The sequence below is a fragment of the Sciurus vulgaris genome (genome assembly GCF_902686455.1).
Source record: "Sciurus vulgaris genome assembly, chromosome: 5".
Taxonomy (NCBI): domain Eukaryota; kingdom Metazoa; phylum Chordata; class Mammalia; order Rodentia; family Sciuridae; genus Sciurus; species Sciurus vulgaris.
Window position 1 is genome coordinate 115,537,937 of NC_136465.1, and position 61,125 is coordinate 115,599,061.

At 46.1% G+C, this 61,125-nt stretch overlaps 5 protein-coding genes across 10 annotated transcripts; 4 read left to right on the plus strand and 1 right to left on the minus strand.

Moving 5' to 3' along the window:
• The first annotated feature begins 710 nt into the window (after window positions 1-710).
• MFSD5 (major facilitator superfamily domain containing 5) lies at window positions 711-3,456 on the plus strand. The gene is made up of 2 exons (XM_079140949.1): window positions 711-1,319; window positions 1,881-3,456. Exon 2 carries the CDS (start codon window positions 1,899-1,901, stop codon window positions 3,249-3,251), a length of 1,353 nt encoding a protein of 450 aa, XP_078997075.1. The 5' UTR covers window positions 711-1,319; window positions 1,881-1,898; the 3' UTR covers window positions 3,252-3,456.
• A 5,372-nt stretch (window positions 3,457-8,828) lies between these two features.
• Window positions 8,829-31,296, plus strand: ESPL1 (extra spindle pole bodies like 1, separase). Of its 5 annotated transcripts, none has more exons than XM_079140828.1 (31): window positions 8,829-9,868; window positions 10,447-10,538; window positions 10,718-11,785; window positions 12,050-12,154; window positions 12,285-12,405; window positions 14,508-14,644; window positions 16,219-16,412; window positions 17,552-17,791; window positions 18,014-18,158; window positions 18,259-18,397; window positions 18,743-18,882; window positions 19,809-19,943; window positions 21,823-21,942; window positions 22,668-22,839; window positions 23,219-23,347; window positions 23,470-23,626; window positions 24,169-24,278; window positions 24,628-25,622; window positions 25,967-26,336; window positions 26,528-26,689; window positions 27,067-27,280; window positions 27,379-27,569; window positions 28,102-28,229; window positions 28,337-28,459; window positions 28,773-28,928; window positions 29,043-29,213; window positions 29,325-29,429; window positions 29,589-29,704; window positions 29,875-29,958; window positions 30,089-30,253; window positions 30,524-31,295. In XM_079140828.1, the coding sequence occupies exons 2-31, from the start codon at window positions 10,458-10,460 to the stop codon at window positions 30,723-30,725; spliced, it is 6,375 nt and encodes a 2,124-aa protein (XP_078996954.1). In that variant the 5' UTR covers window positions 8,829-9,868; window positions 10,447-10,457; the 3' UTR covers window positions 30,726-31,295. The 5 variants fall into 5 exon arrangements, with proteins under 5 accessions (XP_078996954.1, XP_078996953.1, XP_078996955.1 ...); XM_079140827.1 differs by having other exon boundaries at window positions 8,829-9,833; XM_079140826.1 differs by having other exon boundaries at window positions 8,830-9,873.
• An 883-nt stretch (window positions 31,297-32,179) lies between these two features.
• Window positions 32,180-35,573, plus strand: PFDN5 (prefoldin subunit 5). The gene is made up of 6 exons (XM_079141010.1): window positions 32,180-32,336; window positions 32,535-32,637; window positions 32,898-32,929; window positions 34,021-34,095; window positions 34,208-34,313; window positions 35,370-35,573. The coding sequence occupies exons 1-6, from the start codon at window positions 32,265-32,267 to the stop codon at window positions 35,444-35,446; spliced, it is 465 nt and encodes a 154-aa protein (XP_078997136.1). The 5' UTR covers window positions 32,180-32,264; the 3' UTR covers window positions 35,447-35,573.
• Window positions 35,574-35,681: 108 nt separating this feature from the next.
• MYG1 (MYG1 exonuclease) lies at window positions 35,682-44,826 on the plus strand. 2 transcript variants are annotated; one of them, XM_079140954.1, is made up of 7 exons: window positions 35,682-36,032; window positions 36,204-36,316; window positions 41,422-41,581; window positions 43,763-43,915; window positions 44,049-44,171; window positions 44,285-44,466; window positions 44,610-44,826. In XM_079140954.1, the coding sequence occupies exons 1-7, from the start codon at window positions 35,820-35,822 to the stop codon at window positions 44,806-44,808; spliced, it is 1,143 nt and encodes a 380-aa protein (XP_078997080.1). In that variant the 5' UTR covers window positions 35,682-35,819; the 3' UTR covers window positions 44,809-44,826. The 2 variants fall into 2 exon arrangements, with proteins under 2 accessions (XP_078997080.1, XP_078997081.1); XM_079140955.1 differs by lacking the exon at window positions 43,763-43,915.
• A 212-nt stretch (window positions 44,827-45,038) lies between these two features.
• AAAS (aladin WD repeat nucleoporin) lies at window positions 45,039-59,104 on the minus strand. The gene is made up of 16 exons (XM_079140884.1): window positions 58,842-59,104; window positions 58,078-58,205; window positions 55,212-55,267; window positions 54,559-54,650; window positions 54,353-54,399; window positions 54,003-54,101; window positions 53,544-53,687; window positions 47,411-47,531; window positions 46,863-46,987; window positions 46,655-46,715; window positions 46,413-46,503; window positions 46,128-46,221; window positions 45,989-46,056; window positions 45,668-45,749; window positions 45,466-45,550; window positions 45,039-45,353 (listed from the first exon to the last, which is right to left on the minus strand). Exons 1-16 carry the CDS (start codon window positions 58,962-58,964, stop codon window positions 45,132-45,134), a joined length of 1,638 nt encoding a protein of 545 aa, XP_078997010.1. The 5' UTR covers window positions 58,965-59,104; the 3' UTR covers window positions 45,039-45,131.
• Between the last annotated feature and the right edge of the window lie 2,021 nt (window positions 59,105-61,125).

The window sequence follows — 61,125 nt, forward strand, 5'->3', positions numbered from 1 at the left end:
TTAAGGACTAAGTTGCTGAGGTTGGCTTTGAACTCACCATCCTCCTGCCTCAGCCTCCAGAGTGGGCTGGGATTATAGGAATGCACTACTGAACCAGGCCGGCCCACCAAAATTGAATAGGTCACGAAAGTAACTTCTTTGTATATTGTGTAACCTATGAAAGGATATCGTATTTGCCCAATGTCCTATTTATAGATTGACTTATATATGTAAAAGATACTATACAGGGCAATGACCTCTAAACGGTGCAAAATAGTATTTCCTTTTTCTTTTCTTTTCTTTTTTTTTTTGTTACTGGGAATTGAACTCATGGGCATTCTACTACCAAGCTACCCCTCTACCCCTCTACCGGCTTTATTATTTTTTGAGACAGGGTCTTGCTAAATTGCCTTGAACTTGCAATCCTCCTGCTTCAGTTGTCCCAGTAGCTGGGATATCAGGCAGGCGCCAGCTGTATTTTCCTTCTTAATAAGTTATGTAAGCTCCAGATTATGATTTCCAGCCTATTTTAATGCACCTTTGTCGATTTCGTTGAAATATTCGCAGAATTGAAAATCTGGGATTTAATGGGTTAACCCTATGCTGTCACTTAACTTTAGCCTTCTCTATTTGGGCACTGTTCTCCCATGACTTCATACAGAGAAACGCTGAGAAGTTATGTGGCTTGCCTAAGGCCACACAGCTGGTGACAGTTTACCAGCTGGATTGGAACCTTGGTCTGTCTGCGGATAGAGTCCAAGTTCCCTACCCCATACCGCCTCCCTCAGGTGTCTGGACAACAACTGCTTTCTTTTCTGAAGGTTACTACGTGTAAGAAGAGGCAAAACCAGAAGCCGTCTTGGCTTAGGAAGCCAAGTTCCTTCGGAGGCGGCAGCTCCTGGATCTGAGGCACTGCAGGCTTCTTTCCCAGGCACTCTGCGCAGAGGAAAAGAGAGAAAACGGGGTCGAGGTGGCCCCGCAGGTATCTACAAGACGGAGCGAGTGTCACGGGAGGACAACGGGTGAGACCGAATCAGGAGCAGAAACAGCTACCTCCTTGGATCACCCGCCTCCCTATTCCTACCTCACACCCTACCTCCGGAGTGCGGCTTCGGGGAGTCAGCAGGGAGGCGTGACGGGGCGGGGCTTCCACGGCGCGCCCCCGTCACGTGACGAAGCCATCATGGCCGCGGCCGGAGGCTTGCCCGGCTCCCGGAAGCAGGCTGTGAGGGGCGGGCGCGCTGCTGGAACCCGAGTGGAGCCGGAGCCAGAGCCGGGAGGGCGGCCCGGCGGCCTGGAGCCGGACGTGTCCGGAGTGTCCCCGCAGACCGGGACAGCAGGTGAGACCCGGGCCGGGCAAGGCGCGAGCAGGTGTGGCGGCGCTGGGCGGGGGCTAGGGGGCGCAGGGAGGTGCCCGTGACCTAGAGGAGGGGAATCTAAGATGCACGCGCGTGACCGTGAAGCAATTTGAGAGGCTCCCGCGGGCGGGAGGGGTGCGTGGGACTGATGTCGAGCTACTGTGGGCAAAAACGGGCTTCTCAGAGGGGATGGGAGGTAACAGAAGGAACTGTGCTGAAGCTGTTGTGGAAGAGAGTAGTAGCCCCTCTAGAACTTGCGGGAGCGGGATTACTGTAGGGACTCCCTCTTTGCTATGCCAGGCAAGGGTGGGGCAAATGCTCAGGCCTCTCCCTCCCCTCTTACCTCTCCCTGCCCCACAGTGTCCTAGGAGACAGCTTTTGCGAGCCACTCCTCCCACCCACCCAACTGGTCCCTCCAGTCCAAGCTCTGGGGGTAGGGTGGAGTTGGCAGGGGGGTTGGGTGGCGCTACCCTTTGCTTAGACACCCAGCCCCCTGACTGTGCTACCCGGATGTGATTCTGAGCCCCCCTTTTTTCTCCTCAGGTCGTCCGGGGGCCCACCATGCTGGTGACTGCCTACCTGGCTTTTGTAGGCCTCCTGGCCTCTTGCCTGGGGTTGGAGCTGTCAAGATGCCGGGCCAAACCCCCTGGAAGGGCCTGCCGCAATCCCTCCTTCCTTCAGTTTCAACTAGACTTCTATCAGGTCTACTTCCTGGCCCTGGCAGCTGACTGGCTTCAGGCCCCCTACCTCTATAAACTCTACCAGCATTACCACTTCCTGGAGGGTCAAATTGCCATCCTTTACGTCTGTGGCCTTGCCTCCACAGTCCTCTTTGGCTTAGTGGCCTCCTCCCTTGTGGATTGGCTGGGTCGCAAGAAGTCTTGTGTCCTCTTCTCCCTCATTTACTCTCTGTGCTGCTTAACCAAACTTTCTCAGGACTACTTTGTGCTGCTGGTGGGCCGAGCACTTGGTGGGTTGTCCACTGCCCTCCTCTTCTCTGCCTTCGAGGCCTGGTACATCCATGAGCATGTGGAGCGGCATGATTTCCCTGCCGAGTGGATCCCAGCTACTTTTGCCCGAGCTGCCTTCTGGAACCATGCACTGGCTGTAGTGGCAGGTGTGGCGGCTGAGGCTGTGGCTAGCTGGATGGGGTTGGGGCCTGTAGCACCATTTGTGGCCGCCATCCCTCTCCTGGCTCTGGCTGGGGTCTTGGCCCTTCGCAACTGGGGAGAGAACTATGACCGACAGCGTGCCTTCTCAAGGACTTGTGCTGGAGGCCTGCGCTGCCTCCTGTCGGATCGTCGTGTGCTGCTTTTGGGCACCATACAAGCCCTGTTTGAGAGTGTCATCTTTATTTTTGTCTTCCTCTGGACGCCTGTTCTGGATCCACATGGGGCCCCACTGGGCATTGTCTTCTCCAGCTTCATGGCAGCTAGCCTGCTGGGCTCTTCCCTGTACCGTATTGCTACCTCCAAGAGGTACCACCTTCAGCCCATGCACCTGCTCTCCCTTGCTGTCCTCATCGTTGTCTTCTCTCTCTTCATGTTGACTTTCTCCACCAGCCCAGGCCAGGAGAGTCCAGTGGAGTCCTTCATTGCCTTCCTACTTATTGAGTTGGCCTGTGGGCTGTACTTTCCCAGCATGAGCTTCCTGCGGAGAAAGGTGATCCCTGAAACAGAGCAGGCTGGTGTACTCAACTGGTTCCGGGTGCCCCTGCACTTGCTGGCCTGTCTAGGGCTCCTTGTCCTCCATGACAGTGATCGAAAGACAGGTACTCGGAACATGTTCAGCATCTGCTCTGCTGTCATGGTGATGGCTCTGCTAGCAGTGGTGGGACTCTTCACCGTGGTAAGGCATGATGCTGAACTTCGGGTACCCTCACCTACGGGGGAGCCCTATGCTCCTGAGCTCTAACCCTGTTCTAGGACAAAGCGTCTGGGATGGACTCTGAATCCCACCTCTCCAGGGTTGTACAGATCTCACTGTGACTCTGTCCTGCAACCCCTCCTGACATCTTTGTGTTGGAAAGGACATGGGGGTGATGGACTGGAAAGGTGCCAAAAGTTGATTCTGTTACTCCCTTTCCCCTTGCCATTAAAAATAAACACTTTTAATGGATTATTGATTTGATTTACTCATCCTCACTTGTACCCACCTCATTTGTTTCTGGTGCGTGGGCCGCTGGAGGTTTTGAGGTAAAGGTGGAATTACCAACAAAAGGTTGTATTTCTAAATTCTTCAAGCCTGCACCTTAAACTGAGAGCTATTAAGATTGCTTTTCATACAACCAGAGAAACGAAAGTTGTACCCCATTTGTGTACAATGAATCAAAATTAAAAAAAAAAAAGAAGAAGAAGATAGCTTTTCAGCGGAACTGGGTAGAAAGGACCTGAGGCTCCTGTGTCTTCCATATCTCTCTGGGACAGGCACCCTCCCCAGTTGTCAAAACCCTGCCCTGAATCTTGGATCAGACAATCTCTGGAGCACATGGGGTAAATGCCTAGTATGCCAGGCCACTGACAAAGAGTCCAGGGGCTTGGTCTCTGCTGCAACCACCCTTAAGTGCAAACCCAAAGTCATTCCTGCAGGAGTAAGCTTGCAGCTCAGGGAGTGCATGCTGTCAGCCTCTGCCTCTGGCTATAAATGTACCATTTATATGATGTTTAGCATCATCTGAGCCCCTCAGGTTCTGTGTCCCCACATGAAAACTAAATGAAGGACTAAGGGACTAAGACATCTTGTCTGTACCTGACTTTTCCCCCACCCAGCTTGACTGAGGGTGAGGAAGCACCAGGGCAGGAAATAGTACCAGTGGGAACACCAGTTCAGTGGGTCCCTCCCTGCCTCACCTTTGATTGTATCTGCCCTTCCCTCTCACACCAATACCTGGGGCTTCTCAGGAAAAGCAGTGCCAGCTTTTAAAAGGGTGGAGATGGAGGGAGAGTGGCTCAAGGGTGTGTCCTGGAATGTGTTTGAGATGGGCATGGGGGACCCACCTGTTCTGGAAAGGGGTTGAGGGCTTTTCTTAGGTCTCAGACTACTTCCTAGAAGGAAGATTTGAGATGTTCCAAACCCTGCAGGTCCCAACCTGTGTGGAGAGATAACATCGGCTGGTGCTGGAGGAATGCAGGGTGAGGCTGGGGAAGGAATGGATGGTGGTCTCAGGTCCAGAAAAATCACACATTCCCCTGTTCAAGCTACAGAGCTGGGGTTAAGAACAAAAAATAGGCATCTTTTCCTGCCCCCATCGTCTTGAGACTAAAGACAGTCTTGCGATAACTCCACTTCCTCTTTCTGCCCTGTTGAGCTAGACCTAGATATATTTTATAGTTAGTTATTTGTAGACTTTCCATCTCTGATATCATACTGTGATCTCAAAGGTAGATGGAAACTCTTATTCACCTTCAACTAATATATATACGTGTGTGTGTGTGTGTGTGTGTGTGTGTGTGTATGTATCATATATGTATGCTTTGCCCATGGCTGTGCTTAGTACATGTCTAAAGAGGAGAGACGCTAGCTCATGCCTGACTTCATAGCTACCCATGTGGGAAGTCTATTTGACTAGAATCTAGGGCCTAGTTAATGATTTGTTGTTTTGGATGATAATAATTATTTACTGTTGGAAATATAAGGGGGCCTCACATTCCTAAGTGATAAAGAAATAGGGGGAATAGGTGAGACAGACTAATGAGATTAGTTTAGCTTTGTCCCTGCTAAGCTTGCTTCATAGGGGCCGGTGGCAGAGCGTGGAGGGGTCTTTCCTGTCAGACTCCTGTGAGCTGAGAGCTCGAAGACAGTGTAGGGATTGTCCATTCAGGCTTAAGCATATTTTTTAAAAATATTTTTAGTTGTCCATAGACCTTTATTTTATTTATGTATTTATATGCAGTGCTGAGAATCAAACCCAGTGCCTCACATATGCTAGGCAAGTTCTCTACCACTGAGTTACAACCCTGGCCCTTAAGCATATTTTTTATTAAGCAACTACTATATGTCCTACATTGTGTTGTTAGGTGCTGGTGCTTCCCTGCAGCCCCAAGAGGAAAATCCACTTTAGTAAAGGAAGCGACTTGCCTAAGGGTATATAGTAAATGAGTAGCAAAACAAACTGAACCTTGCTTCTTGCTGCCAGCCTAGTGCCCCATCTATGACATGTGTTGCCTTTGTTCTATGGGCCTTTACCTACCTGCCTTTAGCTTCTAGCCCTGCTCTCCCATCCCAAGCTCTATCCCTGGAGATGAGTAAAAGAATGGGAGCATTGAACCTTGGCCAACTAATTCACTTATGGATATCTGTCCATGTGGTACACATGAGGGATTGGTTCACTAGGTGCTCACCACTCACAAATGTTGCTTGTGATGCTCCACCTGAGGCAACATAGGAAAGTGGTTAACAGCATGGACTTAGGGTTGGGGGTACTGCTCAGTGATGGAACACTTGCCTAGTGTGCTTGAGGCCCTGGGTTCTATCTCCAGCACCAATGGCATTGGGGGGTGAGGGGAGTGTGGATCCAGATCTAACTGTCTGGTTCAAATCCAGCTCTACCTACTCTGTGCCTCAGTTTCCTTATCTGTAAAGTGGGGAGAACAGCATAGTTTCTAACCTATAGGTCTCTTGTAAAGTTTAAATATATTACTCTTAAGTGTTCAGAACAGACTTGACCAGGTGCAATAACATGTACCTGTAGTCCGAGGTGCTCCGGAAGCAGAGGTGGGAGGGTAACTTAATCCCAGGAGTTCAAGTGCAGCCTGGGCAATTTAGTGAGACCCTATCTCAACAAACAGTACTTGGCCCACAGTATCAAGCACTACACAAGTAGTTTTACGTTTTTGTTTTTGTTTTAGTTTTTCCTGAAGGTTGAACCTAGAACCTCATGCATACTAAGCATGTGCCCTAACCCAGCTACACTCCTAGCCCCAGTATTTGCCATTACATTTTCTTTCTTTCCTTATTCATTCATTTTTTGGTCCTAGGAATTGAACCCAGGGGTGCTTAACCACTGAGCCACATCCCAGCCCTCATTTTTTATTTTGAGACAGGGTCTCACTAAGTTGCTGAGGCTGGCCTCAAACTTGAGATCCTCCTGCCTCAGCCTCCTAAATCACTGGGATTACAGGCATGTTCCACTATACCCTGCTATATTGTATTTTCTAACTTTTCCAATTCAGCTGAGTCTATCTGGATTGGGTGTGAAGGTGAGTGGACGGGGCTTTAATGGGGTATAGGGCTTTCCAACTCGTACCAGTGGTTGGGGGATTCCCAACAGTCTTTTTCTTTGGTCCTGACCCACGTGGAAGTATCAGGCTATCTAAGAGGCCTTCTATTTTGGATGTATGTGAGTAGCTGAGTTGGGTATCAGTATGCTCCACTTGAACTCATTTCCTCTTCAAGTGGGAAGGTCAGTTTGGGGTCAGACTTGATACATATCACCATCTTTCATTTTGAGGCTCATGATTTTCTGAATTCCCATCCAGCTAGACTCATTATTTGATCTGTAGCTTTTAATTAGTCCTGAGGAAGGAAGATAAACATTCCAAGAAACTAGGAGCCAATGAATGGGAAGCAGGGGTCAGTCTCTTTCTGGAAATTCAGTCCCTGGTCTGGGAGGTGAGGAGTAATTTCCAGCTAGTAATGAGCTGAATCTAGGATCCATCCATTCCCAGATTTTCTCCCTGTAACCTCAGTCCTGTTGTCCTCCCTGTCCTTTTTGTCCCTCCCTCCCTCCCTCCCTCCCTTCCTCCCTCCCTCCCTCCCTCCCTCCCTCCCTTCCTTCCTTCCTTCCTTCCTTCCTTCCTTCCTTCCTTCCTTCCTTCCCTCCCTCCCTCCCTCCCTCTTCTAGTACTCAAGATTGAACCCGGGGGCAATTTAACCACTGAATTATATCCCCAGATCCTTTTATTCTTTTTTTTTAAACTTTGCTTTAAGTTTTGTGATGTTCACACACACAATGATGAGATCGGCTACCAACACATCTGCACTGATACTGAAGAACATTTTCCACCGTTAAGTAACATATTACTGTCATTTGGATACGTTTATATTTATACTATATTCATATATCAATATAGATATATACATTTTAATATATTAACTTATTTATATTAAATATGTATTTCTGTGTTGCCCTTTTTTTTTTTATATTAGGGTACTGGATTGAACCCAGGAATGCTTTACTTACTGAGCTACATCCCCAGTCCTTTTTATTTCATTTTTTAAAATTTTGAGACAGGGTCTTGCTAAGTTGCCCAAGCTGGCTTTGAACTTATGATCTTTCTTGCTTCATCCTCCCACATAGTTGGGATTATAGGCATACACCACCACACACAACTCTGTGCTGTCTATAAATTTTGGATTCAGATGAAGGATTGAATTATGCAACTCCAGTTCATATCATACCAGACAATTTTCCCTCCCTCTCCCTCCCTCTCCCTCTCTCCCTCTCTCTCTCTCTCTCTCTCTCTCTCTCCCTCTCTCTCTCTCTCTTTGTACTGGGGATGGAACCCAAGGCCTCACACATACTGGACAAGCACTCCCACTGAGCTACACTTCCAGCCTGTTCTCTTGATAATTTTCTATTTCTCATAAGTATAAGAGGAATAAAAAAAGCATAGGTTCTCTGCCCTTGAGATTATTTTTCTTTTTGAGACAAGGTCTTGTTATGGTGCCCAGGCTGTTTTTGAACTTTTGGGTTCAAGTAATCCTCTTGCCTCTACCTACAGAGTAAGCAGGGACTAACCATCATGGTGGCCCACATCTGTAATCCCAGGGCTCTAGAGGCTAAGGTAGGAGGATTGCAAGTTCAAAGCCAGCCTCAGCAACTTAATGAGGCCCTAGGTAACTTAGCAAGATCCTGTCTCAAGAAAAAAAAAAAGGTGGGGGGCTGAGGATGTGGCTCAGGGGTTGAGCACCCCTGGGTTCAATCCCTGGTACCAAAAAGATAAAGAAAGAAAAAGAAAAACAGCAGCCAAGACTAAAGTTGCATACTATCCTGCCCAGAACTTCAATTTAGAATCAAATAGGTATAATAAATACATCAGAAAGGGACCTAGTACACTCAATAAAGAATATGTAAACAAGAATGATGTACTGACAAAAATGATGTATTCATTGATCAAAAATTTATGAACAACATGGGACTGTGGTTATGGTTTCAGGGCGCTTGCCTAGCATGTGTGAGGCACTGGATTCAATTTTCAGCTTGCATATAAATAAATAAAATAAAGGTCCATTGACAACTAAAAAAACTTTTTAAAAATTTTATGTACAACAAAAACAAACTTTATGAATACTTCCTCTCTGCTGGGTCCCTTGTACTACAGGATATATACCTGAAATGTTTGTAATACACATTTAGCACCTGCATAATAGTACCAGCCCAATACTAAGATGGAGATATTATTGTTCATTCGCTTTTTTTTCTCTCTCTCTTGTTAAAAATAGTCTTCCTTGCCAGATTCTCAGGTCCTAAAAGAGTTTCATGATGATAGAGAAGGATGATTTATCCAACAATGTACATCAAGGAAAAGCTAACTGAAAGACTTGGAGGAGAAAGGAAAGAGAAGCAGCTCCTGCTGAATCTGTATACTTAGGGAATGATTAGTACTATTAAAGACTGTGAAAGAGCTGACAGCAGTGGTGTACGCCTGTAATCCCAGCTACTCGGAAGATTGAGGCAAGAGGGTGGCAATTCCAGCCCACTCTGCAAAATTTAGTGAGACCCTGTCTCGAAAATAAAAGGGGCAGCGCCGGGCTGGGTGGAGGAGGTGGTGATGTAGGTTAGTGGTAAGAGTACCACTGGGTTCAATTCCAAGTACAGGGAAAAACAAAACAACTGGGTTGAACGATTGCGGTAAATGAACTGTCCTAGTTCTTCATCTCAGTCACAACTTCTTCCCAGACCTACCCTTTATCCTATATCAAAGAGCACTAGATCCTGTATTCCTCATACAGGCCAACAGAAGGAGTAAGGCTGGAAGGCAGCGAGAAGGAGCACCAGCGCTGGAGGTCTTCAGAATACTCATTTCTTTGATCTCCTGGAACTATTTAAAAAGAATTCCATAGAAGATTACATTCTTTTTTTTTTTTTTTCCCTAGACCTAAACCGCGTGAGTTTCCAAGCAAGTGTTTTGTTGTTGACTAGTCTAATTCCCTTCTCTCAAAATTCAAACTCCTGCTGCAGCTCAGCTTCTGAGGCAAGGGTGCCTCTGGTCTTCCCGCTAGCGATGAAGAGACGGTAACTGAGGAACTCAGCCCTGACAGGAAAAAAAGGGGGAACCCGCGCCCCCAAGAGGCCTTCCTTTTCACAGCTGAGGTCCCCGCCCCTGGCTGGGGTCACGTGACGGGCAGCGGGGCGGGTAAACTACAACTCCCAGAACGCCGCGCGCGCCGACGTTAGGTCCTCTTGCTGATTGGCCGCTGGAGATATTTGAAAGGAGGGGCTGGCGCGGAAAGCGAAGATTACTTTAGAGATCCTTGCGGAGTACTAGTCTGGAAGTGAGTCCTGTCCCTGGGAAGGAGAGTCACTTTGGGTGCGGTAAGGCCTGGAGGGGCTTGTGAGCGTGTGTTCGCACCGAGGTGTACGGGCTTCCCAGCACTGACTTAGGGGAGAGGCGGGGGCAGTTCTTCGAGAGTTTGGGACGTCCTGGTGGGCGCCATAGAATTTGGTGGAGGCCTACCGGGTGGAGTAGTGGGGTAGTAAGAACGCGGATCGACCTGGAGGAAGGGAGACAAGGGAGCCCGGTGTCGTGGCATTGTTTTTTCCGGATAGGATTTTTTTTTTTTTTTTTCTTTTCTATTCTGGGGATTGAGCCCAGTGCCTCGCGCATGCTAAGGTAAGTACTCCACCACTGAGCTACACCCCCAGCTCTTTATATTTTAGTTTGGGACAGGGTGTCCCTAAGTTGTGCAGCCTGGCTTTGAACTTGCGAATCTCCTGCATCAGCTTCCCGAGTAGCTGGGATTACAGGCGTGCCACCACGCCCGGTTTTCCTGCTAGGATTTCTGATGGGATTCTTTGCCTAACATCTGCTACTGCCCTAAGTCCTCTCATCTGTTAGCTCCATTCCAAATCTTTTCTGCCGTCTCTAATCAGTTTCCTTTTCTGTAGCTTTCCACACCATGAGGAACTTCAAAGGAGTCAACTTTGGGGCTCTGCTAAGCAACCAGAAGGAGGCTGAAGAGTTGCTGCCTGACTTGAAGGTGGGGGTGCTGTCTGGCTCAGGACACACCTGACTTCCCAAGCTCAGCTGTTTCGTGTTTTGCCTTATTTTGAGGAGATGAATAAGTAGGGAACCCTCTCCTGAGCAACCACAGTCTTAGTTCTTTTCCCTACTTATTTCTTACCTTTCCTAGCCCCATGCATCTTTCTTTTCTCCTAGGAGTTCCTGTCCACGCCCCGAGCTGATTTTCCTAGTAACCGATATGATGCTGAGAAGAGACAAATTTGTGATGCCATCCTGAGGGCTTGCAACCAGCAGCTGACTGCCAAGCTAGCTTGCTGTGGGCACCTGGAGAGCCTGCTAGAGCTGGCAAAGCTGGCCTGTGATGGCTACTTGGTGTCCACCCCCCAGCGTCCTCCCCTCTATCTGGAACGCATTCTCTTCATCTTACTGCGGAATGTTGCTTCTCAGAGAAGCCCAGAGGCCATGCTGCACCTTGCCCAGCCCCTCCATGCTTGCTTGATGCAGTGTCCTCCACAAGCTGCACCCCAGGATTATGAGGCTGTGACTCGGGGCAGCTTTTCTCTGCTTTGGAAGGGAGCAGAAGCACTGGTAGAGCGGCGAGCTGCATTCTCCGTTCGGCTGAGGGCCTTGAGCTTCCTAGTACTCTTGGAGGATGAAAGTACTCCCTGTGAGATTCCTCACTTTGCTTCTCCAACAGCTTGTCGAGTGGTAGCCGCCCATCAGCTATTTGATGCCAGTGGGCGTGGTCTAAATGAAGCAGATGCTGATTTCCTAGATGACATGCTCTCCAGACATGTCATTGGAGCCTTGGTCAATGAAAAAAGTGGCTCTCCTGGCTCTCTTTCTCCCAAGAGGGCCCTCTGCCTTTTGGAGCTCACCTTGGAACACTGCCGTCGCCTCTGCTGGAGCCACCACCATGAAAAGGCCATTGACGCAGTGGAGAAGGCACATGGTTACCTTAGGAACACCAATCTAGTCCCCAGCCTCCAGCTATGCCAGTTGGGGATTGAACTGCTGCAGATTGGGGAGGAAGAATCCCAGGCACTGGCCCCGCTTCTGATAAAGGCATCAGCTGTCCTGAACAACAGTATAGGGACATCGCCACCTCCTCTTCGGGCATTGTATGACAGCTGCCAATTCTTCCTTTCAGGCCTGGAGCGAGGCATCAAGAGGCACTATGAACTGGATGCTGTTCTAAGCCTCTTTGATTTTCTTAGAGGTTATTGCTCTCTTATTCGGCAACTGCAACTGCAGGATGATGGTGTGAGTTAAGGACCTGGGAGGCCGTGTATGATTCTGTGAATTTACTACCAGTCTAGAGTCTGGCAAGATCTGGTTCCTCTTTGTTAAGCTGCTCTCTGGATTACCCCTGGCAAGCAGCCTAATCTATCCTAAGAGGCCAGTGGCCCCTCCCAATGTCCTTCCTCCTCCCTAAGCTATGTCAGCTCTCCAGGACTCTGGGGAGTCTTCAGCTTGGAACTTACTCCATCTCTGCTCCTTAAACCAACCTTTCCCTTCCTTCCTTAGGTCCACAGGGACTCTACCAAGCAGCAGCAGTCTTTGCTTCAAATGCACTTTCAGGGTATTCACCTCTACACTGTGATGGTTTATGACTTTGCTCAAGGATGTCAGGTACCATCTGGGAATTAAGAAACCTGAACAGGGGCCTAGGGTCTTGGGTTGCTCTTCGGGAGAGCTCTGGGATGAAGTTCTTGGACCTGGCATGACTCCTCTCACCCTCAAGCCCTTCTTGTCACTTTAGGTAGCTGATTTGGCTGACCTAGCCCATCTAGTGGAGAGTTGCAGATCTACTGTAGTCTGGATGCTGGAGGCCTTAGAAGGCCTGTCAGGCCGAGAGCTGACTGACTACCTGGGGATGACCGGTTAGTGCTCTGGGCCCAGATAGAGGGTTTTGGGGAGGGTCATCACTCCTTAGGCAGGTGAATAGTACTTGATGGATCATTCTGACCACTGAGGGGGATCTTTATGGCTTAAGTAGGCAGTAAAAGAGGTGTTTATAAGGATCATTTGCTCTTTATACTAGTGAGAATGCTAACTTATTACAAGAGTTATATATGTTTTCCCCTGCCCCCATTGACTTTGAAATTTAATTTGGTATTTATTTTGTGAAAACATGCTGAGGCTGAGGCAGGGGGATTGCAAGTTCAATGCCACCCTCAGCAGCTTAGTGAGACCCTGTCTCAAAATAAAAAATAAAAATGGCTGGGAATGTTGCTCAGTGATTTAAGCACCCCTGGGTTTAGTCCCTGGTATAAAAAACAAAAACAAAAAAACTGTGTGCCTGATATGCAACTTTATGACCTTTGTATTTAAATTTTTGGGGGGGTGGGTACCAGGGGTTAAACTCAGGGCACTTGAGCACTGAGCCACATCCCCAGCCCTATTTTGTATTTTATTTGGAGACAGGGTCTCACTGAATTGCTTAGCACCTCACTTTGCTGAGGCTGGCTTTGAACTCTCAATCCTCCTGCCTCAGCCTCCCGAGCCACTGGAATTATAGGCATGTGCCACCAAGCCCAGCTCTATTTAAATTTTAAAAACATTCATAACTGTTGGTGTAATGACTCACACCTGTAAACCCAGCAACTCTGGAGGCTAATGCAGGAGATTGCAAGTTCAAGACCAGTCTCAGCAACTTGGCAAAACCCCATCTCAGAATTAAAAATAAAAAGATCTGGGGTTGTATCTCAGTGGTAGAGCACCAAACAAAAAAATAAATAAATAAAAACGATTGAGGATGTAGCTCAGTAGTAAAGTGTCCCTAGGTTTAATACCCAGTACCAAAAATAATAATTGAACAATCAACATGTTAGAGAGTAATAAGGGTGGCTGGGTGCAATGGTGTATGCCTATAATCCCAGCTACTTGGGAGGCTGAGGCAGGAGGATTGTGAGTTCAAGGACAGCTCAGCAACTTAGCAAGGCTCTAAGTAACTTAGCGAGACCCTGTCTCAAAGTTAAAAAAATAAAAATAAAAAGGGCTGGGGATGTAGCTCAGTGGTAAAGTGCCCCTGGGTTCAAGATTCAATCCTTAGAACCCGCCCCCACCTTTAAAAAAAAATTATATATATATATATAGATATATAATATATATCTATATATATATCTGTATAATATATATATCTATATATATATCTGTATAATATATATATCTGTATAATATATATATCTATATAATATATATATATATATATATATATATCTCAGCTACCTGGGACACTAGGCTGGAGGCTCACTAGTTTGAGCCCACCTTGGGCAGCTTGGTGAGATTCTGTCTCAAAATATTTTTTTAAAGGGGCTGGTGATGTAGCTTAATGGAAGAGCACTTGTCTAGCATGCATAAGACCCTGAACTCAATCCCCAGTACTTCATTTTTAAAAGGGGGGAGGGGTGGCATAGGGGAAGTAAAGCAGGATTAGAAGGGGATTTAGGAGTTCAGGGTGGGTGAGGGGGCAAGTTACCATCCGAAGTCGGGTCGTCCTCATACAGAGGGCCATGTGAGCAAAGACTTGGAGGATGGAAGGGAGTTAGCCATGTCAATAGCTGGGAAAGAACATCCCTGGCAGAGGAAGCAGTGCCAAGTCCCTGAGGCAGAAGAGGTATATTTGAAGAATATCAAGGAATCTTATGTGGCTTTGGTGGAGTGAGAGTGGGAGGAGGAAGCAAGAGACAGACCAGAATGTTTCCCCTTAAATGCTGACCTTGGAGCATGGAGAGAGACTGGCATGTGAGGAAAGATTGACCTTCTGTGGAAATGAGGACTCAGCCCTTGTAAAATAAGAGTGAAAGGGCTGGTGGTGTGAGTTCACTTCAGTGGAGGGCAGAGGCTAACTTGGAGCAGGGTGGGGGGCTGCCCCTCCTGTATTCCCTATTAATAGGAGTGCCTGTCTGATCTGGAAGCTTAACTGCCTCTCCAGCAAGACAGGGCAGTGGGACTCATTCCTATGGTCAATTTTCTCCTGCAGCCTCCTACACTAGTAACTTGGCCTACAGCTTCTATAGTCACAAGCTCTATGCCGAGGCCTGTGTCGTCTCTGAGCCATTCTGTCAGCAGCTGGGCTTGGCAAAACCAGGCACTTATCCTGAGATACCTCCTGAGAAGGTAAGCGGGAATGAGAAGGGCTGGAAGGGAGGTTATGTGGTAGGGGCTGGAGGCATGTCAAAGGGGTCAATTGGGACCCTGCCTTAAAGTAGGGGTTTAGGAGCTACATGTTGGTAGCATGGGGCACCTATTCCCTCTCCTGTTCCATTACTTCATTTTTTTCTTTAGATTGACTTTTTTAAAAAAATATTTTTCATTGTAGATGTACACGATATCTTTATTTATTTTATTTTATGTGGTGCTGAGGATCAAATCCAGTGCCTCACATGTGCTCGGCAAGCGCTCTACCACTGAACCACAATCCAGCCCATAGATTAACTGACTTTTTGTATTTAGTCTTGTCCTAAGCCAGTGGCCAGTGGTTCATAACCTGGCTGTGCATTAAATCACCTTTTTTTTTTTTTTTTGTGGTACTGGGGATTGAACCCAGGAGTGTTCTACCACTGAACTACATCCCCAGCCCTTTTTACTTATTTTTTTTTAAGATAGGGTCTTGCTGAGTTGCTGAGGTTGACCTCAAATTTGTGATCCTTTTGCCTCAGTCTCTAGAGTCACTGACTGAGATTACAGGTGTGCCCCACTGCACTCAGCTCTGAGTGAACTTAATTTCTCACTCCTTCTGGGCAAGGTGGTGCCTGACTGTAATCCCAGTGACTCAGGAGGCTGAGGCAAGAGGACCACAAGTTTGAGGCCAGAATTGGCAACTTAGTGAGGCCCAGTCTCGAAATAAAAAAACAAAAATGGCTGAAGATGTAGCTCAGTGATAGAGCACACCTGGGTTCAATCTTCAGTATTAAAAAAAAAAAAAAAAAAATCCTGCCCCAAGTTAATTGTATCAGAATTTCTAGCACTGGAGCTCAGGCATCTATATATTTTAAAAGTTTTCCCCAACATGGTTCTTTGCACCATCACAGTGAAAACCAATTTCTTAAACAAGAATACCTGTGGAAATGGTAGGTTGGCTGGATAGGCAAGTGAGATGGGTGATAGAGAACCTTGGGTTTCATGTCAAGTGAGGCAATGAGTGTCTAAAGGATTTAAGTGGAAGCACTGCATTAGACTGGCATTAATTGCTCTGGCATCACTGTGGCAAATGGACTGCAAGAGACCAAACTGGGTAATCAGGCTGCTAGAGCAGCCTAGGCAGGAAAGGGTGACCTGAGCTGAACCAGCTATGCAAGGGATGAAAAGAAGCAGATGGGTTTAAAAAACCAAGGCTTAACTTGGTAAGTGACTGACTGGGAAGGAGGAAAGAGAAGGAAGAGGTAGGATGGCCTTGCATTCTGACTCAGCACAAGGCAGTGCCAGTTGCTGAGGGAGGATTACAGGAGGAAGTACAGGTCTTCAAGGGTGTGGGTGATGACTGTGGGGCAGGATGGAATGGAAACCTATCAGTTTGAGAACACCTAGGTGTTTAGTTCTCAGGTGTCTCCTGTGTCTCAGGCTGGAGTAGAACAGGAGGACCACCTGCCAATCCCCCACCACGTGGTGCGTGTGCTTATAAACACATCCTCCCACTGTACACATTCACTGGTTCCTCCCTCCAGCTTGGTCTGTTCCCTGTCTTTGGTTAGTTGCATAGGTGCTTCCGGCTGAATGTAGAGAGTTTGAAGAAAGTGGGCAAACAAGCCCAGGGCTGCAAGATGGTGACCTTATGGCTGGCAGCTCTGCAGTCCTACAGCCTGGAACACATGACTGAGCCAGTCACTTTCTGGGTTCGAGTCAAGATGGATGCGGCCAGGGCTGGAGAAAAGGAACTACAACTGAAGTGAGTTGTTCCATGGATAGGGTGGCTTTTTGTGACTCATGGTCATGTTCCTTAATCCTTATATCTGAGAAAGGCAGTGATTCCTTCATCAGTTATTCATTGAGTGCCTACTGTGTGCCAGCTACTGCCCTAGGTACTTGGGGGGTATAGTGGTACATTTGTGGAGTTTATATTCTCCTTGGGGAAATATAAAAAGCAAGTATATTTCATATGTTCATGAAGAAAAACTGATTTGCTAAAAGAGGGAGCAACTCTTTTTTTTTTTTTTTTTTATACCAGGGATTGAACCCAGATGTGCTTAACCACTGGGACACATCCCCACCCCTTTATTCTTTATTTGAGACAGGGTCTTGCTAAGTCACTGAGGCTGGCCTTGAACTTAACAATCCTTCTACCTCAGCCTCCCAAATCTCTGGGGTTATAGCATACTCTACTATGCCTGGCAAGGGGACAACTGTAGATGAGTTATTTAGACAAGCCCTTTTTGAAGAAGTGATAAATGAGATCTGAGAATGTGGAGGAATCTACCATTTAAAGATCTCGGACCGGGTATAGTAGCGAAGATCTGTAATCCCAGTGACTTGGGAGGCTGAGTCAGGAAGATCACAAGTTTGAGACCAGCCTCAATAACTCGGAAAGGCCCTTAGCAATTTAGCATGACCCCTTGTCAAAATAAAAGTAATAAATAAAAAGAGGGGATGTGGCTTAGTGTTTAAGCTCCCCTGGATTCAATCACGGGTACCAAAAAAAAAAATCTCAGGGAAGAGAAATCCTTTCCGAGAGATAGTAAATACCAATGCTCCAAGGTGGGCACAAGCTTGGGAACAGCTTGCAAAAGCCAGCATGTTGGAAGATTGTGGGATGGGGTGTAGGGTAGGAGCAGTAGGGAATGAAGTGGTCAAGATGGACAGAGGCAGGAACACATAGGGTTTTATAGGTCATGGGTAAGGATTTGGATGTGATTCTTAGTTGCAGCCTACTGCAGTATATTAAATAAAGGGGAAATACCATCTGATTTAGAGTTTTAAAGTCACAAATAAGCTTAGAGGAGTCTAAGCCAAGACTGGGGTTCCTTGCCATTGGTGAGAGGTTTCATGCTTTCCAGAATCTTCCCTAACGCTTAACCTGACATCTCTCAGGACTTTGCGAGACAGCCTGAATGGCTGGAACCCAGAGACCCTGGCCTTCCTACTGAGGGAGGAGCTGCAGGCCTATAAGGCAGTGCGGGCTGACACAGGACAGGAACGCTTCAATGTCATCTGTGACCTGCTGGATTTGAGTCCTGAGGAGACAACCACCGGGGCATGGGCTCGAGCCACCCACCTGATAGAACTGGCTCAGGTGCTGTGTTACCATGACTTTGCCCAGCAGACTGACTGGTGAGGAGGAATAACTGGGGAGACCACTCTTGCTCCTTGTCCTGCTCTTCTTATTCTATTTAGGGTCAGTTTCCCTCTCTGTGTTGCTGCGTGTCCACTCATTTTGTGGCCTTGGAAGCTCATTCAAATGAGGCCAGCTATATTGCTATTGCAGAACAGGCCCTTCGCAGGCTGCTGTGGTCAGTACTGTTCTGAGCTCAGCCTAAGTACATCTTCTTACAGCTCTGCCCTGGATGCTATCCAGGAAGCCCTGCAGCTTCTAGAGTCTGTGAGGCCCAAGGTGCTTGCCAAAGATCAGCTTCTGGATGATAAAGCACAGGCCTTGCTGTGGCTCTACATCTGTACCTTGGAGGCCAAAATGCGGGAAGTAAGTGAGGCTGAACAGAACTGTGTGTAGGAACCATTTGCTCTGGGCTCCCCATAAGCTAGTATCAGCCCTATGTTTTTACCTTGATTTTCCCATTCAGGGTATTGAGCGGGATAGAAGAGCCCAGGCTCCTAGTAATCTGGAAGAATTTGAAGTCAATGACCTGAACTATGAAGATAAACTCCAGGAAGATCGATTCCTGTACAGTAACATTGCCTTTAACCTGGCTGCAGATACAGGTAAATGCAGTCAACACAATGTGGCATGGGCATCTCCTCTGTGGCTTCTTTTTTTTTTTTTTGCGGTGCTAGGGATTGAACCCAGGGCCTTATCCTTGCAAGGCAAGCACTCTGCCCACTGAGCTATATCCCCAGTCCCTCTGTGCCTTCTTAAAAGCAGAACAAGGACTCCCCAGTATGGGAGAGGCTATTGGGAGACAGGTGGTGAGGGTAGGGAGGGAGAGGGTAAAGGGCAAGGGTAAAGGTAAAGGATAAAGGAAAAGGGCAGGGGATGTTATAGAGTAAACCAAATTCTTTCTAGATGGCCCATGCAGAGAAGGTGGTCACTTTTCTTCTGAATTACAGCTCAGTCCAAATGCCTGGACCAAGCCCTGTCCTTATGGAAGGAGGTGCTTACGCAGGGGAAGGCCCCAGCTGTGCGGTGTCTCCAGCAAACAGCAGCCTCACTGCAGATCTTAGTGGCCCTCTATCAGCTAGTGGCAAAGGTAATGGGACAGGACATTGATGGAAGCCCTTAAAACAAGCGTAAGTCAGAAACTGAGCTTCTTTGGCCTATGAACCTGCTGAGAAGCCGTACAGCCAGTGATTAAGATCCTGGGCTCTATCACCAGAAACCCTGAGTTAAGTCCAGACTCCATCATTTTTTAGTATAAGGGCTCAGGTGAGTAACAACCTTTGAAGTTCAAGTTTTCTTACCTCTAAAAGAGGGCAATAATACTACTACCTCATGGCATTAACATTCAGTGGAATAATGCCTAGAAGATGTTTTTTGTAAATGGAAGACTCACATGTTAGCTTTAATTATTAATAACTACTAGATAATTTGAGATCTGTATACTTAGGAAAAAACATAGATGCCTGTAGACACATATATTTTTACCTGCAGTTTCAGGGGGTTTCACAGGCTTCTCCCTGAAGCTCTTCCTTGATCTCACATTACAAAACTTTAAATGAAAACCCAAAGCATTGCACATAAAGGAGCTTTGTTACTGTGAACTTTAGGCACTATTTACAGCATAAGGAAGGCTAATTCAGCCCTAGATTTGAGTCTGGGGTCTACTACATATTTCTTATATATGTTAAATTAGACAAGCAACTTAACCTTAGTTTCCTGTGATGTAACATTGGGATTAGAAGTTACTATGAAGATTAAATGAGTTGATGCATGTAAACTTCTTGGCCTGGCACATAGTAAGCACTCAGTAAGTCCTGGCTATTGCTGGTGATTGGCACTGAGGCTTTAAATCAAAAGAAGTAGGGTGGTTTGCAGGCTTCCCAAGGGTGACTGATGGTTCTCTGTGGCCACATTCTATCCAGACTGCTGCCCAAGGTCCCAGTGGGTTGGGGGATGGAGAGTAGAAATGGAGGCTTGCATGGCAGCAGGGTCAACTTGCTATTTCTGGCCACCTAGCCCCTGCAAGCTCTGGAGGCCCTCCTGCTTCTTCGGATTGTCTCTGAGAGACTAGAGGACCATGCAAAGGCAGCTGGCTCTTCCTGTCACCTCACCCAGCTCCTTCTGAGCCTCGGCTGTCCCAACTATGCCCAGGTGAGTGCCAGCCATTCCAAGTCTAGAGGCTGTAGTGGGCAAATGGTGTTACAAGCCCATCTTTTCCCTAAGAAGATAGGACACATTGTTGGACTGCTGCAGACTGTGGAGAGATGGGAAGTGACTGGGGAGAAGCAATTTTTTATTTCTTAGTGCAAGGACTAATTGTTCATAGGTCTAACAGATTTGACTCCAGGAATTAGCTGCCCATCCTGCATTTCCCAACTGTTTACATTGCCCTAGTTGGTGCTTCATCCATCCTGTTCAGCTGTCACAATGTCTCCTAGTTGGTCTTCCTTGCCTTCAGTTTCTTCCTTTCTCTCTCTCTCTCTCTCTCTCTCTCTCTCTCTCTCTCTCTCTCTCTCTCTCTCTCTGTGTGTGTGTGTGTGTGTGTGTGTGGTGCTAGGGATGGAACCCAGGTCCTTACACATGCTAGGCAAGAGCTCTCCCACTGAGTTACATCCCCAGCCTGTTTCTCCTTTTGCAACTTCATCTTCTATGACTAATAGGAATGGATCTGATCTTGTCTCTTTATTGCTGAAAAGATTTTCATGGCTTTTCTGTTACCTAAAGAATACTATCTGGACTCTATTGCTAATCTTTTTTGGGGAACAGGTACTGGGGATTGAACCCAGTGCTCTACCATCAAGCTATACCCCCAGCCCTTTTTATTTTATTTTACTTATTTATTTATTTACCTATTTATTAAAGACTTTTTTGGTACTGGGGATTGAACTCAGGGGCATGTGACCACTGAGCCACATCCCCAGCCCTATTTTGTATTTTATTTAGAGACAGAGTCTCACTGAGTTGCTTAGTACCTTGCTCTTTCTGAGGCTGGCTTTGAACTCACAATCCTGTCTCAACCTCCCAAGCTGCTGGGATTACAGGGGTATGCCACTGCACCCAGCCCTTTTTATTTTTTTGGGATGGTCTCACTAGATTGTTGAGGCTGACCTCAAACTTGTAATCCTCTAGTCTCAGCCTTCTCAATAACTGGGATTACAGTTGTGTGCCACCACACGTGGCTCTATTACAATCTTTCCTATTCTAGTTCATGCTTTTTCTGCCACCCCCTCCCATGAACCTTTTGCCAATACTTACTGGTTACTTTATTTATTTATTTTTAATTTTTTACTGGTTACTTTGTTTCTTGTTTGTCCCTCTGTCTTCAGTTATATTAGTTCCTCTATCTGAAGTGCACCTTTTTCCTCAGTCTCCCTCAACTTTTTTTTTTTTAAGTTCTAGGTCAGTTGTCACCTTCTTCATAAAACTTTTTTTTCTTTTCTTTTTTTGGTACTGTGAATTGAACCCAGGGGTGTTTTATCACTGAGCTATATCTCCAACCCTTTTTGTATTTTATTTTGAGGCAGGATTTCCCAAAGTTGCTGAGACTGGTCACAAACTTATGATCCTCCTGCCTCAGCCCCCAACTAGTAGTTCAGATCACAGATAAAGCATTTTATACATCTACTTCTTCAAGGGCAGAATCAAATATTTTCCTTGGTCCTCCTGCCAGTGAATAGCACTCATGGCATTATTTCAAGAATACTTACATATGCCTCTTTCCCCACTCCTTTCAAGCTAATAGATGGGGAAAAAGCTATCAGAAGTTTCTGTACACTCTTTCCATCTAATAGGAGAAAGCAAAACCTTGCTTTATTTATTTGCTCCTTTAGAAAGAATTTTCTAGTATGGTAATTATTAGATGAACATTTCAATGAGCAAACAATTTTTAAGAAAACTAACATTTGAAATAATGTTATCTTTAGTTGGCTTTGTTTAGCATTTAGCTTGTGAACGCTTTACTCCACTTTAATTTGAAGAATCTAATTGCCTTCCTCACTAGCATGTTCACATACTCTGGCTGCTTCCTTAGTTATACCTGGAAGAGGCAGAATCGAGCCTGAAGCATCTCGATCAGACCACTGACACATATGTGCTCCTTTCTCTCACCTGTGATCTACTTCAAAGTCACCTCTACTGGACTCACCAGAAGGTATATTCTCTTTTTTCTGGTTGTGGGGATCAGAACCAGGGCTTTGTACATGCTAAGCAAGCAATCTGCCAGTAGCCCTATTTCTCACTTTCTTAATCCCCAAAGGTCATGAGTATTAGAAAGAATTTAGGATTTTCAGGATATTTGGGTTCTGAGATTTCCCTGGAGCTAGGCAGTATGCTGCTGATGCTGAGAAGCAGTAGAAGTTTCCTAGCCTTGCCCTTGTCAGTCTCCTCTAGTAGAAATATCTTTTTCATTGATTTGCAGTTCTACAGTGATGAGGAAGACTAGAAACTAGAAATCAGTGATCCTGGGAAGACACCAGAGCCCTAGACTAGAAATCCAGCAGAATCCAAAACACCTGAATTTTCTCTCAAACTAGCTATGTGTTTGCCAAGTCTTGTATCCTCTCGGGCTCTAGTCTTTATAGTTTTTTTAAAAAGTGGATTGGCTGGGCATGGTGGCACAGTCATAATAATCTCAGCAACTTGGGAGTCCAAGGCAGAAGGACCTCAATATCAAGGCCAGCCTCAGCAATTTAGCAAGACCCTCTCTAAGAGTAAAAAATGAAAAGGATTAGGGATGTAACTTAGTGGTAGAGTGTCCCTGGGCGATTCCTAGTTCCAAAGAGGGTTGGGGGTGAAGCAGGGGATTGGGCCACATGACCTGCAGAGGCATCCCAAGCTCTGAAATCCATATCTCCTTTGGCTTTTTGTCTCACTCAGGTGGATGAGGGTATCTCTCTATTGCTTTCTGTCCTTCGGAATCCTGCCCTCCAGAAGTCATCCAAGGCCTGGTACTTGCTGCGCGTCCATGCCCTGCAACTGGTGGCTGTCTACCTTAGCCTCTCATCAAACAGCCTCTCAGATGCCCTGCGGGAGCAGCTCTGGGCACAAGGTAAAAGAGTAGAGCAGATGGCCTTTCTTGGATGGGCATGGTTTGTCTGCTGCCAGCTTTTCTCTGCCCTTGTTTCCTCTGCTATCCAACCATATGCAGCAGCCTACCTTGGATCTGCAGAGAATAGACCTGGAACAGCAAATGGGTTTCACTTCACCTGGTGCCTCTTACTTATTAAGTAGAAATTACTTAGAATACTAAACTAAAGAGAATTCTGTGATCTCAGAGGGAAAGCATTGTATGATTGACTAGCTCTGTCTTCCTCAGGTGAAGAAAGAAAAGATCAATAGCATGCTTTGCATTTGCTATTTTAGTAGTTGAAGGTGGTGGAAGTGCTGGCCACAATACCTTCCCCCTTTCTCCACCCCACCTACCACAGGCTGGCAGACACCTGAGACAGCACTCATAGACTCACATAAGCTCCTTCGAAGCATCATCCTCCTGCTCATGGGCAGTGACATACTCTCCATTCAGAAAACATCTGTGGAGACATCATTTCTGGACTATGGTGAGGAGGAGAGCAGGGCCCTGTGGAAATGGATGGGCCAGATAGTGGGGCTGGCAGTTTTGTCTCCTTAGGATCCAGATTGTGGCTGAGAAATGAGGTCTTGTCTCTTCCCTTTACTACAGGTGAAAATCTGGTACAAAAATGGCAGGTTCTTACAGAGGTGCTGAGCTGCTCAGAGAAGCTGGTCTGTCGCCTGGGCCACCTAGAGAGTGTGAGCGAAGCCAAGGCCTTTTGTTTGGAGGCCCTGAAACTTACAACGAAGCTGCAGCTACCTCGCCAGTGAGTGGGGGGCGGGAGAATCGGAGAATGCTGATTCTGCCCTTCTACCTCAGTGCCATGCATTCTTGATCATGAATTCCCAAACTACAAAAATTACATGACATATTTAGAGGGGTTGGTGGAAGAAGGCGTTCCATGGCTAAGTGGGAAATGCTGAGTTAATTGAGGCTAGATGTTTTATTTCCTTCAAGACTCTGCATGTCCTTCAGGATGCTAATATGCCTTGTAAATCTCCAAAGGAGATCTAATATGTTGTGTTTCCTTAAGTTTATTTGCCCATGGGATCTTTTTTTTTTTTTTTTTTTTTTTTTTTGAGGAATGCAGTTGGGAAATTCTGTCCTAATGCACACGGATGGATGAGTTGGGATAAGATAGAAGTATAGAGTTTTCCCCAGGGAACCTATAAGTCATATAAGTCAGCTATAGGGAATGAAGAAGGCCTCGTAGAGGGAGGGAAAGACTGATGGCTCTACTTTGCAAAGGAGCAAGACTCCAGGAAACTAAGACTTCCAATCGTGGGTTCTATCTCCTCTCCCAACAAGGTGTGCCCTGTTTCTGGTGCTGAAGGGTGAGCTGGAGCTGGCCCGCAATGACATTGACCTCTGTCATTCTGACCTGCAGCAGGTTCTGTTCTTGCTTGAGTCTTGCACAGGTGAGCAGCTGTATGGCCTGCCTATGGGTGATGGGTAGCACACAAGCTGTAACATGTCCTCATGCATAAAGGTTTGGTTCCCCTCAACACCTTCTTTTTCTTTTTTTTTGTACTAGGAATTAAACCCAGGGGTGCTTTACCACTGAGTTACATCCTCAGCCCTTTTTTTATTTTGAAACAGGGTCTTGCTAAGTTGCTGAGGATCTGAAGGTCTTGTTAAGGTGCTGAGGCTGGCTTTGAACCTGTGATCCTCCTGCCGCAGCTGCCTGGTCACTGGGATTACAGGCATGTGCTACTGCACCTGGCTTTTTCCCCAAGTTTTGTAATTCTTGTTCGGTTCTCTCCCTAGAGTTTGGTGGGGTGGCCCAGCACCCGGACTCCATGAAGAAGGTACACCTGCAGAAGGGAAAACAACAGACCCAGGTCCCATGTCCCCCACAGCTCCCAGAGGAGGAGCCCTTCCTCAGAGGCCCTGCTTTGGAGCTTGTGGCCACTGTGACTAAGGAGCCTGGCCCCAATGTGCCTTCTACAAATTCCTCTCCAGTCCTGAAAATCAAGCCCCAGCCCAACCCTGGCTTCCTGTCCCACTCACCCACCTGTGACTGCTCACTGTGTGCCAACCCTGTCCTCTCTGTGGTCTGTCTGCGCTGGGTGTTGGTCACAGCAGGACTGAAGCTGGCCATGGGCCATGAGGCCCAGGGTCTGGATCTGCTGCAGGTTGTGCTGAAGGGTTGCCCTGCGGCTGCCAAGCGTCTTACTCAAGCTCTCCAAGCTTTCCTGAGTCACAAAGCACCCCCCACTTCTGTCCCAAGCCTCTTGGATGAGATCTTGGCTCAGGCATACACACAACTGGCACTGGAGGGCTTGAGCCAGCCATCAAACAAGAGCCTGGGGAAGGTCCTAGAGTCAGGGCTGAAGTTCGTGGCAGCGCGGATACACCACCTAGAACCCTGGAAAGCGAACCTGCTCTTGATTCAGGCCCTTGCAAAGCTGGCTGGCCTCAGCTGCTGCACTACCCAACTTTTTGCAAGCTCTTGGGGCTGGCAGCCACCATTAATAAAAAGCCCTCCAGGTCCAGAGCCCTCAAAGACTCGGAGCCAGAAATGTTCAGGACGAGGGCGCCAGAAGATATCTTGTGCTCCCCTTTCACTGTCCCTCCATAATACCTCTCAGAAAGGTTCGGAAGGTGGAGGACCACCCTGTACACCAAAGCCTGCAGGCCGGGTCAGGCCAGCTGGCCCCCGTGTCCCCTTCACCGTGTTTGAAGAAGTCTACCCTACAAAGAAAAAGCCTGAGGTTCCCCAGGCTCCCAGGGTACATCACAGGGTCCAGACGCGCCTCAAGGTGAAGTAGAACTGTGATCAGGTGGTGTTGGTTTTTTTGTGGGAAGCAGTGGTGGAAGAGGGTTCTGCAGAGCAATGTCCCTATAGCATAGCTCCCCAGGGCCTAGAGTAGGACCCTTCCAACTTTATGCTTCCCTCTCCCTCTCATCCTTCCTCCTTGTCTTCTGTTCCCCCCACTTCCACCTTGGACCCTGGAAGTCATTGCTCAGATTAAGAGAGGCGAGTGTAATACGGGAAGTCTTCCAAAGTCCTGGGTGATGGTGCCTGTTGGCACTCCACAGTGCCACCTGCTGTTAAAAGATGTCACTGAACATCCCTTGGCCTGTCTCCCTTTCCCTGATCCAGGTAAACTTCAGTGATGACAGTGACTTGGAAGACCCTGTTTCAACTGAAGCAAGGCTTGTGGAGGAACCTAAAAGACGGGGCACTGCTTCTCGGGGCCGGGGCCGGGCTAGGAAGGGCCCAAGCTTGAAGACAGATGCAGTGGTTGCCCCAGATAGTGCTCCTGGACACCCTGGTCTGAACAGTAGGAGTCGGAGGGCCAAGAAGGTGGCATCAAGACATGAAGAACAGGATCTCCACATGGCCTGTTATGGCCAGGCCAGGCAGGGTCCTGAGGTTATGAGGACCATCCCTGAGGAGGAGCTGGATGACAACAGGATGGAAATGAGCTTTGAGACTCTTAGGGGCTCAGATGGGGAAGATGCAGCCTCAGGTAGGATGGCAAGGCAAGAATGTGTGTGGGTTTGGTTTTTTTTTGGGGGGGGGCCGGGGGTGGTGGTGGTAGGGGAGATGTACCTGGGATGTCCAGTAGAATCCAGGAAGAAAATTATTTTGTTGGCTCTCAGGGGTGCAAAGAGGATGGCAGGAGGATGATTCCATAAAAAAGTCATGCTCTCTTCCCAGGTGGGAAGGCACCAGCTCCTGGCCCTGATGCAGCCATAGGAGAATGTGAGGTGTTAAGAAGGGATTCTAACAAGGAGGAGTTGCCCATCCCAGGCCCAGATAAAGGGACCAACAGGGACTTCGGTCCTTGGCTCCAGCACACCTCAGCACCTGTAGCCATTGGTGAGTATATTGACCACTCAAGTTTGGTTACTTGGAGAGAGCTGAGCTTCTTGGTCCCTTGTTCCCTATGTCTTTCTATTCTGTCTGTGGTTCTGGCTTTGGATCCCCACCTGAATCCAGTGGTTTATGAACCTGGTTGAATCTCAGTACTGTGTGGTAACTTAATCTCTCTGAGTATCTATTTCCTTTACTGTCAAATGGGTCTCAGGGAGGACTGAATGAGTTGATGCCTGCTCATTGCCCCACTTGGTACATCACCCTTCGTAAATGATAGCTGCTCTTTTCCATGTGGGAGATGAGATAAGGACCCCTTCTTGGAAGTTTCTCTTTCTGAAATAGGGAATTCATCTTTAACAAGGGTCTCAACCTTCCTCTAGGTCTTTCAACCTTGGATTCCATCTGTGACTCACTGAGTGTTGCTTTCCGCGGAGTCAGTCACTGCCCTCCTAGTGGCCTCTATGCTCACCTCTGCCGCTTCCTAGCCTTGTGCCTGGGCCACCAGGATCCCTATGCTACTGCTTTCCTCGTTGCCGAGTCTGTATCCATCACCTGCCGCCACCAGCTGCTCACCCACCTCCACAGACAGCTCAGGTGAGTGCTCACCATCACTGAGGCTCATGCTGGGCAAACTGCAGGGAGGGCCCAGACTTTGAAGGAGAGGGGCTTACTCCTACTTGTGTTGTCTACAGCAAGGCCCAGAAGCACCATGGATCACTCGAACTGGCAGACCAGCTGCAGGGGCTGAGCCTCCAGGAAAGACCTGGAGATGTGCCCCTGGCCTACATCCAGCGCCTCTTTTCCTTCAGGACTTCAGAATCTCACCACTTCCCCAAGCCTGAGAAGGAGAGTTTCCGGGAGCTCCTGGCTCTGATCCCCAGTGGTATGGTGGCAGGAGAACTGTTCTCTTCCACATCTTACTGAGTTGGGTGGAGGAGCTTAAAGAATAGTTTCTGTAGATTTGTGCTCTTTATGTCATAGCTTTTATCTGTTAGCCATTTGTTGCTCTCATCAAACAGACATCCCCTAAATCAGGAAGTCTGTTGTTTTGCTTTGTTTTTAACCTTAACTTTGATTTACCAGAAAATTCAGTGTCTTTATTCAGATATGAGTTCAGTTGTCTGGGGTCTTCCTACACTTACATAAAACACGTGGACAGGTGATTTGAGTGCCTCACTCTTTGCAGGGACTTTGTTGTGGGGGACACAAAGAAGTACAAGTTCCCTGTCTCTGTCTGTTAGGGAACTGTTAGTTGGGGCAGGAAAGAGCACCTTGAACATCCAGTGATCAGGGAAGACTTGTTCAAAATTGTCTTGAGAGATGGGATCAGAGCAAGAAGGGACACTGCATACAGAAGATAGGGACAGGAATTTTCATAACCACTGACATGATTCTGGGTGTGTCCTGTGTGTCAGGGGTGACTGTCTGTGTGTTGGCCCTGGCTACTCTCCAGCCTGGAAACGTGGGTAACACCCTCCTGCTGACCCGACTGGAAAAGGACAATCCCCCAGTCACTGTGCAGATCCCTACTGCTCAGAACAAGGTAAGGTTCCCAGTGACCTCCGTTCAAGCTGTGCACATCCTGTGGTGGGGGGATAGAGAAGTGGTGATCCCTGGGTAAGCCAAGATCTTCAACCCCATCACCTACAGTTCCCGCTGAGTTTGGCCCTGAGAGAGTTTGATGCCATCCAAAAGGACCAGAAAGAGAATAGCAGCTGTACTGACAAGCGAGCGTGGTGGACAGGGCGGCTGGCACTGGACCACAGGATGGAGGTGTGTGCTGGCAGTGGGGTGGCACTCAGGCCTGCCTCAGAAACCACCCAGGGGGTGCCAGTGCCTTCCCTGGCAGAGGTTCTAGGTCAATGCTGAACTTCTTCAAGATCTTTCTGAAAGTATAGGCTTCAATAAAAATTATGTCACTTGGAGAGGGCTTTAAATAAGAGCTCCAGACTTGAAGGGCATATGACAATGCAGTTTAAAGATAAGACAAACACATTAGAAAAACCCTTTCCTCACCTCCAGGATGTTGATGCATATGGAAAAAAAAAATCTGACTTCCTCTCTGAAGTCTCTTTCCCTCTCCTAGGATCTTATCACTTCCTTAGAGAAGCATGTGTTGGGTTGCTGGAGGGGGCTGCTGCTGCCATCTAGTGAGGATCCTGGCCCTGCCCAGGAGGCCTCCCGCCTACAAGAGTTGCTGAAGGAATGTGGTTGGAAATATCCTGACCCCACTCTGCTGAAAGTGAGTTCAGGCAGCAGGGAGAGGGAAGCCAGGGTATTTGGTTCTTTCACACCAGCCACAGTGAGTGAAGGCGGTTGGAAGATAAGGTATCTGCTAACTGCTCTTCCCATACAGGTCGTTCTCAGTGGTGCCAGTATCCTCACTGCCCAGGATGTTCAAGCCCTTGCCTTTGGGCTGTGCCCCACCCAGCCAGAACGAGCCCAGGAGCTCCTGAGTGAGGCAGTAGGGCGTTTACAGGGCCAGATGGCACCAAGAAATAGGCACCTTGTCTTGGTGCTAGACAAGGTAAGGAGCAGGACAGAGGGGTAGTGTCTAGTGGGTAATGGTTACCAGCTAACCCCAGGCTCCTGCTTACACCTGGCTCAAGGGAGTAACCTCAGAGTGCTTTTTGTCCAGGACCTACAGAAGCTGCCGTGGGAAAGCATGCCCAGCCTCCGTGTACTGCCTGTAACCCGGCTGCCCTCCTTCCGTTTCCTGCTCAGCTACTCCATCATCAAAGAGGTAGGGTTTGGTGGGTGGGGGTCTGGGGATGATTGGAAGGGACCTGGGAAGATAGAAGAGGGTCTTAGAAATGGGTCAGACAGGAAGAGGGATTTGAAGTATGCTGGAGGTTGGGCCTTCTGGGGAAACCAGAGTCCTAATCACCAGTATCTCCTCCAGGCTGGGGCTTCGTCAGTGCTGAGCCATGGGGTGGATCCTCAAAGCACCTTCTACATCCTGAACCCTCACAATAACCTGTCAAGCACAGAGGAGCAATTCCGAGCCAACTTTAGCAGGTCAGGGGTGAGGGCATAAGGGGGTATGGGGAATGGCAGAGATAAAATACAGGGACAATGTGCCTTTTCCGTGGTTGCAGCCCACCTTCTCTCTACTGTTTCCTCTCCCTCTTTGTCACATGACCCCTGCTGTGTAGTTCTCTATTCTTACTCCTATTTATTCCTTGCAGCGAAGCTGGCTGGAGAGGGGTGGTGGGGGAAGTGCCAAGCCCCGAACAAGTGCAGGCAGCCCTGACAGAGCATGACTTATATATGTGAGTGCTTAGAGCATGGAGGGGGGAGTCCATGGATAGTGTCATCACGGGTTGCTTTGGCACTTTACAGCCTCTGGAACCATAGACAGGCCTGTAGATCAGTACTTACCTCACTTCCTTTCTGCCTTAGCTACGCAGGGCATGGGGCTGGTGCCCGTTTCCTTGATGGGCAGGCCGTCCTGCGGCTGAACTGCCGGGCAGTGGCTCTGCTGTTTGGCTGCAGCAGTGCAGCCCTGGCTGTGCATGGAAACCTGGAAGGAGCTGGCATTGTGCTCAAGTACATCATGGCTGGCTGGTGAGGCTCCAGGGGTGAAACCTGTCCCAGGGCATTAAGACTCCTGCCCCCACCCAGGTTCTTACCCACATCTGAATCACTCTTGTTTTGTGCCCTACCTGCCCACCATCCTAGTTCCCTGGCATGTTTTAGCCCTCTTCTATCCTTCTAGAATGATGGGCCAAGGAAGTTCTTCATTGGCTCAATCCTCTCCATCCACCACCATCAATCATACTTCCCAGTGCACTGTTATAGAACCCTTACTTTGTATTATTTCTTCTCTTTTCCCAGTCCCTTATTTCTGGGTAATCTCTGGGATGTGACTGACCGTGACATTGACCGCTACACGGAGGCTCTGCTACAGGGCTGGCTTGGAGCAGGCCCAGGAGCGCCCCTTCTCTACTATGTCAACCAGGCCCGCCAGGCTCCGCGACTCAAGTATCTCATTGGAGCTGCACCTGTAACCTATGGCTTGCCTGTCTTCCTGCGGTAACACCTTGGTAGAAGCCATGTGATTGTTCTACCTCCAAACTTAAATGTAACCCTTAGTGATTTTCCCCAGTGTTTTATGTAAAATATCTCCTTTTAATTTAATAAAGATATTTCATTTAAACCCCATTTCGTGTAGTGTGTCTGAGAACATCTAAAGACTAGGTTCCCCTTCCACTGTGTGGTAGGTATCATAACTAGACAAATAACTTATGGGAGTTCAGGGGTTTTGTTTTTTGTGGTACTGAGCATTGAACCCAGTGCCTCCCTGCATGCTAGGCAAGCACTCTACCACTGAGTTACATTCCCAGACGAGGTTTTGCTACGTTGCCCAAGTGTGGCTTGAATTTGTGATCCCCAGCCTCAGCTTCCTAAGCAGCAGGAATAATGGGTATGCAACGCAGCACTGACTTGAGTTCAAATTTGAGAGCCTTGGGAAGAAAACCAAAGCCACAGAACAAAGCTGGGCCCGTCTGCACCTCAGCTGGAAAATGCTGGAAGTGAATTTTGGAAGGACGGTGATACAGGCCTGTTGAGAGTATCTTCAATGCTTCAGTTGCTCTGCCTTCCTCATACGTGATGTTAGGGGTGGCTCCTCTCGATAGCTGCTACACTTGTACCAGTACTTTAGCAACAGACTCGGGGGGCCGGGGGGGGGGGGGGTTCTACGACTTATGTGGCTTTTGTCTCCCATTTATTTAAATTGTTAAATTTCTGGAAAACACATTTTACACATTCATGTATCCCTCACAGCATATAGTAACATGTTTTATTAATAAATCTAATGCTTTACCTGTCGATTGACTATGGTGCCTCCTCAGTATTCCCTCCACCTCCACAAACTTTCTTCTGCTTCATTTGCCCAAGTACTGTTTTCACAATGATGATGCTACTCAAAATCCAAAGAACTTCAAACTTCACAGGCTTCTTCCTGGCCCAGCAGCCACTAGGCTTGTACCAACCATGTTGGAGTAACACACACTACTTTGCAATATTGTGGTTTTGTGTTCTACTAGGAATTGAGAACCCAGCTCTACACAGAGCTAGATCTCCATCCCTGTTTAAATTTTTGAGACAGGGTCTTGATAAATTGCTGAGGCTGGCCTCTAACTTGTGATCCTCCTGCCTCAGCTTCCGGGGTAGCTGGGATTATGGGCCTACAGCATCACATTCAGCTGTGTCCTGAGTTCTTTCAAGATTTTTAAATTCCATGCCAGGCACAGTGGCACATACCTGTAATCCTTCCATGCAACTTACTGAGACACTGTCTCTAAATATAATATTTAAAAATTTTTTTAACTTCCCTGATGGTAGTACTGTCTGCTACAACTTTACTGCGCTAGGTTTTGGATATTTTGTGGAAAGAATAGGCCTACGCCCAACCTCATTGAGGTTCCAGCACTCCCTCCCTCCCTTACCAGACCGAGGGTCATAGAGATGTCTGGTGCAGAGAGGCCTCTGGCGCAGCCATAGAGAGGCTCAGGGGACGGCTAGAAGGTTGTTCGCCCAGCCGGCTTCCTCGTTGGTGGTCCTCCTTTTCAACATGGCGCAGTCAATTAACATCACGGAGCTGAATCTGCCACAGCTAGAAATGCTCAAGAACCAGCTGGACCAGGTGGGGACGGGCCCCAAAGTCACCTTTCTCCTGCTTCAGATGCCCGCTGCCCGCGTACTCGCTGGCCCCCCACTCCTTCCCAGTATAGGAGGCTTCCTTTCCCAGACGAAAGCCCTATCAGGTCCCAGGACCCGCCCCCTCCCTGGCTGCCTCTCTTCCCCCACCCGCCACACTGACCCTCTTTCCCGTCCTTTATAGGAAGTGGAGTTCTTGTCCACGTCCATTGCCCAGCTCAAGGTGGTACAGACTAAATATGTGGAAGCCAAGGACTGTCTGAACGTGCTGAACAAGAGCAACGAGGGTATGGGGTAGGCGGGTGAGGGCAACCGGGGAACGTGGTGAGTCCGCTCCTCTAGACCCACTTTCTAATCCAGTTTTTCTTAGAGAAAAAAATCCATTACCCTTCCACAAGCCCGTTGCATGTTGTCTGCGGAGAATTGAAATGTACAGGGCATTTTCCTCTTGTGGCCCCTTTTCCGTTCTTTCACACGAACTGTGGGCGCTGTGCCCTGTTGGAGCTGCCAACTTTCTCCCAGGTGTTTATCTTCATTGCTTTCACAGGGAAAGAATTACTTGTTCCACTGACGAGTTCTGTATCCTTTGCATAGGAAATATTACTGTCTTCCCTCTCTCATAGGGGTGGGGGTAGTTTAGATTATAATTACCCCATGATTTTGAAAATAACTTACTATACACACTTCATAGCTCTTATCTAAACTTAAAGGAACATCAGGCTAATGTGAGTACCAAAGAGTATGAAGAGTTGAAGTGATATTTCCCTTTGTTGTATGAGGATATATTTTGTTGTATGAGGATAATCTAATATGCACATTAATATTTCTGCTAATAACTTAGAAGATAGCAATGAAAGAATGGGAAGATGTATAAACAGAAGTTGGCCCTGTTTACTAATTGTCAATTTCAACTTTATTGTCCTGCATTCCTAAAGTACTTTAAGAAACCTGGATTGTGGCCATGTGTTTTGAGTGAGCAAGTTATGGCAGTAGGTCACCTACAATCTGTGTTCTGAGTACTGACAGGTTAAAAGAAGTACAGGCCCAGACCAGTGGCACATAATTGTAATTCCAGCTATTCTAGAAGCTACAGCAGGAGGATCATAAGCTCATAGGCCATCCTGGGCAATTTAGGGAGACCCTGTCTCAAAAAATTTTAAAGTGCTGGAGTTGTAGCTTCGTAATAGAGCATTTGCTTCACATGGAAAATGTCCTGGGTTAGATCTCCAGTACTGGAAAAAAAAAAAAAAAAAAAAAAACAGACAGGAATAGCAGTATAGTGGGGAATGGGTTAAATCCATCAGGAGTTAGCTACTTCATGGTTGAGGGTATTGAGGGAAGTGAAGCTGATCTTTCACTTGTACTACTCCAGAGCAGTAGGAAAACATTGTACTTGGTCTTTGTGGAGGGGTTAATGGGAAGAATTGCAAGAACTGCTTGCAGAGTGCAACATGGGCTCAACACAAGAGAGTTTCCCAGCATATATAATTTTCTGCATAAGAACCAATCTGTCTCTCCCTCTTTGAAGTTACAAGTATAACTCTAAGACTTTCAGCAATCTTCATGCTTTATAGCTTTTTAGAAAAGGAGGGTCTTAGGACTATCATACTGGTTAACAGGGAATCATGGCTCATGCTGGGCTAGTTTTACCCTTAATCCTGGCTTCTCAGATGTATGTCCCTGGGAAGCTACATGATGTGGAACATGTGCTCATTGATGTGGGAACTGGCTACTATGTGGAGAAGGTGAGTTGTGGGAAGCATGTGGATATCCCTCTGAATAGAGAAGGGGAGTTTAAGGGAAAATCTACAGTGTAGGATGGGGTCTCCTTTTACCCCTTCACCTCTGATCTTGTAGACAGCTGAGGATGCCAAGGATTTCTTCAAGAGGAAGATAGACTTCCTCACAAAGCAGATGGAGAAGATCCAGCCAGCTCTTCAGGAGAAGCATGCCATGAAACAAGGTGAGTGCTGCCTAGAGCACCTCTTGACCTTTTCTTCCTGCATAGTAAAAGTACATGGAGAGCTGGGCATGGTGGCACATGCCTGTAATCCCAGCTTCTCAGGAGGCTGAGGCAGGAAGATCGCAAGTTTGAGGCCAGCCTGGACAACTTAGTAAGATCCTGTCTCAAAAAATAAAAATAGGGATGGGGATGTGATGCAGTGGTTAAGCACCCCTGGGTTCAATCACCAGTACTAAAAAAAAAAAAAAAACAGCCTGGGCCCACTCCAGATCGACTACTAAATCAACCTGAAGAGGGAGGCATAGTTGTCCCAGGGGTCAGTCAGTGTTTTGTTTTGTTTTGTTTTTTGGGTGCTGGGGATTGAACCCAGGGTCTTGTGCTTGCAAGGCAAGCACTCTACTGACTGAGCTATCTCCCCAGCCCCCGGTCAGTGTTTTTTTAAAAGCTCACTAGGTGATTATGTTAGGCAGAATTGAGGACCACTGTTCTAAAGGCAAAAACAATTTTATTTTATTTATTTATTTATTTTTGCAGTGGTGGGGTCAAACCCAGGGCCCTACCCATGCTAGGCCTGTGCTCTACCACTGAGCTATGCTCCCAATCCTTTAAAGTCTTTTCCATATTACAATTTTCTGGCTATGTCTGACTAATTTAATACTATACTGTGTTCATTTATATGTCTCAACTTTTAGCATATTGACTGACATATGGTAGACTCTAAATTCATGTTAGTGTGTGTCCCTAACAGTAGACTGCTTATTAAAAGTTTAACAAACTGAGCCAGGCACAGTGGCATGTGCCTGTAATCCTCATGATTTGGGAGACTGAGGCAGGAAGATGGCAAGTGTGAGGCCAGCCTCAGCAATTTAGTGAGGCCCTAAGCAAGTTTATGAGACCCTGTCTCAAAAATAAATAAATAAAAAGGTCTGGGGATGTAGCTTAATGATAAGTCCCTCTGGGTCAGTCCCCAGCACGAAACAACTGTAGTTGGTTGTTCACCTGTTTCTTTTCCTTTAGATCCTGATAAGGATGTGACTCTTCCTTTTTTCCTCATAGCTGTCATGGAAATGATGAGCCAGAAGATTCAGCAGCTCACAGCCCTAGGGGCAGCTCAGGCTACAGCCAAGGCCTGAGAGTATGATGCAGAAATGGAGCAGAGGGACCCTGCTTCAGGGGATTGGGACTTTGTGGGAGTGACCTCCGGTGTCCCGGGAGGGGAAGAATCTTGTATTTAATGCTAATAAATGTGCCAGCTGGGTAGAGTGTTGGTCTGTTCTTGCATTAAGCAAGGGCCTGGTGATGAGATGGGAGAGGGTGATCAAGAGTGTGAGCCATTGCCCAGAGCCTGATAACGAAGGGTGATGAAGTGCCGCAAGAAACTGCTGAATAGCGTGCTCCTTGCCGGCCGGTTGCCGTAGGAACAGCTCGCAAGCGGAAGTGGTGCTGCGTGGGCGCTTCCCCTTCCGGGTCAGCATTTCTGACTCCCACCAGGGGTTGGGGAGCCGCATGAGACGCCGCTTCCTACGGTGTTTCTTAACTATCTCACTGCCGCGATCGACCCTCCAAAACCGGCAGTACATGCTAAGCCCAGAGTCCGTCCCGCCCCCCAAAAGATCCCGCGGCGACATGGCACCACCCCGAATCGGGACACACAACGGCACCTTCCACTGCGACGAGGCGCTGGCTTGCGCGTTACTTCGCTTGCTGCCAGAGTACCGGGTATGGTCAGCGAAAACTGATCCTAGAACTGCCTGCGGATTGACGGGGTCCCCCTGGTGGCTCAAACAGCCAGAGCTTTGCCCTAAGCCTGATTCCCTGGAAACCCAGCATTCATCCCCTACCGGCACGACCGCGTCTTGATAGCCTCTAAGCCTACTGTGTCCCCTGCAGGATGCAGAGATTGTGCGGACCCGGGACCCCGAGAAATTGGCTTCGTGTGATATCGTGGTGGATGTGGGTGGCGAGTACGACCCTCGGAGACACCGATATGACCATCACCAGAGGTGAGTCCCCAGATAGCACTACTTTAACTCTTTATTTTTATCTTTTGGCGGTGATGGGAGTGGAACACCGAGCGTTGCTCATGCAAGGTGAGCGCTTTAACTGCTGAGCCACATCCTCAGCCCTAATTTACTTCAACTTTCCCCTGTGCTCCAGTTCAGCCTTCCACTGCTAACCACCCTAACTTCCACTGTTACAGAAGAGAACACCTTCACCACTGGAATCAAACTTCTGAGGCCCATTGGAACTGCAGCCTTCTTCTATCCCTCCTGTTCTCTGCCTGCCTTTTACCCATCTCTCTGGCCTTGGACCTCCCTTGGCTCCTCATAATTCCCTCCAGCCCTCCAAACTCGCCTTGCTTGGCTTAGTCGGGCTTTTCTCCACCGTCACTGTCCCTGTCATCAACCTAGCTGATACCCTATCTGGGATTAATCTGTCATGTGCCCTTGCTGCCCCACCTCAGACTGCTGGGCCTATTTGATTTGGGCAGTTGACAACAGTTCAGATATGTGTAGTCTTTATTTCACTTATACTCTTCCACTGGGAAATCCTCTTGCTCAAGGGTAACCCATTATCCACAGTACCATTCCAGTCCTTTCCCCTCACCTCAAACCCCTATCACATCTCAGTGAGTGTCTGCACTTCCTCTCAAAGGAGGTGTATGCATGCTCTTACTGCATGCATTTCCTTAGTTTCTGACCTCCAGACATCCTCAACTCCTCCTCTCAGTTGAGGAAACATCGTTCCTTCTGTTGGGAAGTTAATTCTCTGCCCCTTTTCCAATCTGTAACTTTCTCATTTGGGACTTCACATCACAGTTCTGCCACCAGCATTTCTATTTTTCCTTCACCAAAGTAAAAACTCTGCTCAAGAATCTTCCATCTTGAAAACAAACAAATGAAGAAAAACAAAACACTCTCCCAATGACATTACACTATAAAAGTAGTTATTGCTGAAGGATTATAAAGATGTTTGGAGCGGGTGCTGGGGATGGAACCTAGTCCTTGAGCATGCTAGGCAAGCACGCCACCTCTAAGATGTTTTAAGACTTGTTTTTCTCTCGTTTATGTGTTTGTGTGCATATTGTTTTTATAAAAGATGTCAGAAAGAAACCCTTTTGGTGTGAAATCCCTCATCCTCACTTCTTAGCTACTCTTCAAAGAATAGCTGACCCTGGGGCTGGATTATGGCTCAGTGGTAGAGTGCTTGCCTAGCATGTGTGAGGCACTGGGTTTGATTCTCAGCACCGCATACAAATAAACAAATGTTCCTCAACAGTTAGTTAATTAAAAAAAAAAAAAAAAAAAGAATAGCTGACCCAGGCTCCACCTTTTTTTTTTTTTTTTTTGGTATCAGAATTGAACCCAGGGGCACTTTAACCATTGAGCCACATCCCCAGCCCTTTTTTTAATCTATTTTTTAAACTATTTATATATTTGTATTTTGTTGGTTTTTTAGTTATTGATGGACCTTTATTTTATTCATTTATTTATATGTGGTGCTGAGAATCGAACTCAGTGCTTCACGCATGCTAGGCAAGAGCTCTACCACTGAGCCACAAACCCAGACCCACCCTTTTTATTTTGAGACAGGGAATCACTAAATTGTAGGGGCTGACATTGAATTTGTGATCCTCCTGCCTCAGCCTCCTGAGCCAGCAATTAGAGGCATGTGCCACAGGCTGGCTCTACCTTTTCCCCTCCAGCCAAGTCTTATCTACCCACTGGAACTTCTTAGTGAAAGGGCACCAGTGACCTCAGTACCAAACTCAGGTGCTGGCACAGGATCTTACATTTTCTGATATGTGGCATTATTGAACACTTTGTTTTAAATAGTTTTGCTTACAAACATTTTTAAAATGATATATTTCTGGCTGGGTGCAGTGGTACACACCTGTAATCGTAGCAAGTTTGAGGCCAGCCTGAACAATTTAGTGAGATCCTGTCTCACAATAAAAAATAAAAGATCTGTGTATGTAGTTCAGCACCTTTGGGTTCAATCCTTAGTAATATAAAAACAAAGACAAAAGAAAACTTAGCAACATAGATATTGTGAAAGTTATATCCTTTTATATATCAAATAGTTTTTTGTGTGTATATGGTACTGAGGATTAAATCCAGGGTGCTCTACCACTGCATACCCAGCCCTTTTTAATTTTTTTAATTTTGAGATAGGGTCTCGCTAAGTTTCACAGACTGGCCTCTAACTTGTGATCCTTCTGCCTCAGCCTCCTGAATATCTGAAATTATAAGCATATGCCACTGCACCTGGCTGCTTTTCACATTATCCAACATAGAATGAACACCCATGAACCAGTCTCCCAACCTAAGAACTAGAGCATTAACATTACCTCCACATCTGTATTTATATGCTTCTGCCCTATCTTCTCTTCCCCTTTCTGCCAGAAGTAATATCATAAATTTTGTGTATGTGTTCATCATACCTTTGTTCTTAATAGTTTAGCACATGCCTATTTCATTTTTGTATTTCGTTTTGTTTCCTTTTGAACTTTATCTGGAGGTTATTGTATCATTTACTTTTATATCTTGTGAATATTTTATAAATATTCTTTTGTATTTACTCAGTTTTTGATAATAAAAGTCATTAAACAAAAGTGAGCTCCCAGCTGGGTACGGTAGCACATGCCTGTAATCCCAGCAGCTTGGGAGGCTGAGGCAGGAGGACTGCAAGTTCAGAGTCAGCAACTTAGTGAGGCCCTTAGCAACTTAACAAGACCGTGTCTCTTAAGTAAAATATTAAAAAAGGGTGCGGGATGTGGCTCAGTGGTTGAATACTGGTTCAGTCCCCAATACCAAAAAAAGAATTCCCTAGATGATTGTGAGATGGACTAGTCTTTATAAATCATAGAGGTTTAGGGATATAGCTCAGTGGTACAGCATGAAATTAGCATGCACAGAGCCCTGGGTTAAATCCCTAAGTACATATATCCCTGTTGTAGAAATCATGGCTGTAGCCGAGTGCAGTGGTGCACACCTGTAATCCCAGTGATTTGGCAGGCTGAGTCAGGAGGATCACCTAGTTCAAGATCAGCTTCAGCAATAAGGGCCTTTAGTGAGGCCCTAAGCAACTTAGTAAGACCTTGTCTCAAAATAAATTAAAAAAGGACTGGTGCTGTGACTCAGTGGTATAAAGTTCTTGGATTTAATCCCCAGTACAAAAAGAAATATATATTTTTTTAAGAGCTAGGGATGTAGTTTAGTGGTAACGCACCCCTGAGTTCATTACCCAGTACTACCCCAAAAAAAAGAGAAAAGAAATGAAATCATGACTATAGTTTCTACTTTCCTATATCTCTTCCCTACTGTCTGTTCCAATGATGTTTATATTTCTGCCTTATTCACTTGGATCATTTCAGGTAATCTATCTCTACGTCTGGTCTCCATGCCATATGGTACAATTATTTTTTTCTTCTTCCTGTACCTGAGATGAACCCAGGGCACCCTAAAACTGAGCCAAATCCCTAGACCCTCTTCCTTTTTTTTTTATTTATTTTGTTTTGTTTTGATACCAGGGATTGAACCTAGGGGGTGCTTAACCACTGAGCCACTATTTTTTATTTTGAGACAAGGCCTCACTCAGTTGCTGAGGCTGGCTTTGAACTCACAATCCTCCTGCCTTAGCCAGGATTATAGTCATGAGCCACCATGCCTGGTCCTAGACTTTTTAAAACATTTTTAATTTTTTAATTTTTTTTTTGGGGGGGGGGTGCTGGGAATCGAACCCAGGGCCTTGTGCTTACAAGACAAGCACTCTACCAACTGAGCTATCTCCCCAGCCCCTAAAACATTTTTGAAATAGTCTTGTTAAGTTGTCCAGGCTGTCCTCCTGCCTTAGCCTTCTGAGTCATTGGGATTATAGGCATGCAGCACTCTGCTTGGCGGGCAGTGCTCTTTGTAACATGCACCTGCCTGCTTAAAATGCCTTTAAGGGCTCCCCTGTACCTACAGATAAGTCCAAACTCTGAAGCATGACATACAAGGCCTACCATAGTTGGACCCTTTATGGACAGCTTTATCTTTTGTCCCTTACTCCTCACATTTGAGGCTGCCTTTCTTGCAGTTTCATTAAGAGACATGTCTCTTAGCTACTGTTATATGTTCTGTTTTCCTGAATGCCTTTTCTTCTTCATCCCTTATCCGTCTGTGAATACCCACTAATTCATCTTTCAGGACTGACATAAAGTCTTTTTGCTGAACCCTTTACTCATCCCCTTCCTCCTTTTCCTTGTTATAAAGTAGCTAAAAATACAGTTGGCCCTTCATTCTCTGGCTCCCACATCCATGGAGTCAGCCAGCCATGGGTCAAAAAGAACTTTTGATTACCTCTGTAGGGCATGGTGTGGTGCATGCCTTTAATCCCAGATACTCAGAAGGCTGAGGCAAGAGGATTGCAGGTTTGAGGACAGCCTCAGTAATTCAGCAAGACCCTGTCTCAAAAAAATAAAAAGGGCTGAAGATGTAGCTCAGTAGTAAAGAGCCCCTGGGTTAAATCCCCAGTACCAAGACAAAAAAAAAAAAAAAAAAACTATCAAACATGTATAGAATCTTTTGTCCTTATTCCCTAAACAATACAGTAGAACAGCTATTTACATGGCATTTACATTGTATTGGGTATTATAGGTAGCTAGAGGTGATTTAAGGTATACAGGACAATATGTTTAGTTACATAAGGTACTTGAGCATCAGTGGAATTTGATATCCATAGGGTGTCTTGGAGCCAGTCTTGCATAGATACTGAGGGACAATTGTACTTGTTTGGTTGCTTGTGTTTGTCCACTTGCAGCAGATAAATTTGAAATGCAAAGATATTTTTTCTTGAATATCTAAAACACAAAACTGGGATATAGTAAGCATTGAGTTTTAGTCATTGATCTGCGAATGCATTAATGGAGACTAAGCCGAGGTCCATGTTAATCCCTGAGGAAAAGCCAAACCCTTCCCAACTGGGCTTTCTCCTCCCAGCTCCTACAGTATCCTCCACCTTCCCACATCTGCACAGGTGCAACACTTGTGCACATGCACACTCACATACAGGGTTAACTGGGGCCGGCTTCTTCACCTCAGCCTTACCTCTCTGTACTCTTCAGGTCTTTCACAGATACCATGAGCTCACTGTGCCCTGGGAAGCCATGGCAGACCAAGCTGAGCAGTGCTGGGCTCATCTATCTGCACTTCGGGCACAAGCTGCTGGCCCAGTTGCTGGGCACTAGTGAAGAAGACAGCATGGTGGGCACCCTCTATGACAAGGTGGGGAATCTGAGGACAGACATGCCCCACATATGCATCTCTAGCAGGTCTGCTGGGAATGGCACTATGCAGTACTGAGGGCTGGGCCTCACTCACATCAGGGTCCCTGGACTATCTACCACGCACCCCACCCCACCCTCATCAGTCTCATCTCACAAAGGGATAATCTCTCCATCTGCATTCTGGGGTGTCTGTGGGAAGTAGGTGACATATTACATGGCAAAGGCTTTGGTGTTTGTTTTTCAGTCTGACTTCACTATGTTGCCCAGGCCAGCCTTGAATTTCTGGGCTCAAAACCCTTCCCAAGTAGCTAGGACTAAAGGTGTATGCCATCATACCTAGTACCACAAAGCTGCATTTCCCAGTCCTGATACACAAAAACAATTATTCAGAATCTGAGTACACAGAGGAGGTTGCTCCTATTTGGAAGCATCAGGCTGTTTTCCCTGCCCCAATGTTTGAGGAGGACATGTCTTGGGATTAGTGGACCACTCTAACTCAATTGTGACATGGGAGTCAGGAAGCGACTAATTATGAAAATATCTTCAGGTTCCACCAGTGTCCCCTGTAAGCAGCTTTCTGCTTTTGGGGAAGGAATAGAGTTTATGACGCTGGTACATCAGGTCAAACCATATTGACACCTACTTGACTGTTCCTGTGAATTTCGCAAGTCAAAGCTCAGATTCATTCAGCCCTGTTTGCAGGCAGGCTGTTCATGTTTTAGGTTTAGCTTGCCAGTTCTACTCCCTGACATTGTTAATATGCCCCAAAGATGAAGAAATATGAACAGATTGAGTTTGGGAGGATACCAACTTTTTATTTTATCCCTCCCTCCCTCCCTCCAGTACCAGAGATTGAACCCAGTGGTACTTAATCACTAAATCACATCCTTATCCCTTTTTATTTTTTGAGACGGGGTTTTGCAGAGTTGCAGAGGCTGGCTTTAAACTTGGCAGTACTCCCGTCTCAGCCTCCTGAGTTGCTGGGATTTCAGGCATGCACTATATCCAGCAGGTACCAACTTTTTAGACTGACAGGGACTTTTTTTTTTTTTTTTTTCCTTTGCAGTGCTGGGGATGCTGGGGATTGAACCCAGGGCCTTGTGCTTGCAAGGCAAGCACTCTACTAACTGAGCTATATCCCCATCCCTGCCAGGGTCAATTTTAATTACCAATGCTGCTGAGCAGTTTCTAAACAGTTTACTAATTTAAATGTTTTGTTTTGCATTTTTGGTTTGGTGATTTACTTATTTATCTATCTATTTATTTATTTTTGTAATGGTATTTGAAACCAAGAGGTGTAGCTTTACCACTGAAATATATCCCCAGCCCCTTTTATTTTTTCTTTTCAGACAGGGTCTTGCTACATTGCTTAAGGCCTCAGTAAGTTGTGGGGGCTGGCCTCAAACTTGTGATCCTACTGCCTCAGCTCCCAAGTGGCTTGGATTACAGTCATGCACTGTGCTGGGCCAAACCTGTGTTTAAACCAAGCATTAAGTTGGGGTCCATGCCAAGAGGTGCTGAGCCTAGGGGTTACTAGTTACTATTCTAGCACTTTTTGTACTTGCCACAGGTATGATGAGGCCTATTTTGTATGAAAATCACATGGATCCTGCTCCCAAACTCTTTATCTCACACCATCTCTTCATATTCAGGAAATGGTTGCAACTGCTGCTGTCACATGGCACATTGTGGGATTACCTGGCACCCAACCTCACATCCTGGCTCTTGGTGTCTAGTCTAGGTGTCATTCTTCCCTACTCAGCTTGTGCTTACAGACCCTCTTTTAACTCATTAACTGTGCCACTGAGTAGACTGCGCAGCCCACCTGGAGCTCTACCCTCCATCAGCCATAGGAATATACTCCCACAGTCCCCTTTAGAAACTGAGATCCTCCTCGTTCAAAAGCCAGCAGTGCCCTCCCCACACATGCTGGCCACGGCTTGGGCTTGGTACAGTGAGTAGGCCCTGGATTAGACATCAAGTGATCTGAACCCCAGTCCCAGCATTATTAGCTCTCTGACCTTTGGGCAAGCCTCTAAACTCCCTGGTTCCCCCTTCATCCTCACAGGGGTATTGTGAGGACTAAGTGAAATAGTGTGTATGGACATACTTTAAAACCTACGTGACTTTGCACAAATGGTAGGTATCCTGAAGAACATTTCCCATGCTGCTGCCATAGATGTATGAGAACTTCGTGGAGGAGGTGGATGCAGTGGACAATGGGATCTCCCAGTGGGAGGAGGGGGAGCCTCGATATGCACTGACCACTACTCTGAGTGCCCGGGTTTCTCGACTTAATCCCACCTGGAACCAGCCTAACCAAGACACCGAGGTAAAGAGGGACCCTGGGAAAGACTCTGAGATGTGTAAAAACCTCAGAGGAAATCAGAACATTTGCTCCTCTTTAGCCCAAGCAAAGTAAAGTTTGGGCCAGCACCATGGTTCCAATTCCCACCATTCCCCAGGCAGGGTTCAAGCGTGCAATGGATCTGGTTCAAGAGGAGTTTTTACAGAGACTTGACTTCTACCAACACAGCTGGCTGCCAGCCCGGGCCTTGGTGGAAGAAGCCCTGGCCCAGCGATTCCAGGTACAGGCCTAGGAGAAGCCATTTTGCCCTGGGGATCAGTGATGGCTAGCAGGCTGCTACTCATCTGGGACTCCTGCTTTTATCTAAATCTTCTAGCCTTACTTCCCTTTCAGGTGGACCCAAGTGGGGAGATAGTGGAACTGGCAAAAGGTAGATGCCCCTGGAAGGAACATCTCTACCACCTGGAATCTGGGCTGTCCCCCCCTGTGGCCATCATGTTTGTTATCTACACTGACCAGGCTGGACAGTGGCGAGTCCAGTGTGTGCCGAAGGAGCCCCACTCATTCCAAAGCCGGTGAGGGAAACACCCTGCACACCTTCAGGCCTATTTTAGCCCTCTTAGAGAAGGTTGCCAGCCTTGGCCTCTGATCTTCTCCCCTCCCAGTTCCTCAGGCTTCTATTTGTTCCCACAGACTTCCTCTTTCTCCTTATTTGTAGGTTGCCCCTGCCAGAGCCATGGCGAGGTCTTCGGGATGAGACCCTAGACCAGGTCAGTGGGATTCCTGGCTGCATCTTCGTCCATGCCAGTGGCTTCATTGGTGGGCACCGCACTCGAGAGGGTGCCTTGAGCATGGCCCGTGCCACTCTGGCCCAGCACCTAACACCTATGCTTGCCTCAAATCCCCTAGTCCAATAAAACGGCTTCTCTTATTGACTCAGTCCTTGATTCATTATTGCCCTACACTATCTTGCTCAGACCTAGCAAAAGCAAAACATCTAATATGTGCAAGTCCTTATACTAGATGTTTTCCTCAACACTGACTTCTCAGTTTTGCTTTTTCAAATCATTTTAAAAACCATCCAGTTCCTACGGTTAAATAGTGACAATTCATAAGTAGTAGTTAAAAAGCAACAAAGCAGGACTTTATTCCTAAATCCATGCCTCCTGCCCCAAGTATGTGCCACTGCAATTCCACAGAAAAAAAGTCTGATAATTGAGTGGAAAACAAACTATTTTAATTAAAGGTGGGGATGAGGAGAGTGGGGCTGAAGAGGTGGTGGCCCTGGAAGAGGGTCCCAAGGGGCAGAGGTTGGGGATGTCTCTGTAAATAGTGGCAGATCATGAATAGAGCCTCCACCAACTGGGGGCTCTTGGGTCCGGCCAAGCACCGGACTAAAACGTGGAAACTGGGCATTGACAAAGTACAGAGGGATATGGGCAATCCGGCCTGTGGACCAGCACTGCAAGAGTAAGGAAAAAAATATTAGGGCCTAGGTCCCAAGGCAGCCTCAGGGCAGAGCCACACAGCTCTCTATCCCAATCCCCAAAATCTCAGCAGCCTGACCCACTCACCACACTTAGCAGGGCCCCTTTGTTGAAGGAAGGATGGAAAGTGATGAGCTGGGCCTGGGCTCCTGGCTCACCCTGGATAATGCCACTAGGGGAAGTAGAGGAACAGGTGAGAGGCAACCGGGGGAAGTGTCTGTAGTGGAATGTGGGCTTAGTGTGGGAAAGTAGCCAGGAACTCAGACCTAAAGGCCTGCCCAGCACTTACCAGGGAAGCAGCTCAAACACAGGGCTATTTCGAGTACGAAAAAGGAGGATGACTGGTTTCCCATCCTGTACCCGTGGGTTTCCTAGAAGGAATGGGTCCAGTGTTGGGATATAGTTCAGTAGCAGAGCTTGCCTAGCATGCATGAGGTACTGGGTTTGTTTCCTAGGACCACAAAAGAAATGGGTCCATGGATAGGGGGAATTCTAAGTAGACAGTAGAGTTCAGTTCCAGGGCAGGGGTAGAGAACTCCAGGCTTGGAGACACTTGATTAGTGGGGAAAACTTTGTGACCTGAGCAAAACCCTACCTCCTGGCCTCTCACCTTTCATAAGCACAGCCAGACGCTCCCCGCTGGGGTCCCAGACCATGGAGTGAGCCTCTCCCCCAAGCCTACAGGCCAGGACAGGAAGTTAGGAGTGTTCAGTGTGGCCCCTGCCACCTTCCTCCCACACTCAGCTCACCTCTCCTCACCATCTGGTGTCTGTATGGTTGTTTCAGACAAATCTGCCACAATTGTTGCTGACTTTGCACCTCCAACACACCCCTTTCCCTCACCTGTGGACAATGGGAAAGGTTCTGAGAAGTACAAAAAACACCCCTCCCATTGGTCCCCAGTCAGCTCATTAATACTTCTGAAGTCTAAGCTTCTATACTTCCCTTTATCCCTCACACTACCATTCTACAGGTTACTGCCTCCCTCTGATTGTCCCAGATAGTCTGTATTCTGAAGTGTTACCCTAACTCACCACAGCGTTCTGGGAATAACAAGGAGTAAATCAGTGGTTCCCCCAGTACAGTGAACAGCAGTCGTTTTCCATCTGGGCTCCAGCAGCCAGTCTAGGATCAGGAGGCAAAAGGCAGGGGAAGGGAGATCTATAGAGTGATGTAGGAAGGAAAGAAGTAGTGGAGGTAGGGAGCCAGGCTTGGGGAATCTGGGGCCTACTGGACATCCCACCTCCCTAGCTTCTGTGAATCACAGTCCCTTTACCTGACAGCGCCCTGACAGAGTGGGCCATCTCTCACAAGTCCACATCTGGGCCTCCCAGACTCTGAGCCAGAGAGAGATAAATTATAGCTTAGGGCCTCCAGGCTCCAACACCTGGACCAACTTCCCTCTGGCAGTCCCAGGGTCAGGTTCCAAGTACCAAGTGTCTTTCTCTAGGTCCTTGCCCTTCCCCTTCCCTTCCGCCTCATACCGAAAGACAGCTGAAGGAGTGGTAGCCAGGATTTTGCTGCCATCTGGGGACCACAACAAGTTGGTAACTCCACCTCCTCGAAACCATGGAAGTGGAACACAGATCTCTGTTGAAACATCCCATACCTAGGTCAGGGAGCAGGAGAGTGAGACAAAAGAAACTCAAGTACCCCATCAGCTTACAGTGGACTACCTCCTCAATGTACAAAAAACCAGAAAGGGGAAGAAGCAGGAAAGGGACTGTTAAACATGAGGACATGGAAAGCAAACAGTTTTAGATCTGAAGGGTACCAGTGGTAAAGCTGCTTCCATGGCTAAGTTGAAGACTAGACAAGGACCCCACTCCTTCCCACATGATATTTTCCAACATCAGGAAAAGAACCCTCTTGCCTCAAGTCAGAAGGGAGGCTGAGATGGCATGAGGGGTAAAAGGCTGGGGATGTGGCTCAGTGGTACAGCATTTGCCTAGCATATGTAAGGCCCTAGGTTCCATCCTCAGTCTGGTAAAAAAATAAGCAGGGGTTGGGTGGAGAATAGGAGCCAACTCACCAGGATTGCAGCATCCACAGGAGAGGCTGAGAGCAGACGCCCCCCACTTGGGGCCCAGGCCAAGCTGGTGACAGGTGTGTGTCCAGGATGAGACAATACCTGGGCACATCCAGAAGAAGGCCTGCCAAAACAGAAGGTATGGAGTCAGAAGATAGGAAGAAAGTCCCATGGTTCCATTCCCTTGATTTTCCTAACACCTACCAATTTCAATAGAACCTCTGAGCTCAAATCTAGGCTGGGGAAAGGAGAAAGCATCATGAAAGTTAAAGGGAAAAAAAGGCAAAGGAAGGAAGGAAATCACCACCAGTACGGGTGATGCGCAATGTTAAGGCCAGGGTGAAAAGAAGTAAGCTTTCACTCCCAACCTCCAGGAGACAACTTCTGACCTTAAAGTCAGATAGAGCTACCCTGGGGAGTGGCATGCTCCCCGCTGAAAGACAGCCCTATCCCCACAGGCCATCCAGCCCAGGGTTAGGATCACTGATGACATTACCTCAAGGTCCCAACACTTCTCTTAGAATTACCTCCCAATCTCCAAAGATCCAAAACTGCCTTTCTGCCTATCCTTGCCAGGATGTCTCCCACCTCTGTGCACCATGATGATTTCTGCTGGAAAATAACTGAGGGCACCTGCTGTCCTTTTTTTTTGGTACTATGAATTAAACCCAAGGACTCTCTACCACTCAACCACATATCCAGCTCTTTTTTATTTTTCATTTGAGATAGTGTCACGAAGTTGCTGAGGATAGCTTCAAACTTGCAACTCTCTTGCCTTAGTCTCCCTAGCTGCTGGGATTACAGGCGTGATTTCCATCATTCATCTTTGTATTTCCAGAGCCATGTATTCAACCTGACAGGTACAGGCTACTACTTGAATACCACTCTTTCCACCTTTAATCCCAATGAGGTCATAGGCCACCGATGTACAATTATTTTCAACTTTAAAATAAGTCATAGCTGGGTGTGATAGTGCACACTTATAATCCTAGCAGCTTGGGAGGCTGCTATAGGAGGACTGCAAATTAGAGGCCAGCCTAAGCAATTTAGTCTGGCCCTAAGCCACTTAGCAGGAACATATCTCAAAAGTAAAAAGAGCTGGGGATATGGCTCAGTAGTAAAGCCCCTGTAGGTTCAATTTCTTGTACCAAAGACATAAAATAAGGCACAACAGCCAGGCACAGTGGAACATGCCTGTAATCCCAGCGATTCAGAAGGCTGGGATTTTACCACAAGGATTGCAAGTTCAAGGCCAGCCTCAGCAAATTAACAACACCCTGTCTTGAAATTGGAAAAAAAAAAAAAAGGTGGGGGGGCTGCTGGGGACTTAGCTCAGTGGTGAAAGCACCCAAGTTCAATCCCCAATACAAAAAAATAAATATTTCAGAGTTATCTTTTCTAATCAGTTTATAGAGCTTTATCTCATTATTTGCAGTGGTTCTGCTTTATACATCAACTATAATTTGTTTAGAAGTGTTTCTACAAATGGACATTTCATTGTTTGGAATTTTTTGTTAATATAAACAATGCTATAAAATATTTTCTCAGTCCAGCCTACTGCAGTGGTGCAAACCTGTAATCTCAGCTACTTGGGAGACTGAGACAAGGAGGATTGCAAATTCAAGGCCAGCCTCAGCAACTTAGTGAGACTCTGTTTCAAAATAAAATATAAAAAGGGAAGGGGTGGTAACTCAGTGATAGAGCATGCCTGGGTTCCATCACCAGTACCACAAATAAATTTTTTTCTACATCCACATCTCTTGTATTCATGTCATTTGTGTAGAATTGAGTATTAAACTGGAATTCAGGGGATTAAAAAAAGGTTACAACTTTTAAAAAATAATTATGCCAACAATTATTTTCTGAAAAGTTTATAATACAACATATGCTATCACCAATTGTACATAAGAGTATCTGTTTTCCTAATCTTGCTAGAACTGGATATGATCAAAAATTCTTATTTTTTCTTTTCTTTTCTTTCTTGAGATTGAGTCTTGCTAAATTGTCCAGGTTAGGGCTGGGGATGTAGCTCAATGGTGGCACACTTGCCTAGCATGCATGAGGCCCTGGGTTCAATCCCCAACATTACTAGGAAAAAAAAAAAAATTTGCACAGATTAGACTTGAACTCAAGATCCTCTTGCCTCAATCTCCTGAGTGCAGTGATTACAGACACATGCCATGCAAGCATTTGTGACAAGGTTAAACTTCCTTTTTTTTTTTTTTTTTTTTTTTTTTTTTTGGTACCAGGGATTGAACTCAGGAGTACTCGATCACTGAGCCACATCCCCAGTCCTATTTTGTACTTTATTTAGAGACAGGGTCTCACTGAGTTGCTTAGTGCCTTGTTAAGTTGCTGAGTCTGGCTTTGAACTCATGATCCTCCTGCCTCAGCCTCCTGAGCCACTGGGATTACAGGCGGGTACCACCATACCCGGATAAACGTCTTAATTATATTTTTTTAAAACATTTTTTAGTTGTCCATGGATCTTTATTTTATTTATTTTTATGCGGTGCTGAGGATCAAGCCCAGTGCCTCATACGTGGTAGGCAGTGCTCTACCACTGAGCTAGAACTTCAACCCTTAATTGTATTTTAATTAACTGACTGATTGGTACTGGGGATTGAACCCAGGGGCAATCTAACACTCAGTCATATCCCAGCCCTTTTTTTAAAATATTGAGACAGGGTCTCACTAAGTAGCCTACCCTGGGCAAAGCCTCCTGCCTCAGCCTTCCAAGTCACTGGGATTACAGGCATGTGCCACCATGGCCAGTTCAGGTCATTTTTTAAAATCTTAAAATTTTATTGCAATGAAAAGCCAACTTTATCATGCATTAAACTTCCATATATCCTAAAATTTGTTCCTGAATGTTATATGTTATTCTGTTACATCAATCTATTCTTTTTTTTTTTTTTTTTTTGAGCACTGGGATTGAATCCAGAGTTTCGTGCATGCTAGGCAAGTGCTCTACCACTGAACTATACTCCCAGTCCTTGTTTTTCTATATGCCAATAACTTTCTCTTTAATACCTGGTAAGGCAAGTCGCCCTCACTATTTTAACTTTTTGAAAATTTCATGGTAATTCTTTCACATTTATTCTTTAAGAACTCTAATTATCATTTTGTCCAATTCACAAAAACAAAGATCCAGCAGAATTCTAATTGGAAGTATACTAAATATGCCAGGCACAGGGGCATACACCAGTAATCCCAATAATTATGGAAGGAGGTTGAGGCAGAAGGATCTCAACTTTGAAGCCAACCTCAGTAACTTAGTAAGACCCTGTCTCAAAATAAAAAATAAGGACTAGGGATGTAGCTCAATGGTATAGCACTTGCGGAATGTGCCAGTGCTGGATTCAATCACCAGCACTGCAAAAAATAAAAATAAATAAATAGTAAAAATAAATTTTTCAAAAATAAAAAGAACTGGGGATGTAGCTCAGTGGTAAAGCACCCCTGGGTTCAATTCCCAGTACGAAAACAAAAAACAAACAAACAAAAAATTATGTTAAAATATTTTCTGTTGGGGCTGGGGATATAGCTCAGTTGGTATAGTGCTTGCCTTGCAAGCACAAGGCCCTGGGTTCAATCCCCAGCACTGCAAAAAAAAAAAAAAAAAAAAAAAAAAAAATTTTCTCTCTTGATCACGAATTCAAAGCCAACCTCAGAAACTTAGCAAGACACTAAGCAACTCAGAGAGACCCTGACTCTAAAAATAAAACCCTTTTAAAAAAGGGTTGAGGGCTGGGGATATAGCTCAGCTGGTAGAGTGCCTGCCTCCTATGCACAAGGCCCTGGATTCAATCCCCAGCACCACAAAAAAAAAAAAAAAAAAAAAAGGGTTGGGATGTAGCTCAATGGTTAAGTATCCACGGGTTCAATTCCCAGTACCAAAAAAAAAAGTCGACCTCTCTTGTATTACCAATTGTCAGGTTGTGGGCTGGGGATGTAGCTCAGAGGTAGAACATTTGCCTAGTATGTGCAAGGCTCTGGGTTCAAAACCCAGCGTTGAAAGGAAAAAAAAAAATCCAACCTATTGTCAGGTAGGCAATAGGATTACATTAGTTTCAAAAAAATTAGTCAGGGGGCTGGAGTTGTGACTCAATGGTAGAATGTTTGCCTAGCACGTGTGAGGCACTGGGTTTGATCCTTAGCACCACATAAAAAGGAAAAAAAAAAAAAAACAGCAAACTGGATGTGCTTGAGATATGATGAACTTTAAAAAAAAAAATAGGCTGGATCCTGCAACTTTATTAGAAAGATGGCATTAACAGAGAAACTGGTAAATCAAATAATGTCTGGACTTTAGTTAATAACAATGTACAGGGGCTGGGGAGATAGCTCAGTCGGTAGAGTGCTTGCCTTGTAAGCACAAGGCCATGGGTTTGATCCCTAGCACCACAAAGAAAAAATGTACATATATCAGTTGCCTGGGATTTTTTTTCCTTCCCACATTTTTCATTGGTGCATTATAGCTGTATACACTGATGGGATTTGTTGTTACATATTCATAAATACACACAAGTTTCTTAGGGTTTTTTTTTTTTTTTTTTTTTTCTAGTTGTAGATGGACACAATACTTTATTTATTTATGTGGTGCTGAGGATCAAACCCAGTACCCCATGCATGCAAGGCAAATGTTCTACCACTGAGCCACAACCCCAGTCCCAATTTCTTAGTTTTGACAAATGTAACATAATAACATAAGATGTTATCAATGAAACTGGAACCAGTGGTACACTGGTGGAACACTGTTGGTACATGCCTGTAATCCTAGTGATTCTAGAGGTGAGGCAGGAGGATTCCAAGTTCCAGGCCAGCCTCAGCAATTTAGTGAGACCCTCAGCAAATTAGCGAGATGCTGTCTCAAAATAAAAAAGACTTTTTAACTGGCCAAGTGCATAGATCAATGGTAAAGTACCCTGAGTTCAATCCCCAGTACCACATGCTCATATACAATCAAGTTTTCCAAAATTTTCTTTGATGTAGAATAGTTCAAATAACAGAGATTATTCTTGAGACAATTCAATATAACTTTCATAAAACCATCTCAGTATAGGATCTTTTTTAGTGGTAGATTTTATCCTTTCCTTCTACAATTCACTTTGGTAACATATTTTACTAGAAATAAAACACTTATATTTTTCCAATTTGTTGGTCTTAATAGGTACAAGACATTTTCATAAAATTGTTTCTTCCATATCTGTTTTTTCTCCCTCTTTGTTTGTCTATTTATTTGTTTATTTGGTATTGGGAAATGAACCCAGGGGTGCTTAACCACTGAATTACATCCCCAGCCAGCCCTTTCTATTTTGAGACAGGGCCTCACTGAATTGCTAAGGCTGACTTTAAACTTGCAATCCTCCTGCCTCAGACTCCCAAGTTGCTGGGATTACAGGCATGCACCATATTGCCCAGTTCGCTCTTTTTTTTTTTTTTTGACAGGGTCTTGTCTTTTTATATTGCCCAAGCTAATTTCAAACTTCTGTACTCCCACCTCAGCCTATTCAATAGCTGAGACTACAGGCATACACCAATCCTGAAAATAGCGTACTTTGATTTTCTTTTGTTATTAATTAGCCTGGTCAAAGGTTTTTTTCTTTAATCATAATTAAAAAAAAAAAAAAAAAAGCTTTTGAGGGCTGGAGTCGTGGTCAGTGGTACTGCTTGCCTGGCATGTGTGAGGCCCTGGATTTGATACTTAGTGCCACATATAAATAAAATAAAAGATGCATTGACAACCAAAAACTATTTAAAAAAAAAGTATTTGGTTTTATTTTTAGTTAGTTCTCATGAGGATTCTAGTTCCAAATGTGACTGGTTTCTATACTTACCAGTACTCATTCTCTTCCACTTTCCTTTAAACATGTATCTGAACAATACTTTAGAAGAGAAGGTCTTTCCATTCCATTACCCATATATATATATTCTTCTCATATGATCTCAGAACCCCTAGTTCTGTCCCTTTCTCTAGATTACAGAATCCTAGCACATCCTGACCTTAAATCTGCTTCTTCTATCAAACCCCAGAGAAGTACTTTGAGGACAAAGAACTTCTAAAACTCACCACCCACTAGCCCTGGGATGGCCAAATTAAGACAGATTGCCAAAGCAGGCTGCCAGGACTCACCGGGTAGACAAGGAAGTGGGGTCCAGAGTCCATATGAGAATACAGCTCTGGCAGGCCACAGCCAAGACAGAGGCACTGAGGGGCTTCCAGGCCAGAGCTGCCACATTTCGTTGTAGTCGATGCTTCAGGGAGGGAATTATAGTGCTGGAGTGAAGTAGGGGATTGAATCAAAGCAGGGACATTAATACTCAGGAGACCTGAGTGCAGTTTAGGAGGGAAAATCACAGAGGAAAGCTAATCCATCCAGGGCCCAGAAGTATTAGGGATATTGTGGGACAGAGGGATAAGATAAAAGCTAGGTCTAGAAAAAGGGCACATCTAGTTATGAAACATCCTGGAACCCAGTTCTGGAAGGAACCCTGTGGACCAGGCTCAAAAACTGCAGGACTCCCCTGGGAGCAAGACTGGAAGGAAGGGGAGAGTGACAAGTCAGAGCTAGTCTCATACACCTACATATACCTGTTGGCATTATACACACGAATGGTGTCATCCTGCAGGGCCACTGCAAACTTGTTGGTATGAGGGTGCCATGCAAAGACCCTCAAGCAGCAGTTGGACCTGGGTAGAAGTGAGAACAGTTGAAATCTGTTCTTCCCACACCCCAGCCCAGCAGCTCAGATTCCCTTCCATGTGAAGAGATGGTTGTTCTTTACTTTTTTTTTATTCCCTCTTTTGGAGGAAGGAAGAGTAAAAATGTGGTGAAGTCACAAGAAGAATGGAAGGAGTCTCCACCTTGACTTCCCTATCCCCAAAAGAAGTTCCAAGGCTCAGCACCTCCTCCCACAAGGGCCCAGAGCTTGTGTACTCACCAATTTGTGACCTGGGCAAATTCAGCAATCAAATCTTCACTCCTGAGCTGTAAGAACAAAGCAGAGAGACAAAAGAAGACTGGAACAAAAGGAGTCATCCCACAGGGTAAATGAACCACTTCTTCCCTCTGAAGTGATCCCACCCAAAGAATAGGAAAGGGTGAAGGAATGGTGCCCAGGGAGGGCCAAAAGGAAGTCAAACTTACAGACAGGTGAGGGAACAGGGACCCATGGAGGGAGGAGGCCCATCGACAGAGTGCCAGGGCACAACTGGATGCTGTCTTCACCCATTCAAAAACTGTAGGATTGAGAAACAACTCTGATAACACATTCACAGGGCACTTACTCGGCTGTACTCTCTTAGGTGAGAACAAGCAAGGACAAGCACACCCTAGATCCATCTGCCCAGTACTCCAGACACCTCCCTCTGAACACCTATACTGGGTTATGTGGGTAGTAGGTAAGGGAGAAAAGATGACAGGAAAAATGGGGCTAACAGGAAAAAGGCTGGGCAAATGGGTACTGGGGTGAGTTCAAGAAGAATATGAGGGATGTGAGGGCGATCTGGCTGCGACATCTGTCACCACATTGATCGCCAGGGTTGATTCGGCTGATCTGGCTGGCTACGCTGGTGTCCCCTTCCTCCCTCACCGCTCCATGTGCGTCCCTCCCGAAGCTGCGCGCTCGGTCAAAGAGGACGACCTTCCCTGATAGAGGAGGACCATTCTTCGGTCAAGGGTATACGAGTAGCTGCGTTCCCCTGCTAGAACCTCCAAACAAGCTCTCAAGAAGAATATGAGGAGATAGGCTGATTGGAGATACCAACCACAAAACTAGAGGAAGCTGGAGGGACACTTACCTTCTTCCTCTGAGTTTGCAATTTCATTCAGCACCCCAAAAAGGCCCACATCACGCCTGATGAGAAAGGAAACCATGAATCAGATTACTCTGATCCCAAGACCCCTCCATGAGTTTCATTCATTCACTAACCATGTATTAAAAGGAAGGGCGGGGGCTGGGTTGTGGCTCAGTGGTAGAGCATTTGCCTGGCATGTGTGAGGCCCTGGGTTCAATCCTCAGTACCACATATAAATAAATAAAATAAAGGTATTATCCATCTACAAGTACAAAAATAATATTAAAAAAAAAAAGGAAGGGCACTCATTGAGTGCCAACTACGTACCAGGCGCTTTGTTTTGTCCTTTCATTTACCTATCACACTAATCTTCTAAATAGTATTTTTCCCATATACAGATGAGGCAGCTAAAGTTCAGGGGTCTTTGGGGCTTTCTAAGCAAGTCAAGAAGTCTGGATTTGCTTTCATACAGTGAAAAAGAACCCCTGGAGGGATCTGAAGCTAAGGAATAAACTGATCCATTAGCAATTTCAGAAAGATTAGTGTGGAAAGATATTAGAAGAAACCAGAATGGAGAAAAAGGAATCACTTATGAAGCTACTTCAGGACTTTTCCAAAACAAAGATGACGTGGCCTGAACCAGTAGGGACGCAGAAAAGGGGACAGATTTGACAGACTTAGGAAATAGAATACAGAAAATCTGAGAAATAATTAGGCATTGTAAGGGAAAGATAACTCAACAGCAATACCAAGCAGTAATTACAACAGTTAATATATTTATAATGTGCTTCATGTGATCTCCTTTGGCCATTATCAGAACCCTACAAAATAGGTACTGTAAATACTGAAATTTTAGACAAGCAAAAAAATTAGTGTAAAGAGACTAATATGATCAAGGTGGCAGACAACAGCACATGCCTGTAATCCCAGCCGTTCGAGAGGCTGAGGCAAGATCATCATAAGTTCAAGGCCATCCTCAACAATATAGGAGACCTCATCTCAAAACAAAAAGGGCTGGGGATCTAGCTCAGTGGTAGAGAGACCCTGGGTTCAACCCCACTATAAGGGATGGGGGAGACAAATGATCAAGGTGACATAAGTGGGAATTGGAAGAATAAGGATTCAACTGTCTATTTACCCCAGAAACTATCTTCAAATCTTCTGCTCCTAAATAAGTAATATGGTCATTCCTTGAAATAAAAACCCCAGGGAAGAAGCATGATTGAAGAGCGAAATGGAGACCCTGAATTTAAACATGCAACATCTATGGAGTATCTAAATGGGACTATTTGGCAAACAAGTGAACACCCAGCTGTGCTCATCAATTTGAAGTCCAGTCCCAGGAACATCAACTTTTTTGTGTTTTTTTTTGTTTGTTTGGTTGTTTGTTTTTTGCGGTGCTGGGGATTGAACCAGGGCCTTGTGCTTGCAAGGCAAGCACTCTACCAACTGAGCTATATCCCCAGCCCAACATCAACATTTAAGGGACATCAGGAAGTGAGGAAAACAAAAAAGAATGAGAAGCAAAACCAGAGAGGCAGAAGCCAAAAAAGAGCCTGGGAGCAAATGGCTCAGTGAATTGATGTTCAACTTCACTTACACAAAGAGACATGCAAATTAAACTGCAATAGCAAATATCACAGTTTAATAACACATAGGTAGGGAATCAGGCACTCATATGCTGTTCCTAGAACCACACATGTATACAATTTTTTTTTTTTTTTTTGCAGTACTGGGGATCAAACTCAGGGCCCTGTGCTTGTGAGGCAAGCACTCTACCAGGGGCGTTATCTCCCCAGCCCTGTATACAATTTTGATAGAGGACTGTTCAGTAGATAATAGCTCACAAAATAAATAAATGACTATAACTCTGGAACCCAGCAACTTAATTTCTAGGATTTTTCCCTGCAGATGATAATAGTAACGATGATGATGATGATGACAGCTAATCCTTAAAGGGATTAATATGTGTTAGGCCTTGTTCTGTAAGTACTTTACATCTGTTAACTCATTTAATCACCACTACAACCTTGTAAGACAAGTTCCATTTCATAAATTAGGAAAATGAAGAACAGAGTAATGAAGTAACTTGCCCAAGGCCACACAGCTAAACAACAGCACAGTCAGAAACTGAACCCAGGTTGTGTGGCACCACTCCTACATACACAAAATGAATGACTTATGTATAAGATTAATCAATACAACCTTATATCTAACCTTGCTGAGCTTCAGATAAAAGCTCAAAAGTGACAATAACATGAGGGGGAAGAAGAGAGCAGGTTCACATAAACCACAAAGCAAAGCAAGTCAACAGAGGTGAAATGGAACCACTGTCACACAACCTTGTGTTTCACAATTAATGACCAATAATTTGATATGCTTTGATATACAAACCAGGCACAGTGGCACATGCCTGTAGTCCACGTGACTCCAGAAGCTGAGGCAGGAGGCTGAACCAGGAGGATCACAAGTGTGAGGTCAGCCTCAGCAACTTACCAAGACACTGTCTCAAAATTGAGAATAAAGGGGCTGTGGTTGTGGCTCAATGGTAGAGGGCTTGCCTAGCATGTGTGAGGCCATGGGTTTGATTCTCAGCACTACATATAAATAAATGAATAAAATAAAGGTCTATCAACATCTTAAAAAATTGAAAATAAAAAAGGGCTAAGTGTGTAGCTCAGTGGTAAAGCACTCCTGGGTTCATTCCCCTGTACCCCCCTCAAAAAAAATTTTTTTGGATAGACAGCTCTCATGGAGAGAGCCTGAATAAAACAGCCTTTTGAAGAGGAGCTCAAGGCAAAGGAGTAGTAACCTCAGTTTCTCCAGGATCTTTAGACCATGATCCAAGTAACCCATTGCCATGCCTCACCAAATGTTGATACACCTCTTCCACACTTGCTCCCGGTGATGGATGAAGGCAGCTCTTGTGCCTTGGTCCAGCCTCCCAGGGGTCTTTAGTAGCTCCTTGTTCGGTTGGAGGATAGGAAGATCGATCCACTATAGCCCGGAAGTGAGGGGTTTGACAGTGAGTCAGACTCTTCCCCAGATCTTTGCTGAACTCCCTGTCATCTCCAACCCATGGCTGAGCTAAGCACGAGAGCCTCCAGAGACCTGCTTCCCATTTGCACAAAGTAAATACTTGTGAGAGAGAAGCAAATCTTAGCTCTCTTATCTGTAAAACTATAAGACTTTTTCACAGGGTTCATTTTAGAAAATACCTGACTCAAAACCTCCGTCTTACTTAACAAACACTCGATAAACATGTTTCCCTTTCTTTTCCTTCCAAGGAACTCCGCTAAAAAAAAAAAAAAAAAAAAAAAAAAAAAAAAAAAAAAGTTCCGGAGTAAGCTTTCCCAGTTCTCCCAGACACTATCCTCTATTTTTTTTAATAGTTCTGCACCCTCACACGTCCTAGATCCATCCTCTTTTTCCCCAACCCGTCTAACGCCACCCACAACTCCTTGGCATTTCTTATAAGCCAATATGAGCTCTAAAATACACTGCCGTCCTACAACTCTCCCGAGCGACCAGGCTGTTTCCTGACCCGGTCCCCCGCCACAAGCCCACGGGTCCCCAACTTCTCCCTGCTCCGCCCCCACGCCTGTGGGTCAGGTCCCTCTACGCCGAGGCTACCTGGCCCCGGAAGTCGGAAGGCGGGCTCTCATAGTCATTGCCTGTCACCAGCTCGTTATTGTGCTCATATTGGGTGACTTGACCCCGAGGCGGCGGCGGGGGAAACAATCCCAGGGAGCACATCTTGCCAGTCTGGAGGACGTCAGAAGTCGGGAAGCTCCGGACAAGTAACTGCACAGACTGCGGTCCTCCGAGTCAGTTCCCGGGTTAGATTCGTATGTGGACGGATAGTCGCACAGGACAAACGACGACGCGAAGCTCAACGGAAGTGTAGTGAAGAGTAACATGGAGAAGGCTCAGTTAGCGGTCTCATCCAGACTTCCGGAGCTTTCTCGCGCGCCTCCTGGCGGCCGGAGGGGTAGCAGCGTGCACATGTACGTAGGGCCAACCTTCAAGGACCCAAGTGGTTTTGTTATTTTTTTGTTTCCTGTAAGACTACTGTTTTTTTTCCAACTCCGAATTCCCCAAGTCTCCCACCCACTCACTCAGCGCTGAGAAAGCCCAAAATAAGCCATGTACAGGGAAGTACCTAATTAAACCCTCCCAGGCCTGTAGATCGCCCAGACACAAATACAGACCATGTCACAGGCAACTGGCTGGAGAGATCAGGGAAAGTCTCCAGAAGGAAGAAAAGTCAGGGAAGACCTCAGGAGATAGGCTGGAACCCAGGATCCAGAGGGTTAGGCAGGTGGGGACACCTGGATAACAGTAAAATTACCATAAGCACTTTTACAATCCTTACAGCCTCAAGAGGTGCGCTTTTATACCACCATGAGGAAAGTGAGCCACAGAGAGATTGAACCTAGATGTACACAAACCAGTCACTCGGATTTAAGAATGAAAGTGGGGCTGGGGTTGTGGCTCAGTGGCAGAGCGCTTGCCTAGCACAAGTGAGGCACTGGGTTCGATCCTCAGCACCGCATACTAAAAAATAAATGAATAAAATAAAGGTCTATCAACATCTAGAAAAGATAAAAAAAAAAAAAAAAAAAAAAAAAAAAAGAATGAAAGTGAAGCCAGGCACGGTAGTGCATACCTGTAATCCCAGCGACTCGGGAGGCTGAGGCAGGAGGATTGCAAATTCAAAGCCGGCCTTAGCAATTTAGCGAGGCCCTAGGAAATTTAGTGAGACCCTGTCTCAAAATAAAAATAAATGGTGCTGGGGATGTGGCTTAGTGGTTAAGCACCCCTGGGTTCAATCCCTGGTACCAAAAATAAAAGGGCCGGTGATATAGCCCAGTGGCAAAGCACCCTGGGTTCAACTAACAGTACCAAAAAAAAAAAAAAAGGTGAGCCAGTTGGTTGTGGTGGTGCAGGACTGTAATCCCAGCAACTTGGGAGACTGAGGCAGGGGCAGGAGAGCAAATTCAAGGGCAACCTCTGCAATTTAGGGAAACCATGTCTCAAAACAGAAAACAAAACGCTGAGGATGTAGCTCAGTGGTAGAGTACCCCTGGGTTCACTCCCCAGTACCCCCCCCAAAAAAAGATGAAAAATAAAATGAAATTGAGGGACTAGAGGTGTAGATCAGTAGTAAAATGCTTGCCTAACATGTGCCAAAAGCAGGGTCCCAACCACAGCACTAAAAAAAATTAAAATGAGATTGATTTTATTCTAATTCAAAAAACTGGAACTAGAACTGGACTCTAAAGTAGAATGGGAACTCCTCACCTTGCAGCTGAGTGACAGAAAAAGTCATTGCGTATTCTATATGTTCTACTTTGTTGTACATGACAGTAGAATGCATTTGTAGATTTTGATAGAATCATTGAATTTTTTGAGCCTTAGTTTCTACATGTCCTAATTATTTCACAATGGAAATAAAGCTATTTAATAAGTTGTAAAGTGGTAGACAAATATCAGGTTATTAGCCATAACTCTGCCATCAGCTAGTGACCCTGGGCATTTATTCATTCATTTAACACCCCCCCCAAACCCCCCACCCGTGTGCTGGGAATGGAACTCAGGGTCTAACACTGGCTAAGTACAAACTCTATCACTTAGCTACACCCCCATCCTCTAAAATAAATATTAAGAAATTCTTAATATTAAGAAATGCAGAGGTGTAGTCATATATGGTAGCATTTGCCTTTAATTCCAGCTATTCAGGAGGCCGAGGCAGAAGGATTTCAAGTTTGAGGTCAGCCTGGGCAAACTTTTAGTGAGATCTTGTCTCAAAATAGGAAATTTAAAAAGTCAGGGATGTATCAAAATCCATAATAATATTTTAAGAAATAAAATTAAAGGGTCAGGGATTTAGCTCAGTGGTAAAATATCCCTGGGC

Bases quoted from the DNA above. Each gene is read 5' to 3' on its own strand.
- MFSD5 (XM_079140949.1), top strand. From the start codon at position 1,899: ATGCTGGTGACTGCCTACCTGGCTTTTGTAGGCCTCCTGGCCTCTTGC.
- ESPL1 (XM_079140828.1), top strand. From the start codon at position 10,458: ATGAGGAACTTCAAAGGAGTCAACTTTGGGGCTCTGCTAAGCAACCAG. The intron at 12,155-12,284 runs GTACCATCTGGG...TTGTCACTTTAG, and splicing joins ACTTTGCTCAAGGATGTCAG to GTAGCTGATTTGGCTGACCT. The intron at 12,406-14,507 runs GTTAGTGCTCTG...TTTCTCCTGCAG, and splicing joins TGACTACCTGGGGATGACCG to CCTCCTACACTAGTAACTTG.
- AAAS (XM_079140884.1), bottom strand. From the start codon at position 58,964: ATGTGCTCCCTGGGATTGTTTCCCCCGCCGCCGCCTCGGGGTCAAGTC. The intron at 55,268-58,077 runs GTGAGGCATGGC...CTTTCTCATCAG, and splicing joins AAGAGGTGTATCAACATTTG to GCGTGATGTGGGCCTTTTTG. The intron at 46,716-46,862 runs GTATGAGGCGGA...TCTCTGGCTCAG, and splicing joins ACTCCTTCAGCTGTCTTTCG to AGTCTGGGAGGCCCAGATGT.
- MYG1 (XM_079140954.1), top strand. From the start codon at position 35,820: ATGAGACGCCGCTTCCTACGGTGTTTCTTAACTATCTCACTGCCGCGA. The intron at 41,582-43,762 runs GTGGGGAATCTG...CTGCTGCCATAG, and splicing joins TGGGCACCCTCTATGACAAG to ATGTATGAGAACTTCGTGGA. The intron at 44,172-44,284 runs GTACAGGCCTAG...CTTCCCTTTCAG, and splicing joins CCCTGGCCCAGCGATTCCAG to GTGGACCCAAGTGGGGAGAT.
- PFDN5 (XM_079141010.1), top strand. From the start codon at position 32,265: ATGGCGCAGTCAATTAACATCACGGAGCTGAATCTGCCACAGCTAGAA. The intron at 32,337-32,534 runs GTGGGGACGGGC...CGTCCTTTATAG, and splicing joins TCAAGAACCAGCTGGACCAG to GAAGTGGAGTTCTTGTCCAC. The intron at 34,314-35,369 runs GTGAGTGCTGCC...TTTTCCTCATAG, and splicing joins GAAGCATGCCATGAAACAAG to CTGTCATGGAAATGATGAGC.